The 60948-nt window shown below is 38.2% G+C and overlaps 2 protein-coding genes across 10 annotated transcripts; one reads left to right on the top strand and one right to left on the bottom strand.

Annotated features, from left to right (window-relative positions):
* Nucleotides 1–215: 215 nt before the first annotated feature.
* Nucleotides 216–13765, bottom strand: THAP6 (THAP domain containing 6). Of its 5 annotated transcripts, none has more exons than XM_053922431.2 (6): nucleotides 13632–13696; nucleotides 13172–13274; nucleotides 12571–12718; nucleotides 11226–11433; nucleotides 8768–8893; nucleotides 216–3047 (listed from the first exon to the last, which is right to left on the bottom strand). In XM_053922431.2, the coding sequence occupies exons 4-6, from the start codon at nucleotides 11388–11390 to the stop codon at nucleotides 2793–2795; spliced, it is 546 nt and encodes a 181-aa protein (XP_053778406.1). In that variant the 5' UTR covers nucleotides 11391–11433; nucleotides 12571–12718; nucleotides 13172–13274; nucleotides 13632–13696; the 3' UTR covers nucleotides 216–2792. The 5 variants fall into 5 exon arrangements, with proteins under 5 accessions (XP_053778406.1, XP_045041106.1, XP_024435232.1 ...); XM_045185171.3 differs by having other exon boundaries at nucleotides 12616–12718; XM_024579464.4 differs by lacking the exon at nucleotides 13172–13274 and having other exon boundaries at nucleotides 12616–12718; nucleotides 13632–13765.
* RCHY1 (ring finger and CHY zinc finger domain containing 1) lies at nucleotides 13621–33477 on the top strand. Of its 5 annotated transcripts, XM_024579482.4 has the most exons (9): nucleotides 13632–13948; nucleotides 18541–18660; nucleotides 18910–19025; nucleotides 27439–27517; nucleotides 29257–29301; nucleotides 29409–29467; nucleotides 29551–29577; nucleotides 30260–30380; nucleotides 32621–33477. In XM_024579482.4, exons 1-9 carry the CDS (start codon nucleotides 13859–13861, stop codon nucleotides 32747–32749), a joined length of 786 nt encoding a protein of 261 aa, XP_024435250.2. In that variant the 5' UTR covers nucleotides 13632–13858; the 3' UTR covers nucleotides 32750–33477. The 5 variants fall into 5 exon arrangements, with proteins under 5 accessions (XP_053778404.1, XP_053778403.1, XP_024435250.2 ...); XM_053922428.2 differs by lacking the exon at nucleotides 18541–18660 and having other exon boundaries at nucleotides 13622–13948; XM_053922427.2 differs by lacking the exon at nucleotides 29551–29577.
* The last annotated feature ends 27471 nt before the right edge of the window (nucleotides 33478–60948 follow it).

Here is a 60948-nt window from a genome sequence, read left to right as displayed (position 1 = left end):
CTCTGTGGTAGGTCCACGTGGTGGGGGAAGTGGGCCTGCCACGCGGGACGGCTAACCTAGCAGCCTCTATGGTATTAGAGATCTTGGTGGAGGGAAAAAATTAAAGCAAAACCAGGTGGAGGGAAAAAATTAAAGCAAAACCATTGTATATAAACTCTTGCTTTTTCTGTTTATTTTACTGAATAACTAAATGTATAAAAACCACACAGAGCACATTACTTAAGAAAATATTTTATTTTTTAAACATGTAATGGATTCTTCACCCCCAATTATTTCTATAATAATTTTCTTTTTTAATGTTTGATTTGTTTTTGCTTTTTAATATTTTTTATTTTTTAATTCATTTTTGTTATTCTGACAGTTATCCCCAAACTTTATCTTTTTATTAAAACTATATATTTTAATACATCTTTCCTCAAATTACAGAGTGTGATACAACTGTGACTGTCTTTAGCAACCAAAGTCTAAAGACTTAAACTTGACACGGAGAAAAATGTCAGGTCCTTCGTACCTGATTTGGTGCTGAGGCTGAACTGGTGTATTGGTTTGTTCCAGAATCCAGAGGCCACGCCAAGCTTTAAAGCAAAGTGAAACCCTTAGGTTGGAACCTCTGGACGGGGGTGGGGGGGAGGTGACTGGCTTTGCTCTGCACAGCACAGTGCCACGCCAAGCTAAGAAGTGTTCTCTGGGAATGGTGGACTGAGGTACACACGGTGTTCAAGTTAAATGTTTGGAGCAGCAGGTGGGGAGGACCTTGTTTGTTGTGTTCTGTGTCTACTGGCTATCATTTCTCCATGCAAGTAAAGAGCAAATGGGTAGCTCCCGGTCACTGAGGATACCGGTACTTTCCCCACGGTTCTCTCTCTCTCAGGGACACTGAGACCAGTGAAAAAGAACACAAGGGCTGCAATCACTGTAACACAAGTAGTAAAAGTGACTGGCAACTGTGAGAGTGGCAGAAGCTGGGGCTTGACGTTCGCAAAGGTCTCCCAGGCTTGATTCACTCTAAGCAACCTGTAGAGAGCTAGGATTTGGACACACTGTCTGGATCTATCCTGTTACTTTTCTCCATTAAAAAGTCCTGTCCTTTGACCTTAATTTTTATACTCAAAGAAATAGAGTGAGGGAAAAATTTTCCACCTCTATCACAAAATATCCATAAAACCTAAGGTCCTACCCAAATTTCCTATTTAGAGTGTCCACTATGAATTCAAAATTAAATAACTAAAATAAATAATGGGTAGCTAATGAGTTCTTTTTAAGATAGTACAAACATATGACCTCAGTGATCTGTTAGCATAATGCTGATCTCTCAAATGTGGGTACAACCCCATTTAGAGGGAAGGTTTGGAATCCTACATAAAAACATCACATGCATTAAAACAAAAAATTCTTAAATATAAAAAATTCAAGTGACCATGTATGCTTACTGATATTAATATAACACAAATGAAAGTATAATAAACATTTTAGCACAAAATGCAGTTCATTGCTAGTTCACACACTGAAACAAGTGATACTCAAATTCTAACTACTATAGCATAGGTGTCTGAATGAGACTCATATATGTACATATGCTTCAAAGCAGAATTTGACTTTGGGCTAGTAAATTTTGTTCTAATCCACAGTATTTATGACTCTTAATTTCAGTTACTTTTTCTAAGAAATTGAGGGAAAAAAACCCCAAATTTCTGACACTTGGCTCAATCAGAAAATTGCTGAGTTATTAGCTGTATGTTCAGTAAGAAACTATTCTAAAGCTGCTGTTTTTCTTACATATTTTGCTAAATAAAAGTTCTTGGATGGTAATCTACTCTCCTAGTTAAAGAAAAATAGTGTACCCCTTTCTACAATCCCTATTTCAACAGGAAGAGCCACATCATTATTTTTAATGGTTTCTTCTATATATTGTATTTTTAAAAATGTCAGCAATATTACAATACTTTCTGTAAAATACAAAGCAGCATTAAAAGTATTCATCTGGCATTCAGATTTTGAAGATATATCTTTAAATATTTTGAAATGAAATAAGTCAGAAAACCAAATGTTCAAAAGTGTCCGAATAACCAGCTATTTAAAAAATCAGACCTATCACCCTTTCTAAAAAAATTTAAAGCTATGCAGGTTGACGTCAGAGTGCTCCTGGTGAGGAAGAATAGTGTACTAAACTGCAAAACTGAGCTTGTCCCTGGGCAACACTAAAAGCCAAAAGATCTGCACCATATGCGTTCTCAGGATCAGTACCAGGGGGTGTCTTGTATTTTTGCTATTACTGGTAACAAAAGCACCTTGGATTGGATTCAAGATTGACACTGTTATACATGAAGTAGGATGCATTTAAAGTACAATTCAAAAAAAGTAAAATTCAACGTATTTACCATAAAGAGTACCTAAGCAAATAATAATGAAAGAATTCTTTTGAAGTAAAAAATCTGATGCTGCTGAAGAAGTGTTCAGTTCCTACTGCTACAGCTTACCATGGCTGACTTGATAATGACTTCCTTAGTCCTGAGAAATTTTCTTGATCTTTTAACACCTTACAATAGTGACCTGGCACTAGTTTAGATCTATAAAAACATAATTGTCATAAGCCACACAAAAACATGATAACTAGCACATATTTCTGCATGTCTGCAAAAAAGACTTTGGATAACAACTATAATGCATAATGCTGCAGAGGATCCAAAGAAGCACTCTAAATGATGGATATTCTTTAATGATGATAAATAAGAATTACTTTCTAAAAACCTGTACCAATGTCAACTTTAGGCAGAACATAACACAAGATTATTTCATGAAATATAGTCTCGTTCTATGCTCTCCTGACAGTGCTCCCAACAGAAAGCTTCCAGTCTATTTGCTGTGTCTTGGCTGATGAGACATTCATCCTTTAATTCCCTGATTGTCTTCCTCAATGATTTTTGGAAACGTTTCTCTCGGTCTAGAACATTCCGCAGACTTTTCTTGGTATCCTCTAGCTCGCTGATCACATGATCTAATTTGTGCTTAAGTTTCTTTGGACTGTCCATTACACTGTAGCTATGCTCCTAAAAACATAAACACCAAGTTAGTAAACCAGACAGACAAGTGCCGAAAAGCTTATAACTAGGCTTAGCTGTTTCTCTATTTACTGTGCTTAGAGAAGATCTCCAAGTTGGTGACAGTAAGAGGTTTAAAGAACAGAAGGAGAGGATGAGGGCGGCAGCTGGGTTTCAGGTGCCGGGGCCTCTTTCTTTGGACTAAGCCTAGGCAGACGTGAGGAGTGTGGAATCCTTGCGTGGGATGCACTTCTCCTTCAGAGGTAGGTATCTGCTTGTGAACACCGTGATACTCACAATGACTACACAGCTTTCGTTCCCTAAGTGTGGGGCTGCTCAGTTTAAGTTTTATCTATAAAGCAAACTTCCATTCTTAAACTTATAAATGAGTTACTTTATTTTGATGAATATTTGACTTTATAAAGGAAGGAGCACTGACTGAAGCAGATCCTCAGGCTGGGTGTTACAGGTTTAGAGAGGACTGTGGCCTTGAATTTTTGAAGAGATAATTTGTTCTCTCAATATTTATTATGATTATGCTTATGTTTGCTGGGTATACCTTTTTAAATTTGAAAATAGGGAAAATAACATTGACATTTATAAAGGTACTATATAATAATTTTGAAAAGCTTTTTATTTAATATTAAAATTAGTGAGGACTTTCACTTCCAGCCAGAATGACAGAGATTGGAGCGACTCCCACCTAAACAACGTTGTGAGATAATGAACAGCTGGCAAGGAAGGAAGCGACGTTGGAGAGATGGGAAACAAAGAGATGACCCTCTGCCTGCCTGCTGTGGCCCACTCCCTTGAGAGAGACTGTAGGTCTCTGGGCAGGGAGGGGGAACACAGGCAGAGCTTGGTGAATGGAGTTGAAAGTACAGTGCAATGCATCCAGGGAGACTAAGGTAGCTACAGTTCACAGGACAAAGAACTAGAGAGGAGAGATCTGCACAGAGAGAACTCTGGAGATTCGCAGAAGCTCCCCCTCGCCCCCCACAATACTACTCTGAGTGAGATCCGAGCATGTGAGTGGAAAACTGTTCAAGGCTGAAGAGTGAACGACCAAAAAAGATTAGGAGTGCACTGTGCTCACAGGGCGTAGCCACACTCCCACCAGCCGGATGAGAAAGCTTCAAGATTCACGGGGCACGGAGTATACAGAAGGGTCTTGCCTCAGTAGTGGAGAACAAAAACATCTGAGTACTGTTCGGGTCCCTGCCTACCAAAGTTAAACCTGAAAATCAGACTGTTTCCAAATAACTTAACCCAGAACAAAGTCAAGAATACAGGACCCAAAACTATCCAGCACCCACCTAAGTAAAATCCACAATGTGAGGCACACAAAACTTCCCAGGCATCAAAGAAGCAGGAAAATATGAGCGACAATACGATACAACCAATCAATAGAAACCAACCCAGAATTGATGCATGTATTAGAATTCGTAGGCAAGGGAATTGAGAAAGTTATTAAAACTGTATTCTGTATGTTCAAAAGTTAAGTAGAGACATGAAAGATATACAAAAAAATCAAACAACATCTAGAAATAAAAACTAATGTGTGAGGTGAAAAATATTTTGGAGGGAATTAACAGCAGATTAGACATTTCAGAAGACAAGACTACTGAAGGTGAAGATACAGCAAGAGCAACTGTCCAGAATGGACCACAGAGAGAAAAGGGAGTAGTTAAAAAAAATGAACAGACAATCAGTAAGTGGTGGCACAGCTTCAAACAGCCTAATGTACATGTAACTAGATTCCCCAAAGGAGAAGGAAGAAAAGTTGAGGTAAATATTTGAAGAAATCACAGCCAAAAATTTTCTAAGTGTGATAAACACTATAAACCCACAGATAAAGCAGCTTAACAAATCCCAAGCACAAGAAATGTGTAGAAAACTAGAACAAGGTACATCATAATCAAATTATTCAAAAACACTGAAAAAGAAAAATTCTTAAAAGCAAAGAAAAAAAGAAATGTAGGTAAGGAGGATAAAGATAAGTATGACAGAAAGTTGTCATTAGAAACAATATTTGTGAGAATACAGAGTAGCAACATCTTTAAAGAGCTAAAATCAATGAACTCCAAAACTGTCAACCTGGAATTTGATATCTAGTGTAAATATGTTTCAAAAATAAAGACTAAATGATGACTTTTTGAAGACACATAGAAACTGAAAGAATTTATCACCAGCACTATAAGAAATGTTAAAGACAGACAATGATACAGATTTAAACAAAGGAATAAAAAGCCTTGGCAATGGCTACTACGTGGGTAACATAGAAGATAATTTACTGTTTAAACAAAAGTAATAATAATGTAGTGTGGGGTTCACAGTATATGTAAAAGTGAAATGTATGACAAGCAATAGCACAAAGGTTGGAGAAATAAAAGTATATTATTGTAAGATTCTTATGCTAAATGTTAAGTAGCTTAATATCACTTATCATATAGCCTGTGACAAATTAAAGATGGGTACTATAGACCTAAAAGCAACTATTGAAATAAAACAGTTATAGCTAATGAGTAAAAATAAAAAGGAGGGGGGATACAATGGAATCCTAAAAGAGTTAAAATAATCCCCCCCTCAATAAAAAACAGAAAAAGAAGAGAATGGGAACAAAGAATATAAATAGAAAAAATAGGGAACAACTAAGATTACAGATTACTTGTTAGCAAGATTCCTAAACCAAACCATATCAATAATCACATTAAGTGTAAAGGGTTTAAAAAAACCAATCAAAAGGCAGAAATGATCAGATTAGATTAAAAAATTCAAGACCCAAAAGCATATGCTGCCTACAAAAAATGTACTTCAAAGGTAAAAAGACACAAATGGGTTGAAAGTAAAGGAGTGGGAAATGATATACTATGATAACACTAATAAAAACAGAGCTACAGTGGGTATATTACGATCAGACAATGTAGATTCAGACAAAGGATATCACCATGAATAAAGAAGGTCATTTCTCAATAATTAAGGGATTAATTTATCAAGACATAATAATACTAAATATTTAGTACCTAATAACAATGTTGTACAATGTAAGGAGCAAATACTGACAACTGCAAGAATTAGACAAATCTGTAATTATACTAGAAGATTAAACACCTCTCTCAATAATAGAACAAGTAGAAATTTAGTAATGGTGAAGATTTGAACATTATCAAATACTTCCGATCACACTGACATTTATAAAACATTTCAGCTAACATGAGCAGAACATACATTCTTTGCAAATGCACAGAGAACATTTGCCAAGATAGACCATATTCTGGGCTATCGGCCTCAAAAAATTTAAAGGCATTCAAACCATGCAATGTATAGTCTCTGACCACAACAGAATTAGAAATTAATAACATATCTCAAAAATTCTCCAATATTTGAAAGCTACACAGCAAACTTCTAAACACATGGGTCAAAGAACAAATCAAAATTCAATTTGGAAGTATTTTAAACTAAATAAAAATGAAAATATAACATTTAATTTGTGGAATGCTGCTAAAGCAATAGTTAGGGAAAAATTAATATCACTAAATACCAATATCAGAAAGGAAGAAGCCTCAAATCAGTGACCTCAGCTTCCATCTAAAGATGCTAGAAAGATGACAAAATTTTACTGAAATAAGCAGAAATGAAATTACACAGATGAGTGGAGATCAGTAAAGTAAAAAAAGACAACAAAAAAAGTGAGGAAATGAAAGCTAGTTATTTGACATAATCAATAAAATGGATAACTCTCTAGGCAGACTGATCAACAATAAGAGAATAGAAACAAATTACCAGTATCAGAAATAAGATGATATCCCTACAGATCTTATAGATATTAAAAGGATAATAAGGAAATATGAACAATTTTAAGCTAATAAACATGACAACTGACATAAAATGAAGGAATGTCTTAGAAAATACAAGCTACCAAAAAATCTTTTCCACAAAGAAAATTCCAGGCCTAGATAGCTTTGCTAGGGAATTCTAACATATACTTATAGAAGAAATAATTCCAATTCTATACAAACTCTTCAAGAAAATCAAAAAGGGAGGCAATATTTTCTAACTCATTCTTTTGAGTTCAGCATTGTTCTCACACTGAAACCAGACAAAAACACTAAAAGGAAAGAAAACTACAGGCCAATATCACTCTTGAACATACAAGAAAATATTCTAAACAAAATTTCAATACATCAAATCCAATAATATATACAAGACAGTGCATCATTAAGAAGTAGGGTTTATTCCAGGAATGTAAGTCTGGTTTAACATTGAAAAATCAATTGATGTAACTAAACATATTAACAACCTAAAAAGAAAAACAATATGATCTCTCAAGAGATACAAAAAAATCATTTGACAAAATTAACGTTATTTTCTGATAAAAACTCTCAGCAAACTAGGAATAGAAGGGCATGTTCTCAACTTGATAAAGAGCATATACAAAAAACTATAGTTAATATCATATTAATGTCTTTAATAGTAAAAGACTGAATGTTTTCTTCCTAAAATTAGGAGCAAAGCATGAAGCTGTGGGCAAGTAGCTCAGATGGCTGGAGCATCTGTGTTACTGCCAACGTAGCAGGTTTGACCCCTGGTCAGGGCACATACAAGAATCAACCAATGAATGCCTAAGTGGAACAACAAATCGATGTTTCTCTCTCTTTCTAAAAATCAATAAAGAAAAATTAAAAATAAAATAGGAGCAAGGCACAAAGAGTAGGTCTTTGTAATTCTATTTGGCATAGCCCTTGGTTCAAGGCAGTACAACAAAGTAAGAAAAAGAAATGACAGTTATTCATATTTAAAGAAAGAATTAAAACTTTTTAATGACATATGCTGTGATGTAGAAAGTATGATAGCTTCTATAAAAAGCCTTGATAATTAACATGTGAGTTTGGCAAGTTTTCCAGATACCATATCAATATATAAAAATCGACTGTATTTCCATACAGTAGCAGTAAATAAAACAATAGCATTTATAAAAATGAAGTGAAAGATCTGTCCACTGAAAGCTAAAAAACATTGCTGAGAAAAGTTAAAAACCTAAATAAATGAAGAGAGGTAATCAGTTGATGGATTGAAAAGACTTAAATTAGTCTTATGAAGATGATGATTCTTCCCGAATGGATCTGTAGATGCAACACGATCCCAGTCAAAATTCTAGCAGGCTTTTTGGTAGACATTTATAAAGTGGTTCTAAAATTCATAAAATAAGATGCAAAGAACACAGAATGTCCAAAGTGACTTTGAAAAAGAACAAAGTTGGAAGATGACCTGATTTAAAGAATTATTATAAAGCTATAGTAATCGAGGTAGTAAAAGAGATTTGGACTCCAGGCCTGGTTCTAATAGGAACAGACAGTAAGATGAACAAGCTTAACTGCTCTGCATGTGTATGGCTGTTCTTTAAAACCTAAAGATATAACTGTTTTTTCAGTTAGATATTTCCATATAAAAATATAGTACCTAAGGGGAGGAAGTAATTACTGTAATTTCTTGGTTGAAATATCCTTGTGAAAGCATCATCTGAACTAGATATGTAACTGAAGGATTAACTCCCTCTATATTATTATTGCATTATAATGGCCCAGGGAAACACTATTATTTTTGGATAGTACAGATTAAAAAAAAATCTCAAACACCTAATTTTTTGATAAGATTTCAAAAGGTTTAATACTAATGGAGAGGACAAATTTATAAATACCAACATCAGCTCAGTAAGTAATTTTACTCACAAAAATGAACTGGGATTGAAATTCTTCAATACATGAGGAAGCACCGACAAGCTGGCAGTTGTAGTTTGTGACTGGAAGGGTCTTGAGGGTGAAGTTTTTTTTACAGTGAAGTTTTTCTCTTTTCTCCTGTTGAGAATTGTTAATAACAATTATGGTAGAGAGTTCTGTCCTTTTAAAGTTTTCATTCCTTCCTAACTATAGTAAAATTAATACATATCTTTTGATGGAAACTGCTGTTAAAAGTCAGCAAATTTTATATTGCACTGAAATTATTTTAAAGGAACTTCCCCAAAATTACTCTAAAGTTCATCTAGAAACACAAATTTTCCTAAAAAAAGGAGTGATAATGAGGGAAGTTACATCCTATGGCAGTGATTTACATACACATCCCTGGGACACAGAAATCCCACATTCAACAGAAGTGCGCATATACTCTTCAAAAAAGTGTACATAAGTGCATCAAAAGACATGGACCAACATGTTTGTAGTTGAATGGGGAAATTATAATTTATTTATAAAATGGACTATTATAGTCCAAAGAAAATAAATGGACTACTATCACATGCTACAATGTGGATGAATCACACAAACAAAATGTTGAGCTGAAGAAGCCAGAGTATACACTGTGTGACTCCATGTACATCACTGAGTGACAGCAGTTGCCTTTGTGGGTGCAGGGTTGGGAAGGAGCCTGAGGGAGGCTTCTGGGGCACTTGAAACATTCTATAGCCTGGTCTGAGGGGAGTTACATTAGAGTGTTCATTTTGTGAAAATTCACTGATATATATACGTGTGTGCGTGTATACACACTTATGATGTGTGCACTTTTCTGTATATGTTATACTTAAATGTAAGTTTTAGTTTAAAAAATTGATGTTCTATATAAGTATTCTCTTAAACCTTGGTCTGCAGATCTGCAACACAATCATGTGGGGTGCTCGTTTTAAGGTGCAGATACCTAGGCTCTAACACAAATTTATTGAATCAAATTCTGTGAAAGGAGGCAAAGGATTCTGCATTGAAACAAGCTTCTGGATAAGTCTTATGGAGGCTAAGAGTTGAAAGCCACTGTTGTGAAAAAATACAGGGTAGGGAAAATGTAGGTTTACAGTTGTTAGTGTGTGAAACAGTTTATCCTTGTATTATTTTCCACAGGAACAACTGTATACCTACTTTTGCCCCAGTCTGTATTTAATATCATGGGAAACAGCAGTTAAGAGTGCACTCTGGAGCCAAAATACCTGGGTTCAATTCTAGTCTCTGCCTTTTCAATAGCTGTGTGACCTATTCCCGTTCTGTGGCCCTCAGTTTCGTCAAGTGGTAAAATGAGAATAATAGTATTTATCTCATATGATTGTTGTTAGGACTAAATGAATGACTATTGTATGTAAAGTGCTTAGAATGATGACTGGCACACAATAAGTGATTTCTTTTTAAAAAAATAAACAGAAGCCAGTAAGAAATAGGATATACACAAACATACATGTATAAATGACTGAAAATATACCCCCCCCAGAGTGTTAACTGCATTATTTCTAGATTATGTGATTAGGAAATAGTTTTTGAAAGTTAGGCATTATTTGATTTATTAGGCCCACATTTCTTAAGGTCCTCTTAACATTACAGATGATGCCTTACTGCAGGGAAAAACCTTCAGAGAAAATTGCACAAGATACTGCACTTTGACTAATATGAAAGAAAGTGAGGCAGTCCCTACTTGACGACTCAGGTGCCACAGTAGGAACAACTGCAGAAAGTGACCGACCGCACGGGCTCGCACTTGTGGACGACCTCCCTTGCTTCTAGCAGCCAGGAAGGGGACACCTTTCCCTGCTGTTGTAATGAAACTTTCCACATTGAAATCAGTCAGTTTAAAGTTTTTGGAAGCAAATACACTTCCAGGTATATGAAGTCAAGAAAGGTACTGAGGAGGCAGCCAGCCCATGGCACTAATATAACAGAAAAAACAGAATTCAACTAGATTTACTTACCCAATCCTGTTACTCTCTTTTTCTGACCTCTTAGCTCCTCACATTCTCCTGTTCTTATCACATGTTGGTTTTCTTCCTTTCATCCTACCTAGGTTTAAGTCTGAATGTATGTGGCTCTAAAAGTATACTTTGGTCCTGATGGAGGCTCTGCTCTTGACTTTTGCTCAAGCGTGAGGAGGACCGTCAACCTGGAACTTTACTTCAACCCTCTGATGTTCCTTTGTGTTTCAGATACAAATCTTGAGTTATGCTAACTCCTAGGGTCAGTCCACTTACCAAACCTTAGTAATGTACAAATATTTCAGATAAAATATTACTGGTAAAATCCTCCTACCACATATTACGAAGTGTGAAGCAGCAGTTTACATATTTAAAAACTTAAGGATTTCGAAGCAAGTATGGTAAAGCTTCTTCAACAGTACCATAAAGAGTGAGTAACGATGGTAAGCAGTATTCCATAAACAAACCTGAAAGTGAGAAGGGGAATCAAAGATAGAAGGTACGACTCCAGGTTTCAGTTTAATATTTGGAGCACTTCTGTCAAAATCTGTCTTCTTAAAGTGCCTTGAACATAACACATCTCCTTTTTTAGGCTCCCAAATGCCTGCAGCATTCACATCAAGTCTTTTCATTGCTAATACCCATTTTCTTTTGACATTTTCATCTGTGGGGAATCTAGAAAAAAATACAGAAAGTATTTTAAAATTAAATACTATTGATATTATTTTTGAATTAAGGCTGTGACAAAATTAATTCCTTAACTAGTTTGTTATTACTCTTGGGGAATATTACGGAAACCATCAAGATCCATGCTTTCATAACTTTCAGTTTTAATAGATTTTTCTACCAATCATACTGTAGATTAATGACCCCCATTTAGATTTTTCTCATGTTATAAAAAAGTTTCAAAGGATATTTAATACTTTATAGTAATATCCACAACTGAAGGTTTGTCTTCATCCATAGATGGTTAAGAACATCACTTGGGCCTTTTCCTATCTGAAGTGATATCCAGAATTTACCCCCAAACAGAGACCCTGGTACTTTTATTCTGTCAGCATCCCAAAGTTGCTCGGCAGAGCATTTAATACACAATAGGTGTGTAAGTGCTTAGTGAACGAATGCCGGGAACACCTGCAGTTTGGCCTTCCTGAGAGCAGAACTATTTTGAGATCTAGAGGCCAAAAACCTTATACCTTTTCTAATTTTCTAACCTGGTTCAAATCCTTTCCAGAATAAGGTAGAGGACACATATTCACTTTTGATTTCCTCATACCAAGCAGAGTACTTACTAGATTTTTCTCTAGCCCATGGCACAGTGCCTGGCACAAAAGCAGGAAAATAAACCTTTAGCAAATGAATAATTATTAAATTTTATTGCTCCTTCCTCCTATACTGTCAGAAGAATGACTAAAATACTAAATTAGAATAATCTTGATTTATGTGCAATACAGCTAGAGAATTATTGGTCTGAACTTGTAATTTATATTTTCTCTCTGCGGCCTAAACTTGATCTGTTTCTAAACTTAAAGGACAATATATTTGGGCAAAGATCCTTCATTCAGATTATAAACCACATATAAACAACACTGAATTTCTTTGTACGTATGTTAAAGTGCAAAGTAATGCTAGCAAACATGACTTTGATGAGATTTTTGTTAACCAGTCCGATATCTTGGCAGGTAATTTAAACCTTTAAACTACATTATAAAAATGTAAAGGTATGACTGTCACTTCAAATTTAACTAAAAAGGTTATTTAAAAAGAACTTGGGAACTAAAATTCAAAACGGAAATTTTAAGTAAAACTGACTTTTTGCTTTTTAAAGTACTTGGCTTAACTTCAGCAAAATCTTACACGTGAAATGTCAGTCCTTTTAATTTGGAATTTGGCAAACAGCGAGAAGCACATCCAATCGCCGAGCAACATTTCACCATGATTTTAGCAACTCATAACAGAACTGAAAGAAAATTAAAATGTCCAGCGTTAGTAACTTCAAAGCTAAGGGGAGCACATTTACCTTTCTCAGTACATTTTAGGTAAAGCGAAATCATGCTAGAAAGCCAAAGGCAAAAATTTTCCTCCCACACCTGCAGCTTTGCTCATAAAAATTTCCAGGGACTTGGCTCTTTAATAAGGCGAGTCATATTTAGCTATGCACGTGCTGAAGCATATGATTTCAATTCCACAGGGTTGTTTGCACAATTCCTTTCCACTGCTTCTTTCCACGTCCCCTCTCCACAGGGTTTTAGAACACTTAACTCCTGGCATTCTAACCCATCCTCAACTTTCAGCCCACGTTGCTTTCCCGGGGAAACCTTCCTTGACTCCCAGATTAAATCAGATCCCCTCTGGCATCTGCTCTCGTAGATCACACACTTCATTCTAGCACTTCTCAAAGTTGTGATCTTACATTTATTTCAGATATTCCCTGAGGTCTTTCTCCCCAACCAGTCTGTAAGTTCCCTGAGGGCTCGGTGGGGCGTGTTCTTCCTCAGTTTGTCCCCACGACCTAGCTGGTGACGGGAACATAGCAAATGTTAATACATATTTTGAAGGAATGAAGAAAAAGTACAGAGGTACGGGAGGACGAAAGGAAGAACGCAGCCCCAGGCACTGATTAGTGCGTGGGTGCCCGACAAGCACTCGCAGCCCGGAGGCGGGCCGAGCTCCGCCCCTTTCTCGAGGCGCCGCGCTCCCCCAGGGAGAGAGGGAGGGGCCGCCTTGTCAATAGTACGGACGCAGCGGGCGAGGGGCCCTTCCCCGGAGGTCGCCGGGTATCTCCGCACCTGTCCTCCTCGCCCCAACCACACCTAGAGTTCGGGCGGGAAGCCATGGGGTGGGGGAAGAAGAGGCAACCTAAGAGTTATTACCGTTAGCAGCGAAGGCAAAGAGTAACAACGACGGCAGAGATTGCGTCTTCCTTCGCTTCCGTCCCGTCAACCGGAAATCCGATTGCCCCGGGTCACGTGCTCAGTCGCCATATTGACTCTGGTGGCAGCTGTCTCCGGGAGGGGGTGTGCTAGGGCGGCACTGCTTCTCTGTGCGTAGTTTTTCTCCTAGGAGAAGGGTCCTCGGAGTGTAAGGGGAGGTAGAGGAGATGGCGGCCTTGGTGCGGGAAGATGGCGCCGGAGGCCCAGAGAAAGGGCGGCGGGGCTGCGAGCATTATGACAGAGGATGTCTCCTGAAGGTGACGACTTCATTGGGCTCTTCCTCTACGAGCTTCCGCCGGGCCGGGCTGGGGGCGGGGTGGGCGAAGGGGTTAGGTTTGGGCTTAATTTGAGACAAGGCTGTTTGTCACGCAACGTTCTCCACCTCGAGCTGGGTTCCTGCTGCAGAGAACGTGCTTGGCAAGGCGTCCACAGACTCTACCGTACCTCATGTTTTGTAGTTTGCAAGCACAGCCCTTCTCGCTTGGGAAGAGCCTGCGTTGCACAATGATAATTTTATGAGTGGGTTTATTTATCTAGTTTCTTGCTGTTGGGAGTAGACTGAGGCAGCCTTGGGCCTGTGCTTTCTTTTCCCCAGGATCCCTTTCAGGGCTGTGATGAAATAATGGAAAAGGGATGAACAAGTACAGACTCGGCATATGATTTCAGCACCTGTAGTAGATAAGTTTTACGGCTTGCCAGCTTCATTTCAATGAGTATGCGCACACCTGCCAAGTAGAAAATGTATGTGTGAAATAGTAAGGCAATCATGTAATTGCCAGTAAGTAGGAAATTATGGATAGGACAGTGCCTGGCCTGCATATATTGTTATTTTTGCTGTTTACTTTGAGAAAAATTCCTAGTCAACTTAAACTTTTTAAAATTGGCACCCATCCAATTCAAGTTTACTGATTGTTCGTGCAAGAAACAGTTTAAGGATTTTGCTTAGAAAGCTTGAGATTCGGAGTCCCACAGCCGTACAGTGAAATCTTAGCTCTGCTCCATAGTAGCGCAGTGATTTTGAGCAAAGTACCCTTTAAGTGCCCCATATGAAAAATGCGGGTAATAGAAGTTCCTGATTCATAAGAACTATGAGGCTTTTAAGGACAACCTGAAGCCTTTTCGCAGGCCATAGTTTGGTGAATATTCCTCTACTGCACTGAATGAGCTCTTTGAAAGTTGGTCATTCACCAAATGTTGTGTAAAGAATTGAATACTATCCTTATGATTTCATTTCCACTGAGTTCTGTTACTCTTTCCAGCTTGAAATCTAAAACTGAATTCAACATCTTGGTCTTCTCTCCAAACCCCAAGAAACCATGCAGATACTGTATCTGTGTTTCATACTGTGTATAGTACTAAGATACTGAGTCCTGAGTGTCAAATGCTTTTTCGTCTTTTCTCGCCTTCTTCCTTAAATACCAAGGCCAAGTGAAGAGTTTTTAGGAAGAAGTGATCAGCTGAATCAAGGGATGCTGTTTGAGTAAGTTAAGCAGTAAAAATTGACCTTTAAATTTATCAAGGAGGAGGTAACTGTGATCCTGTGGAGATACTGGGATAAACCTGAGAGGTGTGGATTCAGGAGAGGATGGGAATAGTGGAACTGGTAACAGTCTTTATAGACAACTCTTGGAGTGTTGTTGTAAAAGAACAAAACTATGAAACTGTGGTTGCTGGGAAATGTGGGTTTATGGGATTTTTTTCCCCCTTTAAGATGGGAGTTATTGCAGCAAGTTGATATATTTTTGGAAATAACCCAATAAAGTGAGGATTATAATGCAGAAGGGAGAGGGAAGCTGTCGGAGCACTGTCCTTGAGTATCCAAAGAGAATATGGAATTCAGTGTACAAGAGGAGGAGTTAGCCTTAAATAATAACATGGACTGTTGGTTCTTTAACAGGGGGGGGAGATAGAGTATGAGGAATATTTATAAGTAGGGTGATAGAATCTGTGGGAGGATATTCCGTTATTTCTATAGTTTTCATAGTGAACTAAGCAAGGTCATTAGCAGATTGTAAAGAGGGAGGAAGAGGTGTTTGAGGTTTAAAGATGGGTCCTAGACTCTGGAAGAAAGAGAGTAACTAGGGAAACATGGTAATAAGAGCTCACTGTTTTTTTTAGTGGTTATGACTGTAAAGTGAGACAAGTCAGTATTGTGGTGCTTTTTCTTTAGCTGTGTTCAGCTGTTCCTATGTAAGTTAAGTAGGAGAGACTTGGATTTAACCAGTTGAGATTCTAGGTATTCTAGGGGAGTATGTGGAGGAAGAGAGAAGGAACTAGGGTGTGTGCAAAGGAAGGACGAATGAGTTAGATGTTTAGAAAAGTCCATGCTTGAAATTAAGTTACAAATAGTATTCAGTTCTTGTTCTGGAAGTGTGGTGAATGGACCCCTGGTTATTTCTGAGGCCCTTTTTGGGGATCCTCAAAGTCAAGACTACTTTCTGATAATGATACTAAGGCATTATTTGTTTTTTTTATTTTTAGTATGTGGAAAAATAATGATTAAAGCTTCTGGCACTACACAGGAAGTAAGGCAGTGTGGCACTGAGCTGTGCTACACCTATAGTTAAAAACAAACAAAATAAAATAAGCCAGGTTCACTTAAGAATGTCATTGATACAGTTAAAGCAGTAGAATTGCTGATTTTATAAAATCTTACCCCTTGAATACGTCTTTTCACATGTTTGATGAAATGGAATGTTTTCATCAGTCACTTCTGCAAACTGAAGTTAGGTAGTTTAGTGTGAGGAAAAGCTGTTGTGCATTTGAATTACGAATGATCTATTTGCATTTTTCATAGTACAGCATATTTTTACTTGAACTGTGGTTATTCAGGCTTGAGCATTTGGAGGACATTTTCTCAAAAAGAGAAGTGAGACTGTCATTACAAGGAAGACAACCAACAGTGATAAAATTTGAGTTTTCATGTACAAAGTAGAATTTTGTCTCAGATCCTGTGAGCTCATATACTTCCCAATACCTAAATAATTTTCTGATGAGGTGGGTAGTGATATTAACAAATGTGATTTTTTGATATTGCATGTTAAATATGTGAACATATGGAAGACCTACATAATTTGGTGAACTGATACCTTCCAAATGATCAGTGCATGAGCAAAAGATACATTCAAAGTTGAAGATAGGTCAGTGGGTTTTAATGTAACAGGGGGGAAAGTTTACTAATGTGATGTCAGAATCCATGTTGCAATCAGCCATTTGTAAGAGTTGTTTTGAGTTTTGGTGTAGTATCAGAGAATAGTATCTATAATTCTCTGAAAAGGCTATTAAAGTAGTCCCTTTCCAACTACATATTTGTGTGAGTCCAAAATTTCTTCATATACTTCAACCAAAACTCATTGAATATAGAAGCAGAACTGAGAATCCAGCTATTTTGGGGGGGGAATATAACTAACTTTTCATTAAAATGTTATTTATGTTAAGATGTAGTGGATTTGTTACTATTATTTTTAAAAGTAATAAATATTTTAAAAACCTGTCAGTTTTAATTTATAGTATGGTGTCAATAGATACAATTCACATAAAAGCTCTGTGGGACACTCAATTTTTAAGAGTGTAAAAGGGTCCTAAGACCAAAATGTTGGCAAACCACTGTTACAGAGTGTGACTGAGCATATGTGGCTGAGCAGGTTCGAGGACAAGGCCATGAGAAGTGAGAAAGTCAAGGAATTGAAAGTTCATGGTATTGGAAGGATTATCGTTGTGGACGTGCATATCACTAAGGTTTAGGACAAGAAAGTGTTGGAGAGAAAGGCGGCCAGTCGAGTGTTAAAAGTCTTCAAAGAGTGGAGCTCTATATTATGGAAAGTCATGGCATAGGAAGTCTTCAGAAATGAGTGGAGCTAAAAGGTCACAGTGCACTGAGAGTATTGGGTTAGCCTAGTATCCTGGAAACTTCTTAATGTACTAGTTAGGGTAAGGCAACAATGCTATAACAGAAAGTCTCTACAGTGAGGTGGGTTAAAGAACAATGAGTTTATTTCTTTCCATTTCAATTCCAAGGTCAGTGGTCACTCCAGGAACAGTTTTTTCCATTATATTTTGCCATGTTTTAGGGCATATAGTCGTCAGCTGGGTTACTGCCATGTCTAGGTCTCATCTTATGGAAAGGGAAAAGGGAGCATGAAGGAAGAGTCATGCCTAGTTTCTTAATATTCACACCCAGGAATGGCACTGAAATCTTCTGCTCATATTCTGTTGGTAAGAACTTAGTCCTTTGGCCACAACTAATAGCAAGGGAGGCTGGGAACTGTAGTGTAGCTGGGCAGTCATGTGCCCAGGAGGAAGGAGGGAACAAATTTTGGTGGACAACTGGCAGTCTTTGCCACTCTCCAAAACAAGGACTATTTCTTACATATATTGCATCCTCTAAAACGTCAGGCATATAGTTAATGATCAATAAACACAAGTGTACTAAAATACAATCTTTACACTATTTAATGTTTAGGGATTGAAAGTAAGTAAATGAATTTATCTGGAAGTATCTATAAGAAGAAGTTGGTGGCTTGCTAAGAATTTAGGCTAATTTAGGCTAAGAATGCATTCAGGGTGTTGCAGGATTAGTTTTTTAGTCTAGGGATTTCTATTCATCATGATTATTTTGTCTTTTAAGGACAAGGTTGTGTTCAACTTCATACAGACATATAGATACTGAAGAGAATAGTTAAAATATACCAAGAAATAGTGAAATGTTAAGCTTAGGATCAGCTTACCTAACAAATCCATTGGTTGCAATCTTTGACCTTGTTCCAGGAGGAAGAGGAAGAAGATTTCATTTTGCATTGCCAACTTGTCTTCTCTTGCTTCTTTTAACTCTTTCCCCCCTGGTCATTAGGCACCTTGCTGTGACAAGTTGTATAGTTGCCGGTTGTGTCACGATAACAAGGAAGATCATCAGCTAGATCGCTTTAAAGTAAAGGAAGTGCAGTGCATAAACTGTGAAAAAATTCAACATGTAAGATTTTACCACATTTCTATTTTCTTTATTTTTTAAAAATTTTTACTGAAGTGCTTTAAAAATTCAATCATGTATTGTCAAGTAAGAAAACTCACAAAGTAGGCAATACCTTTGATTTAAAAGGTTTAAAAACTGGTTAAAATAAAACTGCATATCCTTTAGCATAAATTCTGGATATTCGAATAGTAATTTAAAGTGTTTTGGTAAATTTATCCCAATTTTTAATTATATGTACCTCTTTTTTAGGCCCAGCAGACTTGTGAAGAATGTAGCACATTGTTTGGAGAATATTACTGCAGTATATGCCATCTGTTTGACAAAGACAAGAAGCAGTACCATTGTGAAAACTGTGGAATTTGTAGGTACTGTATGTAAAATGTTCCTTCCTAATTACTTCTGATGTATCTGGACAATAATAGTTTTTAAAAATCAACTTTAATGGAATGTAATTTACATCTAATAAAATTCATGCATTTTAAGTGTCCAGTTCAGTAAATTTGACTAATATCTATATGTTACTACCAGTACAATCAAGATAAAAAAAATTTCTTCATAGTTTTTTGTAATAATCACTTAATTAGCCCACCAACTATTATGTGACTATTTAACACTTTAAGTGGGGTATAAAATATGCTTGTATATGAAGTGTTGCAGGTAATTGTAGAAAATTAGGGAGAATTTTTCCTTTTTAAGATTAGTTTTTAAAAAGATTATCAAAAGTTTTGATAAAAATCAGAAAATATGGAACACTAGAAGAAAAAAGAGCTTACAATACAATCACTCATTGACAAGCTACTGTTGACATGTTGGTATATAGGAATTTTTTTCTTTCTAAAAAATCCTGAAGTATATGTTAGAATTATACGGAAGCATATATGTGATGTATATGTGTTTTGAAGTATAGTAATAAACAAAACCACTCAGTTTAAGAAATAAAATGTTACTAATATTGTTGATACTCCTAGTGTTCTATGTCAGCCCTTTCTCTTTATTCCCATTGAGATAATGACTGTTTTGAATATTTTAGATCACTTCCTTGTTTTTGTTTTATAGTTTGTTTTTAAGGAAGGATAACAAACATACTGAAAGATGCAGAAATCATAAACAGCATTATGAGTTTGCTTATGAACACACTCTTTTAACCACCACCCAGATAAAAAATAGAATATTCATAATACTTTAGTAGACTTCCTTTTGCCCTAAGTCATCACTCTCCCCTAAGGTAACCACTCCCCTCTGACTTTTTGTACATATTCTTTTGTGTTTTGTTTTATATATTTTAAGGCAATATTATTGGGTGCTTACATAGAATTGCTATATTTTCCTTTATGATTGACCTATTTATTATTACGTGTCTGTTTTTATCTTTAGTAATGTTCCCTGCCTTAAGGTCCAGTGTATCTATATCAACTTTCTTTTGATAAATTTTTGCCTTAAGATCCACTGTATCAACTTTCTTTTAATTAGTTTTTGCTTGTATATGATTTTTTGTTTTTTATTTTGAAACATTTTCTTATATTAACATTTAAGCTGTGGATCTTGTAAGCAGAATATAATAGAGTTTTTTGTTTTTATTGAGTTTGATAAAGATTGATTTTTTAATTAAACTATTTAGTTCATTTATTAATATAATTATACTTATTTCAGTTTACAATTTTAGTATTTTCTGTTGCCAAAATATCTGCATATTTGTCTTTTTTCCTGTCCTTTCTTACCTTCTTTTGTATTAATCAGCCTTTTCTATTTTATTTTTATTCTCTGTAAACTTATTAGTTACACATTCTTCCATTAATCTCAGTGTTTAATTTTAAAATTATAATATATATCCTTGGCTTACTCATGTAATACGTTTATCATTTCCCAGACATTGCAAGAACCTTAAACACTGAGAGGATTTACGTGCTATTGTTGTCATGTACTTTAATCTATGTGTATTTTAAACTCTATAAGACATTGTTTGGAACAGTCAGTACTCTTATATTAACCTATATATTTACACTTTCAATTGCTTTTTATCCTTTCTGCATCTTCTTTTTGCTTTTTTTAATTTAAATCATTTTTTATTTTTTAATTACAGTTGACATACAATATTTTATTAGTTTCAGGTGCACACACCAGTGATTAGACATTATGTAACTTACTAAGTGATTATCCCTATCAATCTAGTACCCATGTGACACCATACAGTTATTAGAATATTATTGACTGTATTTTCTATGCTGTACTTTATATCCCCATGAGTGTTCTGTAACGACCAATTCATACTATTTAACCCCATCACCTTTTCCCCCCTTGGCTCCACGCCTCCTCCTATCTGGCGACCAAAAATGTTCTCTATATCTATGAATCTGTTTCTGTTCTGCTTCATTTATTTTGGGTTTTTTAGATTCATTTGTTGATAGATATGTATGTATTGCCATCTGACAGTTTTTATCTTTGTTTTCTTCTTCTTAAAGAGACTCTTCCACATTTCGTGTAATACTGGTTTTGTGATGATGAACTCCTTTAGCTTTTCCTTGTCTGGGAAGCTCTTTATATGTCCTTGGATTCTAAATGATAGTTTTGCTGAGTAATCTTGGTTGTAGGTCACTTTGAATATGCTAAAGTCTTCTGGCCTTCAAAGTTTCTGTTGAGGAATCAACTGACAGTCTTAAGGGAACTCCTCTGGGGGTAACTTGCTGCTTTTAAGATTCTCCCTGTCTTTAACCTTTTACATTTTAATTACATTGTGTCTTAGGGTTTCTATGGGTTCATCTTGTTTCTTGTTTGGGACTCTGTACTTTCTGGACCTGCATATCTGTTTCCTTCACTAAGTTAGGAACATTTTCTGTCATTATGTTTTTATTTTTTACTGATGTTTACATACAGTTGTCTCCATTTTCCCATCACCACTTTCCCTGTCATTATGTTTTTAAATAGGTTTTCAATTTCTTGCTCTTTCTTCTCCTTCTGGCACCCCTGTGATGTGAATTTTGGTACACATGGGTTGTCCCAGAGGCTCCTTACACTATCTTCCTTCTTTGGATTCTTTTATCCTTTTGCTTTTCTTTTTTCTTTTTAAAAAAATATTTATTTATTTATTAAGTTTTAGAGAGAGGAGAAGGGAGAGAGAAAGAGGAGAGAAACATCAGTGTGTGGTTGCCTCTTGAGCGCCCCCAACTGGGGACCTGGCCTGCAGCCCAGGCAGGTACCCTGACAGATTCGAACTGGTGACCCTTTGGTTCACAGGCTGGCACTCAATCCACTGAGGCATACCGTCCAGAGCTCTTTTTGCTTTCCTGATTGAGTATTTTATTGCTTCCTTATATTCCAAATTGCTGATTTGATTCTTGGCTTCATCTAGTTTACTGTTTGTTTCCTGTAAATTATTCTTCATTTTAGTTAGTGTATCCTTCATTTCAGACTGGTCCTCCTTTATGCTGTTGAAGTTCTCACTAAGTTCAGTGAGCATCCTTACAACCAGTGTTTTGAAACTTACATCTAGTAGTAGATGGCTTGTGTCCTTTTTGTTTACTACTTTTTTTGGAGTTCTGTTCTGTTCTTTGATTTGGAACATGTTTCTTTGTCTCCTCATTTTGGCAGCCTCCCTGTGTTTGTTTCTGTGTGTTAGGTGGAGTTGCCACATCTCCCAGGCTGGATAGAGTGGCCTATTGTAGGAAGTGTACTGTAGGGTAGTGGCACTGCCTTCCCAATCACCCAAGCTGGGCACTTGAGGTATGGCCCTTGTGGGAGCTGTGTGTACCCTCCTCTTATAGTTGAACCTTGATTGCTGTTGGCATGCCACTGGGAAGGACAATCAACTGCAAGTACTGGCCACAACCACTGGCAACCGTGGAGGATCAGTTATGCAGGGGCCCACCCCACAAGCAGGACTTACTTCAGCAGGGCTCTGGTGCCCGCTGAGTCTGCCACTTGATTGTATCATTGTGGAGGTGACTGGGTGGTGTTTCGTAGTGTTCTGAAGCTGTCCACCAGGTGCTCTGGTTCTGGGACATCCTGAAAGGTATAAGCCAAGTCAGCTGCTGCCTGTGTTCTGCCCAGGGCTACCTGGCTTGAGCTACAAAGTGATCTGTAGCTGCCTGCCTCTTGTGCTGGGTTTGTTGGTGCCCAGGAGAAGCCAGACTGTGAAACATGGCTGGCCGCTGCTAGTGCCTGGCTTGGGGCCAGTTATCAAGAGTTATAGGGCATGCTGAAACCAGATGCTACTTGTTTGAGAGATTTTAGGAAAGCCTGAAGTGGGAGCCCAGACAGGCCATTCATATGAAAAAGCCACTGGAAACACCTAGGGTGGTGAGTGGGCCAACAAGTTTGTTGGGATGGGATCTCAGGGAATATCCACGGCAGGGAAAACAGTGATAGCCTGGTCGATGGAGACTCAGATATGGTACCTTCCTGCCAATTCTGTAAAGTGGGGGCAGGTTCATCAAAGGAAAAATGGCCTCAAGCAGCACTTTTATCTGGGAGAAAGCTGCTCCCAGCCCTTGGTCTGATTTCAGACACTTCATTTCCTCCCCATATGTCCGTGGTGCCTTCACAGCTGATATCCCAGCTCAGGAGCTCAGAAAGAGTGAGTCACAGTAAATCTGTGTGGGTCCTTTAAGGGGACTGACTGCCCAGGACTCCAGAAGCCCTCCTCACTCAGCCTCAATTCCCACTGGTTACGGGGAAATTACAGGGACTTCTCTTCCCAGCACTGGAACCCTGTGCCGGGTGGCCTGGTGTGGGGCTGGGAACCCTCATTCTTCCGGTGTGGGGAGGGACCTCTGCAGCCCAGATGTCCCTCCTGATTTTTATCTGCCACATGTGGGTGTGGGACCAGCTTGTTCTGGGTCTCTGCCCCTTCTACCGGTGTTGACATGACTTCTTTAAATCCCTAGTTTGTAGGACTTCAGCTCCGTTTCAGGCAGTTCGGAATGCTAGTTGTTCTGTAGTTTAGTTGTAATTTTAATATGGTTGTGGGAGGTTACAAGTGTTGTGTTTACCTACACCATTATCTTGACGGAAGTCTCTGTCTTCTTTTTTATCTTTGGGATTATTTTTCTTCTGCTTGAAGAATTCTGTGTAGTATTACTTTCAGTGAGGCTCTGCTGGTGACATTCAGTTTTTTGTCTCTTTGAGAATGCTCTATTTTACCTTCATTTAAAAACTTCATCTTTGCTGGGTGTAGAATTCTAATAGACAGTTTCTTTCAGCACTTTAAAGATATTCTGGTGCAGTGGTTTCTGTTTAAGTCACCTGTCAGGATTATTATTGCCTCCTTGAAGGTAATTTGTGTTTTATGCCCTTCTCAATGTTTTTAAGTCATTAATTTTTAGTAGTTGTCTCATCGTGCATTCAGGTGTGTGTGATATTTATCTGTCTTGCAGTTTGTAGAATTTCTTGAATCTGTGACTTGATGTCTTCTGTAAGTTTGAAATGTTCTTGGCCAGATAATGTTTTTGGAAATATTCTTAGCCAGCTAATTATCTTCAGATAATGTTTCTGCCCCATTCTCTCTCTCTCGGGACTCTAGGTACAGACGTTTTCACTATGTCCCATGTCCTTGTTATCTTTTTTCTATGTTACCATTTTTTTTTCCTTCATGCTTAAATTGAATAGTTTCTACTAATGTTTCTTCTAGGTCTCTCTTCCACAGTGTTTAATCTGCTGTTAAATCTGTTGAGTTTTTCATTTTATGATTTTTTTAATAGAATTTTTTTTAAATCTCCCCTCCTGAAAGTTTCCAGTTTTTAGATGAAATTCTTCACTTCTTTTTTTCCTTGAACATATTAATTGCATATAACTTAAAGGCAGTATCTGATAACTCTAATATCTTGGTTACTTGTGGGTCGGTTCTGTTTTTTATTTTTTTCTCCCTTGGTGCTTGATTCTTTGGTTCTGCTCTTTGGTGTGATTGATACTTGTTTTAGTTGGACATGGTATGTAAAAAATTGTATAACTTCTGGATACTATTATTTTGCAAAGACAGTTTACTTTTCTTTTGCTAGGCAATCAATATAGAGATAGACCACCTTAATCCAATTAAAGATAGAGATAATTAGAGCCTAAGTTTTTCTAAATCCTGTTCTATTTTGTCCCCCCTTATACTCAGGCTACTGGGACACGGTCCCTTAGTGGTCTTTACTGAAAGCCTGGACCAAAATGGGATGGTCCAGATTCTTTTTAGTAAATACTATGAATTGAAGTCCTTTCTATTGAATAACCAGATGAGGTACCATATTTCCTTTTGTCCTTCAAAATATACTGTCCATTCATTTTCTTGAGTGAGACCATTCATCGAGATACCATCTGAAAACCGTAACCTGATTTATTGCATATGTGACTGTTTTCACCATCATAATTAGAGTCTAACCAGTGGTTTTCACACAGGGATGATTTTGTACTCCTCTCCCTATCCAGGGCATATTTAGCAATATCTGGGGACATTTTTGGTTGTTGCAGCTAGGTCGGGAGGGGAGATATTCTGCCATTGCCATCTTGTTATAGGCCAGAGATGCTGCTAAATATCCTACAATGCACAAGATAGTTTTCCACCAAAAAGAATTATCTGGCCCAAATAGTTAACAGTGCCTAGATGGAGAAACTCTGGCTAAAATGCTGCTGTCTCTGTGTTAGGATAAACAAATTATCAACGTAGTAAAAACTAAATCTTTGGAACTACCAGTCAAGATGGAGGTGTAGGTAAACATGGCTTACCTCCTTGTACAACCACAGCAAAAATTACAACTAAACTACAAAACAACTATCACCCAGAATTGTCAGAAGAATTGAGCTGTATGGAAGTCTGACAGTTAAGGAATTAAAGAAGTGACATTCATTCAGATGGGTAGGAGGGTCAGAGATGTGGAACAGGCAGTCTCACACCCACCTGTGGTGGATAAAAATCAGGAGGGATATCTCACAACTGAGAGATCCCAGCCCCATACCAGACCACACAGCCCCAGGTTCCAGTGCCAGGAAGATAAGTCCCCATAACTTCTGGCTGTTAAAACCAGTGGGGGTTGGGGTGGCAGAAGAAACTGCTGGATTTTTAGAAGACTCCTCTTAAAGGACCCGTAGGGACTTAGGACTTACGCAGACCCACCCCCTCTGGGATTCAGCACCAGGGCAATAGCTGGAAGGGCACCAGTGGCATCCGGGGAGAAACTGAAGTGTCTGGCATCAGGGGGAGTGCCAGGGGACAGCTTCCTCCCAGACAAAACTCCAGAGGCCAAGCAGCAGCTATTGTTCCTTTTCTGAGCCCTCTCCCATACAGAGCCACAGAGTGGCTACACCACATCTGTGACTCCATCAACCTGGTTTACATGGGTTGCCCCACCCCATCCAACTTATGGTGTGCTTTTCTACATTAGGCCACACTACTAAGACAAGGAGTCAAAGCAGCTCTACCTAATACATAGAAACAAACACAGGGAAGCTGCCAAAATAAGGAGACAAAAAAAAATACAGCCCAAATGAAAGAACAGATGAAAATTCCAGAAAAAGAACTAAAATGGAGATTAGCAATCTATTAGATGCAGAGTTCAAAACACTGGTTATTAGGATGCTGAAGGAACTCATTGGATACTTCAGCAGCATAAAAAAGACCCAGGCAGAAATGAATTTTACACTAAGTGAAATAAAAGAAAACTTAAAGGGAATCAACAATGGAGTGGATGAAGCCAGGAATCAAATCAATGATTTGGAACACGAGGAAGAAAAAAAGGTCAATCAGAACAGCAAGAAGAAAAAAGAATTTAAAAAAAACAAGGATAGAAGAGAGGATGAGAACTTGTTCCATAAGGAACTGTCTGAGGTAAGGTAAAACAAACAAACAAAAACAAACCAAGGATAGGGTAAGGAGCCTCTGCGACAACTTCAAACGTACCAACATTCAAGTCATAGGGATACCAGAGGAGAAGAGAAAGAGAAAGAAATTGAAAACTTACTTGAGAAAATAATGAAAGAAAACTTCCCTAATTTGGTGAAGAAAATAGACATACAAGTCCAGGAAACACAGAGAGTCCCAAACAAGATGGACACAGAGGCCCACACCAAAACATAATTAAAATGCCAAAGGTTAAAGAGAGAATCTTAAAAGCAGCAAGAGAAAAGCAGATAGGTACCTACCATTGAGTTCCCATAAGACTATCATTTGATTTCTCAACAGAAACTTTGCAGGCAAGAAGGGACTGGCAAAAGTATTCAAAGTGATGAAAAGTAAGGACCTACAACCGAGGTTACTCTGTCCAGCAAAGCTATCATTCAGAATCAAAGGGCAGATAAAGTGCTTCCCAGTCAAGGTAAAGCTAAAGGAGTTTGTCATCACCAAGCCATTATTATATGAAATGTTAAAGGGACTTATTTCAGAAAAAGAAGATCAAAACTATGAACATTAAAATAGCAACAAATACACAGCTGTCAATTTAATCAGAAAAACACTATACAAACAAGCAGAACAGAAACAGAATCATAGATATGGAAATCTTTGGAGGGTTACCTATAATTTGGGAGGGAGAAGGGGGAAATGAGGGAAAAGGTACAGGATTAAGAAGCAAAAATTGGTAGGTACAAAATAGACAGGGGGATGTTAAGAACAGTATAGGAAATGGAGTAACCAAAGAACTTGTATGCATGACCCATGGACATGAACTAAAGGCGAGAATGCCAAAGGGAATGGGGGTTACTGGGTGGAGAGGGGCAAAGGGGGAAAACTTGGGACAACAGAAATAGCATAGTCAATAAAATATATTTAAAAAACAAATCTAATCTTTTGGCTTTCACATGTTTTTTTAGGATTGGTCCAAAAGAAGATTTTTTCCACTGTTTGAAATGTAACTTATGCCTAGCTATGAATCTCCAAGGAAAGCACAAGGTATTAGTTTGCATAATTTTAAAAGTATTAACAGTGTATGTCAAAACCAGCATAAATCCTAATATGTTTGGAAGCATAGTAATTTTCTTTTCTTTTTTTTTAGATTTAATCTTTATCGTGTTTTTTCCATTACCATTTAGTTCCCTTATACCCCCGCCCCCCAGCAATCACCACGCTGTTGTCTGTGTCCATTGAGTCCTTTTTCCTTTTCTGCTCAATCCCTCCATCTCTCCTCTCCCCCACCATCTGTCATTCTGCTCTCCATCTGAGTCTTAATTTTCAACATTACCAAGTACAAGTATGTCTCTCTTTATTTCTAATCAGTGTTAAGTAGTGGATGTTCTAAACTATATGCCTCAGAATATCTGATCTGTTCCTTTTTTTAGTAAGATTAATTATATCAGTTATTAGTATATTGTTGACAACTGCTAAATTGACTCATGGATTTTTATAATTGGTACTAGTTTTAAGACTCGCTTTTAAAATGCACAGTACAGGAGAAATACACAGCATTCCAAGAAAATTCATAAAATATTGTTATATTTTCTTTCATATTAGACAAATATTTTTAATCTGGATGTAGCAATTATACCATGATCCCAGACCCTTTAAAATTACTTTTCATTATTTGGGGGAAAAGTAATAAACTATTATTTGTAGTCTCATATAAGAGTTTAGAGAATGGAGAGACTAGTGAGGGTTTTTAAATAGAGTTGATAATGACCGACCTAAAATAGTAAAGTGGTAAGAGACATGAAGTGAATAGTGACTATGTGGGATATGGTGACAAGGTGTAATGGAAGAAGAAGGGGGCTGAGTAAGCATGACTTTCAAGGCTTTTAGCCCTGGCTTATGGTAGTTATTTAGTAGACTGTGAATTTGTTTGAAGTAAAAGGGTTGAGTTTGGTTGTATAGACTTGAGTTTGGGGTGATAGCAAAATATGCCAGGCTCTCTTTCAAAAATTATGTACACTTTTCTCTTAGGATATTTTTGTTTTGTTTCTCAGTTATCTTTTATTGTCTGTATTAGCAAGTGGCCCCACCATCTACTCTAGTGCTGACTTTAAAAACCTGGGCAGCATCTGTGGCTTGGTGCTTTCCCAAACCTCCTCACATCTTCTAATCAGACACTGTCTTACCAAGTGAAGAACTCAGACCCCAGAGGTATCCTCCTGTTGGAGCTCAAATATAGTTCCTTCACTTACAAGCATGTAATTTTGGTAGTTATTTAGCTTCTCTGGGCCTCCGGTACCTCATCTGTAAAATGGGATAATAATTATACCTATTTCATTGAGAATTGTGAGAATTAAGCTAGTATAAGTAATGAACTTAGCATATGGCATGTAGTAAAATCTCAATAATATGAACTGTTATTATTTTCAGTATTATTAAGTAATTTAGCTTTGGAGTAAAACACATATAAAATGGAAAGGTTCCAAATGTTATTGTCTCTGCAATTTTGATAAGTCTTGATTCACTGAGTTTCTTTATCTGTAAAATGGATATAATGAATAATTAAGATAGATTGAGCAATTCCATTGTTTCAGGTAATATGTCGAGTCTGAATTAGTTGTGAGTTAAATTGTTCTTGATTGACATATAGGAAACATGTTGCTTGTTAATTATATTTAGTAAATTGATATTGTTTCCTTTGTTAGTTTTTATTATTAATAACATTGTTATATCTGTTATTTAAGTCTTGTTAAGCTTTTGGTAACTTGATTTTTTCTTTTAAACAGTGTATTGAAAATGTTTCCAGGCAGAACTGTCCAATATGTTTGGAGGTAAGCTTAGAATATTTTTTGCTTTGGAAATATCCCCTCTTGAATTTAAAATATTTGGCTGTTTATTTTGTCTTCATGTAAGCACTAACATTTATTTCTTTTTACAGGACATTCACACCTCTCGTGTTGTTGCTCATGTCTTGCCATGTGGACATCTTTTACATAGGTAACATAACTTTGGCTTCTTCAAAATGTTTGAAAATAGTGGGGATAATTTTTGCTTTACTGAAATAATGTTATTTTTTTCAGAACGTGTTATGAAGAAATGTTGAAAGAGTGAGTATTTGGGATTTTAAAATGTTATAATTGTAAGATGTCTGGGGTTTTTTTATGTGCTTTTAGCATATTGGGCATGGCACATTTATCTCAGATGGGTAGTGTTGAGCTGGGCAAAGCATCTTGGGGGATGCAGGGCTACGTCTTTGTACCCATGTTATCTAATCCTACAGACTGAGACAGAGACCTCTGGTTTTCTGGCTGTACTCCCCAGGGATCACAGTCTCTGCTAGAGGCAGTCATAGCTTTGTAAAAATGCTGAGGCATTTTGCTCAAAATTCTGTTCAGTCATTATGTTGGCCCAGTATAATGACCTGCAGAGAAAGCTAGTGATGAGATTATCTACAGCTGAGACTTACTGTGGGGGAAGGGTGTTAAATTGAGATAAAAAGAGTTAGGAAAGAGGACACTGTAGAATGTATTTTGGCCCAGCAAATTGATGAGCAGAAGTTGTGATTTGTAATATCCAGATAGAAGAAACTTTCTCAGAATTTTTAGGAAATAATATCTGAATGAATTTTAAAGAATATAGTGTCTTCTTTACTTGAATATATTTGGAAATTGAGGTTGTTTAACTAAAAACAGCTTAACTGTTCTGTCTTGGATGGTGTATATAACAGTTAGCGTGTATCTTGTATACCTGAGCTTCAAGGTTGGAAAATAACGGTTCTATCTCTTCTAGAGGCTACAGATGTCCATTATGTATGCACTCTGCTGTAGATATGACTAGGTACTGGAGACAGCTGGATGATGAGGTAGCGCAGACTCCTATGCCGTCAGAATATCAGAACATGACTGTAGATGTGAGTGGAAACTTTTCAAATTCCTTGTTGATATTCTTGTTTATTTTTGTCCTTTTGATTAAATTTGTCTAAAAAATACTGCTTTGGCATAGATGGCAATGTGATGATTAATGGAAGGATGGACAAAATAATCTTTAAATTTTAGTTACTTTGAACTTAAAAAGACCAGGAAAAAATAGTTCTGTGAATACTTTTGTGCAGTTCTTCCCAACACTAGGTGGCAGGCACAAACTTTATTCTGAATTATTTACACTTTACTTGCTGGAATCAGTCAGTAATGTAACTGAGTAGAGGTGAATTACTGGTTTGTTGTTTCATTTTCAATTATTTTAAATTTACCTCACACAAACATGTTTGCTGATTTTTGAAGATTGCTTTTGGTATTAAATATTTATTACTCAGTTCATTCTATCTTAGACTTTTTAAATTTGCTCTTGTTAGCCTGCAACATAAAATACAGAAGTTTTTCTGTGCCTTTTGCCTTCCGGAGAATGATCATCTTTTCTCTTGAGATGTGTTGCTGTCTATTCGCAGCATAGTATATTGAATTACAGATCAGAATTAGAACACTAGTTAGCTTTCTGGTGCTTTAATAATTTTTGGACATCTAAATTTTCTAAACACCAGTTAAATTCAGATACACATAAAAGGGTCAGAACCACTTAAGAAAGCCAAATAAAATTATTTTTTTGTTTTATTCACACTGGAGCACTTTATAATTCATGTGGATAATTAATTGTTAGTAAGGTCAATGATCATTTTTGGATTACTAACTGATAAGCAAGTGATGTTTTACTAGAGTGTTCCATGTAGATGACTTTTTAAAATAACAGCTTTAATAGATATAATTCACATACCACACAACTCATCCTTTTAAAGTATACAATTCAGTGCTTTTAGTATATTCTTGGAGTTGTACCAACATCATCACCTTCGATTTTAGTATAGTGTCATCACTCCAGAGTGAAACCCTGCACCCGCCAGCAGCCATTCCCCAGTTCACTAGCTCTAGGCAGCCACTCATCCATTCTCTACATTTAGATTATATTCTTCAGAGAATTATTTTCCAAATTGTAATTTAGAATAAATTTGGAAGTTTTCTACTTATTATGGTGTGACTATTCTAAAGCTAATGCTTTTCTCACATGATACTGATCAGTTGTCAGGTGAACACCTTTTTTATTTTTCAGAATCTCAGTACTAGAAAAGATTTAATTCCAAAAGTGGCATCTTATTGGCATTTTAGGGATGAGCCAAAAGCTTCTCTTTGTTCAATTTTAAGAACTACTTTTGAACTTTAATTCATTCCTGAGGCATAGAAGACTAGGAATTCAGGGCATTAAACCTAAAGAATAAGAAGCAGAGGGTTTACTGTCCAGGAAGGCCTGGTGCTGAAGTCCCTTACCATAAATGGCCAAGTTCCAAGTTTCTCCAGTTAACACTTACCCTGTTAGTGCTTCAGCATACTTGTTCTCCTTGACTCCTTAAAACCTTCTGATGTAAGCCATTGAGGAGTTTGGGCTTTCGTTGAGCCATAGCTTTCCCATTCTCCTTGTGTGGTTCTAGCAATAAAGCGACTCTAATTTCTCCACTGCAAAAACAAAACAAGCAAAAACCCCCTAAGAAATAAGCAAAAATGTGATAAGTATGTAAACACTTGTTTTATTAACTAACATAATTTTCTAAGTGTCAATGAAAATAAAAATTCATGTATGTTATTTTGAATTGTAAGTGCAGATGGTCTTGGACTTACGACGGTTTGACTTACGGTTTTTCAACTTTATGGTGGTGCAAAAGCAATACACGTTCAGTAGAAAATGCCTTGGCTAAGCCATGATGTCCAGTAGGTTAGATGTATTAAGTGCATTTTTGACTTACAGTATTAACTTATGGGTTTATCGGCATGTAACCCCATTATAAGTCTCCGAGCATCTATATCGATGATGATCTGACTATGCCTTTGTTCATTTTCATGCTAGTACTATTTATATACTACTTGGGAGCTATTTTAAATTAGACTTCTTGGCACAAATCCACATTTTCATTCTCTGAATTCAGAGTAGCCTCAGAGCTTTCAGTGAACAACAAAAAAAGGGTATTTCTGCTTACAGAAATGTTTAGACTTATATAGGTGTATTTTCACATCTTCAGTATGATTTTTGAGGAATTGTTTTTGAGCAGACAATGTCACTTTATAAGGTTTAATATACTTAATTTGAATTCGTCTCTTCACTTTTTAGATTCTCTGCAATGATTGCAATGGAAGATCTACAGTCCAGTTCCATATATTAGGCATGAAGTGTAATATTTGTGAATCCTACAATACTGCTCAAGCTGGAGGTTGTAGAATTTCACTAGATCAGCAATGACCCGCCTGTACTGCACTGGAAAACTCAGCATTTTCTGATAGAAAAAGGCTATATTTAGTGTCCTGTTGTCATCATGTGTCCGAATCTATGCATTTAGAGTTGATGGGTTTTGTACTAGTGTCACAGCATAAAGTCACATTACAAATACTTAAGGGTTCAGGGTCTCTTTATAGAATTGTCATAGCTCTGTGTTTAATGAAAGCCACTGCGCTGTGTTTTGATTGAAAATTCCTTTAGCGTCAGTTGTTTGGAGGCCAGTGATGTTGCCACTGAAATTCACATCCATAGAAATGTGTTACACTTTCATGGAACTTTGCTTTAAGTGGCACTGTGCACGCAGAATTCATTTCTAGTTGACAGAACTGTACTTAATTCTCAGTATTATTCCTGACTTTTTAATGGCTGTACTATAATAAGGATATGTTTTATCTTACTGTTAAATTCTATCTACATATGCTTTAGAATTTTTAAGACAGTCCTTTGGATCTTTAAATGTGAATTTTGACATAATAACTGCTAATAAAATTTTATTGAAACAGTGTTTTATAGAAAGTTTTTCCCAAGGCTGTCAGTTTTTGACTCAATTAGGGCAATATAATCTTATAATGTAACAGAAATATTCTTTTCTTTCTTATTTTTTTTTGAGGTATTCTTCCATAAGAGTAGTTGGTAAAAATGTAAAATAACAGAATTCTTCCAAGCCTTAAGAACACCATCAATATTGAAAATAATTTTGTTTTGTTTGCCCAAAATTATTTCTTCAAAGAATAACTTATTCTGTTAATATTTAGTGAGCAGCTACTTTGTGCTGTAGAGATAACAGAGAACAGTATAGACAAAAGTCCCTGTCCTTATGGTGGTCCATTCTTTTTCCTTGCTTTTCTTTATGTATGCAGTGGTTGTCTTGTTGTAAGTGGTTGGATTCATTCTTTCCTGAATGCTTGAAAGTAGGTAGATGATTAGAAAGGGCACAGAATATTCCTGGCAAGATCTTTGATGTAGTAACCCAGTATCCAACTTAGCCTGTTCATAAAAAGCTTTAGATTAGGAGGTAAAATGTGTACTTACTTATCAGTCAACATGTACTACATTTCTAACTTTGAGCTAGTTGAATCTTTTGTGAATAAGGAAGTTAGTGTTATAACTAGAGATCCTAACATTTCTGATACATTTATTTCTCTTTTGTTGAAATTGCTTTACCTGGATAAAGGCAGCAGCATGGATTTTCAGTTTTAGGCCCAGGTCTTCTCTATCTTGCCTTTCTGTCTTCCGTATTCTACCCCTCTTGTGATCTCTCCCTTTATCCATCTCCTTGGCCTGGGCAGAGCAGCAGTGCCCATCTTGATTTGGGGAGGGGGTAAAATATCTTGCTAGGTGTTACCACTTGGTGTACAGATAAGGAAAGACTAGTTTTCTAGTTGTAATACTTTTTGTTTCCATTATCTCATCCTACTAAACTAGTTAAATCATATTACTGCTTTTAATCATAATCACTGAATCTTTAAGTAGGAATGAGTATATAACCAAAGCTCTGTGTTTTGAGAATCTGCTGTGTGTCAGGCTTATGCATTAGTGTTAATCATTACAATAATTCTGTAGAGTAGGTGTTGTCTTCACTTTATAGATGAGAATGCTGAGGTTCAAAGGTTACATGACATGCTCAAGTAAATGACAGGTACTAAATGTAGGAGCTGGGAGTCAGTTCCAGGTGTATGATCCCCAACCCACTGTGTAACAATGCCTTTGACTCAAACTTCTGTTTTGCTAAACCACCATCAATAGCTAAGTCATCTATTATGGAGGAGCTCATGATTTGATAGACCTTCCATTTTTAGATGTCTTATTTTAATTCAAATCCGGTTACTTGTATCTTCAACTCAGGATCCAAATTTGTCCAAAATAATGAAGAATTAGTGTGTAATTGCTTGTTTATGATATCCAGTCATGTACTTGAAGCAGTTTTCAAATGTCCTTCAAGTCTAGGCTATAGTACCCCCAGTTTCTTCAAGGATTTGTTCATGAAATGTCAATTTAGTGCTTAAAATTCTTTAACAATTCTCATTCCCCATGAGTTCCTTAGCATTCAGTATGTAATAACTTAAAATGGAAAGTGTTAAATATTTTTGGCTTTTTCTGATTCAACAATATATTGTGGGAAATATGTAAGAAGGAGGTAAAAAAAAACCTCACATTCTCATCTTCCAGAGATAACTACTGTTAACATTGTAGTAGGCAGCTTCATTCTTTTCTTTTCCTGTTCATAGAGATGTTTAAAAAGCTTACAGCAATGTCAGATACCTAGTCTGGTCTTAAGAATGGTAGAATCGTCTGTCCCTGCAAGAAGGTTGCCCTGCCACAGAATTTGTATCTCAGTGTACTTACTTTAAAAACCAGTAACTGGTTTTTGAATATCTTAGTGCATAGAAGCTCATTGGCCCCTTTTATCATTAAAGAAGTGTGTATAGGTTATTTTTTAAAAATCTCTTGTAGTTTCTGGAGTCTTCTTACAGTATATGGAGTTTTGTAGAGCATTAACTTTAGCTCATGTTTGAAGTAGTAGTATGTTTATGGAGTCATAGATTTTTAAATCAACCTTGGTTTGTCTCACTAAAACCTATTTCCATATTCTGTACATGTTTAGTTTTCTTTTAATTTTAAAAAATTTTGGTCATGAATCAAAGTGAATGTTAGTACTAAGGAGCCAACATCCCTATAACCAGCCTGGCACTTAGTAGGTGTTCCATAGTAATTAATCTGAAATGAATTAATTTGAAGTGGATGTTTAAAATTTTAATCTATGTCACCTTTAAATAATCAGCCTTTGCTTAAGTTCTCTTTAAAAATGTGCTGTTTGCGTCATATTTATGAAATGTTTCTTCCTAAGTGAACTTGTTTCTTACTGTCATTTTCATGTAGATTTTTTACCTTGTGTTTATCCATGTAATCTTTTGGATTATATGCCACCTTTTCCCTCCCTCCCTTCCTCCCTTCCTCCCTTCCTTTTTTGATTTTATTTATTTATTTTTAGACAAAGGGGAAAGGAGGGAGAATGAGAGGGAGAGAAACATCAATTGGTTGCCTCTCACACACCCCCAACCAGGGGACCTAGCCCCTAACCTAGGCATGTGTACTGATCAGGAATTGAACTGGTGACCTTTCAGTTCATAGGCTGATGATGCTCAATCCACTGAGCCACAACAGCCAGGGCATACGTGCCACCTTTTGACAGGTCTGCTTTTTTGGTTCTTACCCATCCCTTTTCATTCCCATAATAATTTTATACCTACCTGCTTGTCTCATAGCCGATTTCACTCTCTCCTTTCACATCCATCCTACTAGATCACTTTTCCTAGGCTTAAGACTTACTGTAATTTGGATCAAAATAAAGTACAGATTCCCAACTGTGCATTTAATTAAGTCCAGATTCCTCACTTTGAAATCTTTACAATATCTGTTTTAATTTCATCTTTTTAGTTTTATTTTTCACAACATACACAGTATTAAACACACCTCTGAATTTTTGCTCATTTTTGCACACATGGATTCCTTGTGGAGCAATAATTCTTAGAAAAATGTTGTGAAAGGCCTGCCTCTTCATAATCCAGCTCAAAGTTTACCTTCTCCATGAGTAATTCACATTCAAAATTCTTTTGTAACCTCTCCCTCTCATACACTACAGCACTTGAGGCAGTCCTGAAGGATTTAGCATTTCCTTTACTGTGCTTCAGTTTTTGCCTCTCCCCTTCTCATTTCAACATTGTGTATGAAGCAGTATACTTGAAGCTACCTGTGGATACAGGAGGGGTGGGGTTGGGGGCACAACTGAAACTGCTGGAAGCCCTCTAGCAGTCGACTTGTGGAAGACAAACACAGGAGGAAACTGGCGGCAGCAAGGGTAGAGGTAAGAAGGTGGGCTGGGGGTGGGAGAAAGGGCCTGTTTTTGAAGACACAGTGAGGCCAATCGTCTCATACCTTGCTCATAAGAATTTGTTGAATTTCTGGTGGGATTTAAAGAAAATCTCGTTCCCAAGTTTTCACTATATTTAAGTATCTGATAGAAGTGTATGTATCTGTAAAAATTCCTTGAAAAGACCCGCAGAAGTGTTTAGTACTAGAATGTATTGATTAAAATGTGATGGTATCATGAACCTTTCTCAAATTAAGTCATGCTGGAATTTATCCCATATAACAAGTTTTATTTTGTACCAGTTATGTACCAAATTATAAAAAAAAGAGCCCTGGCTGGTGTAGCTCAGTGCATTGAGCGCAGGCCGAGGACCAAAGGATTGCCAGTTCGATTTTCAGTCAGGGCACATGCCTGGGTTGCAGGCCAGGTTCCCACTGGGGGCCACGTGAGAGGCAACCACACATTGATGTTTGTCTTCCTCTCTTTCTCCCTACCTTTCCCTCTCTTTAAAAATAAATAAAATTAAAAAAAAATGAGTAAGAGTAAATGACCTCAAGGTGTTCTGGCCCAGGGCGGGCGGATGTGTGGCAGAGCGACAGGAGTGCTTTTCCTGATTTCTAACAGTGGTGTCAAGTGGCTCAATATGTAAGGAGCCTTAGAAACAGCCTCTTCTGGACAACCCTTTGGCTCAGTTCTGCTATGCAGGTTCTGAACATGAAAGTATGGTCTTTGGGAGGCTTTCAGCCCGTGACTTATGTGTTCTCTATTTTAGAGTAAGTTAAGCTTAAATTCCCATGAGTGTCAACAAGCCCACTCTGTGATTTGTTAACACGCAGGGCACCTGCTGGAATGCCTGCCATTCCCCAGTTATTAAGGATTGTCCTTGTCCAGAGTTTTCTGCTTAGGTCTGCCAAGCATCTACTCTAGTAAACCTCTGATCAGGGTCAGAGGATCAGGCTGGTGGCACTTATTTCCTCCCAGAGGCAAACACACACAATATTCAAATTGGAATCAAAACTTCCCTTCACCACCCACCTGCTTCCAACTATTGTCCCATTTTCACTCCTCTTGCATGTTCTATTTTTCTTAGAGTCAACATTCAGAATGAGGTATGTGTGATAAACAGCACTTTAACCTGTCTAGAGGCTGCTCCAGTTCCAACCATTGCCTGTAGAGTGGGCTTAGGTAGGGCTTGGCCATTGGCTCCTCCTCCTCCTGGACGGGCACTCTGAGGGCCTGAGTCTCCCCGAGGCTGGAAGGAAACAGTTCTGGGTCTTCTAGAGCCTGGTTATTTCAGAAGATCCCTTGGAAATCCATCCCTGATTGGCCCGCATTGCTGTTCCCCACCCTCTAGCCCCCACCTGCTACTTGGTGTCATAACATTTGCTTGAAGTCAGGCATTTGTTCCAGTCTGCTTTGCTTATTTATGTGTTAATCTCCCTTGTTGAATTCGACTTTCCTTTAGAAAAAGTGGTTTAGTGCCTGATATGGAACTTAGTAAGATCTGTGCCTTCTCTTAAACTTTTAAAGGGTTATATTCCTCCAGAGTTTTGGATCAATTGAGAAGTAAACTTGGGAGTAAGATATCACTGCTAATGGGGAAAGGAGATTGTGGCTTGAAACCAAGGCTAAATTGAGTTTGCTCCTCCTTATTCTAAGTTGAATTTCCTAGTACAGTCACTGACTACAGGCCTCCCATGTGCAGGGGAGGTTCTGCCCTGGAGAGGAGGTAGTGAGTCCTAACTACTGCAGCTGCTGGGGCATGGCTGGACCCTAGAAAGTGCTTAGGCCACACACGTGCAATGGCTTTTCCCCAAATCTCACCACTATCAGGTAATGCCTCTGATGGGGTGGGATAAATAGGGAAGCCAAGGAGGGGAGGACGGAGGCTTGCTTTCTAATTCAGTTGACCTTTGAACAATGCGGGGGTGATGGTCCTGGACCGGCTGCAGTTGAAAATCCAGGTAATGTATCAGCAAGTTCTCTGCGTGCACCCCATTCTCAGCTTCCTCTTGACTCATGAACAATGCTGGTCAATTGAGGAAACCCTCTTATACATAAACCCATGTAGTTCAACCCCACATTGTTCAAGGGTCAACTGTGCTTCCAAAGGGGGTAGAATTGATTAGCTGAGACAACAACATGGAGGAATCCCTGTTCCGAACCCCTGAGACGGCCGTGGTGTCCTGGCACCCTTTGGATGGAAGGTAATCTGGATCTGGCCAGATCATGTGGGCCGAATGATGTAACTTGCAGATAAATAACCTCTACCTGGTATAGACTCTAAAGCTGCGCTGACCTCTAAGGTTGGTGGTCTGTGGCACCAAGCAAGATCCAGCTTCCACTCTGTCATCCTGAGAGTGAAGCAGCGCTGGCTGGTGTAATCTGTGCACTTTTTTCTTTGTCAATCAAATCATATTGATGTCCTAGGCAAAGAGTATTATTTGTCCAAATTAATTTTATCTTTCTTTTGGCTGTTTTCATTGTGACTCAATGTATTTCTCTCAGGCTATTTTGTGAAGATGAACAGATTTTTTAAAAATATAAAATATTTTATTAATTATGCTATTACAGTTGTCCCATTTTTTTCTCTCCCCTTTATTCCCCTCTGCCCAACACCACCCCTTCCATCAGTATTCCCCCACCTTAGTTCATGCCCATGGGTCGTATGTATAAGTTCTTCGGCTTCTCCATTTCCCATACTATTTTTAACCTCCCCCTGTCTATTTTGTACCTACCATTTATGCTTCTTGTTCCCTGTACCTTTTCTCCCATTCTTCCCCCTCCACCTCCCCACTGATTACCTCCATGTGATCTCCATTTCTGTGATTCTGTTCCTGTTCTAGTTGTTTGCTTAGTTTGTTTTTGTTTTTAGGTCCAGTTGTTGATAATTGTGAGTTTTTTGTCATTTTACTGTTCATAATTTTGATCATCTTTTTCTTAAATAAGTCCCTTTAACATTTTATATAATAAAGGCTTGGCGATGATGAACTCCTTTAACTTGACCTTATCTGGGAAGCACTTTATCTGCCCTTCCATTCTAAGTGATAGCTTTGCTGGAGAGAGTAATCTTGGATGTAGGTCCTTGCTTTTCATGACTTTGAATACTTCTTTCCAGCCCCTTCTTGCCTACAAGGTCTCTTCTGAGAAATCAGCTGACAGTCTTATGGGCACTCCTTTGCAGGTAACTGTCTCCTTTTTTCTTGCTGCTTTTTAAGATTCTCTCCTTATCTTTAATCTTGGCTAATGTAATTATGATGTGCCTTGGTGTGTGCTTCCTTGGGCCCAACTTCCTTGGGACTCTGAGCTTCCTGGACTTCCTGGAAGTCTATTTCCTTTGCCAGATTGGGGAAGTTCTCCTTCATTATTTGTTCAAGTAAGTTTTTAATTTCTGGTTCTTCCTCTTCTCCTTTTGCCCCCCTATGAGTAGGATGTTGGAACATTTAAAGTTATCCAAGGGGTTCTTAAGCCTCTCCTCATTTTTTTGAATTCTTCTTCCTTCATTCTGTTCTGGTTGAATGTTTATTTCTTCCTTGTGCTCCAAATTGTTGATTTGAGTCCCAGTTTCCTACCCTTTACTGTTGGTTCCCTGCACATTTTCCTTTATTTGACTTTGTATAGCCTTCACTTCTTCCTCTATTTTGCAACCATACTCAACCAGTTCTGTGAGCATCCTGATTACCAGTCTTTTGAGCTCTGCATCTGATAGGTTGGCTATCTCTTCATTGCTTAGTTCTATTTTTGGAACTTTGATCTGTTCTTTACTTGGGCCATATTTTTTGTCTTGGTGCACCAGTTACATTGGGGTGGAGCCGTAACTATTCGCCAGGGTGGGGCAACCCATGTGGCTGTGTTGTGGCACTGTACTTGGGGGAGGGTTCCAAGAGGGAACAATACCACTTGCTCAGCTCTCAGCTGGCTTTCAGTCACTTCCCCTGCTACCCACAGCAAATTGGGCCCTTCTGGTGCAGATTCCTGGTTGGAGGACCCTGTGGTCTCTCCAATAAGCTCTCCTGTGAGTCTGGGAGTTTCTCCCACTGCCACAATCCCCACAGATTTTGACAGCCTGAGGTTTTGATGTTTTATTTTCCTGTGTGGGAACCCTGGGTTGTATGGTCTGTCTCGCTCCCCAGTTGTTCCTCCTGGTTTATCCGCATGCCAATGTGGGGCCACTCGGCCCACCGGCTGCCCTCTTGCCAAGAGTCCACTCCACCCCAGCTGCCCATCACCGCCCCCCTACCGGTCTGAATGGTTTTTTTTTTTTAACTCCTTGGTTGTTGGACTTTCATACAGTTCGATTTTGTAGCAGTTCTGCTTATTTTTTGTTTTTAAATTTGTTGTCCTTCTTTTGGTTGTGTGAGGAGGCAAAGTGTATCTACCTATGCCTCCATCTTGGCTGGAGGTTCCTCCTATGTTATTCTTAACATCCCCCTATTTTATACCTACCATTTATGCTTCTTAATTCTTGTACCTTTTCCTCCATCCTCTCCCTTCCCCCTCCCCACTGATAACACTCCGTGTGATCTCCACTTCTATGATTCAGTTCCTGTTATCGTTGTTGTCTTAGTTTTTTTCATATTCAATTATTGACAGTTGTGAACTTGTTGTCATTTTACTGTTGATAGTTTTGATCTTTTTCTTAAATAAGTCCCTTTAACATTTTATATAATAAGGGCTTGGCGATGATGAACTCCTTTAACTTGACCTTATCTGGGAAGCACTTTATCTGTCCTTCAATTCTAAATGATAGCTTTGCTGGAGAGAGTAATCTTGGATGTAGGTCCTTGCTTTTCATGACTTTGAATACTTCTTGCCAGTCCCTCTTGCCTGCAAAGTTTCTTTTGAGAAATTTGCTGATATTCTTATGGGAACTCCTTTGTAGGTAACTAACTGCTTTTTTCTTGCTGCGTTTAAGATTGTCTTTTTATCTTTAATCTTTGGCACAATTGCGATGTGTCTTCGTGTGGCCTTCTTTGGGTCCAACTTGTTTAGGACTCTCTGTGCTTCCTGGTCTTATATGTCTATTTCCTTCACCCAATTAAGGAGTTCTCTTTCATTATTTTTTCAAATAAGTTTTCAATTTCTTGCTCTTCCTCTTCTTCTTCTGGCATCCCTATGATTCATATGTTGGCATGTTTGGAGTTGTCCCGAAGTCTTATTCTCTCCTCATTTTCTTGAATTCTTATTTCTTCATTCTGTACTGGTTGACTATTTATTTCTTCCTCATGTTCCAAATCATTTATTTGAACCTTGGCTTCCTTCCCTCCCCTGTTGGTTCCCTGTGGATTTTTCTTTATTTTACCTAGTGTAGCCTTTTTTCTTCCCTTATGCGATTGCTGTACTAAATGAGTTCTCTGAGCATCCTTGTTACCAGCATTTTAAACTCTGCATCTGGTAGATTGCTGATCTTCATTTTGCTTAGCTGTTTCTGGAGTTTTGATCTGTTCTTTCATTTGGGCCATATTTCTTTGTCTCCTCAATTTGGCAGCCTGCCTGTGTTCACCTCTGTTTATTAGGTAGAGCTACTTTGACTCCATGTCTTGTTGCACCTGTCTGGATGAATATTCTTCTTTAAATTCCTAGTTGTCGGACTTCCATACAGTTTGATTTTTCTGGCAGTTCTGGATGTTTTTTGTTTTTAGGTTAGTTGAGATCCTTCTTTGGTTGTGCAGGGAGGCAAAGAGTGTCTACCTATGGCTCCACCTTGGCCGGAAGTCCTATTTCTATAAAGGGTTTAGACAAAGAGAGCTATATTAGGAAGTCTCCCATGTCTGCTCCTTATTAATATTCTCTACTTATTACCATTCAGTTACACACACTGATTGGATGTTCATTCTTCCCCGTCACCATCTTGCCCAAATTAAGTAACATACTTTCCTCTCCTCTCTGATTTATGCTTTTACATCTGGATAAGATGACTCGCAGCCTACAGAACAAGGATGCTGGTGAATTCTGTCGGGAAAATGGACCCAGGTTACCTTTAAACTTTGTTTCCTGACAGCAGAGGGTGCCACAGTGTTTCTGGTGACAGCAATCTTTTGTGCAGAATGCTTTTTTTCCCCCTACCTGGTACTTAAAAAATAAGAACTTTTCCAGTATACTGACATTGAGTACTTTTGTTGTCCCTTATGTAAGAATGGCACAAACCAACACCAAAAATGTGCAGTCATTGAATAGTTTTAAATTTTAATTAAGCATATTTATTACTATTATATTTCATTTCTGCCTGTTTGTAATCCTTGGGTCAGATGTGTAAATGTGGAACATTTTCAAGAGTATACAGCCAGTGTTATCTGCTAATGTTATGTCCTTATACATTTTGGGGCAAGAGAGGAGGGAGAAGCAGTGGCGAGGGGTCAGGGGCAGAGGAAGAAGCCTGGGAGAAGGCAGCACCTGTGCTGGAATGATGCAAATTTTGGTGCCACGGGGAACCTTCAAGCTGAGCAGGACCAGATGGATGATAGTTGTAAGTCGAAAAGTGCTATTTGGCTTGCTGATAATTGGAAACTGGTGAAGCCAGAGAAACAAATGTGCATGCGAAGGGGGATCCAAGGTATGGCAGATTGAAATTTTAAGATGGCTGCAACAAGATCTCCCTTCCATATGCTCATTTTCCAATGTGACATTGACACTCCTTCCATTAAGAGCTGGGACCTACTTTTTTCTCCCCTTGAATTTGAATATGCCTGCCCAGTGACTGTGGCTGAAGTGATATTTCCTAGACTAGGTCATACAGGGGATAGAATTACTACCTGGGATCTATTGGGATGCTAGCTCTTGGAACCTCACTGCCATGCTATGAGGAAGCCCAGGTCACATGCACAGCCCACATGTAGGTGTTCTGGCTGACAGCGTCAGCTGACATCTCAACCAACAGCTAGCATTGATTGTCAGACTTGTGAGTGAGGATGCCTTCAGAGGACTCCATCCTCAGTCACCTCCTGATTGTAACCACATGACATATTCTGAATGCAGAACTGCCCAGCTCAATCTAGTTAACCCCCAGAACCATAAGAGATAATAAGAAAATGATCATTGTTTTAACCCACCAAATTTTGGGGTGATTTTTACCCAGCAGTAGTAACTGAAATACAAAGTTAGGGTCCATCAGCCAGAGGGTCTGGGATAAGAGTAAGTCAAGGATGCATTTCCAAAGTTAAAAGCTAATAGCAGAAAGGAGTTTGAGCACAGAAGAAGGATTTAAGATCAAGGTTAGAGTAGCCAATTAGGGAGTCTACAATAAAGCATAACTGGTCAGGTTCTGTGAAGTGGCAGATTATTTCCTATCTTGCTGTTCTTAAAAATAAGCCCACAGTTGTAGCCTCCTGAATTCCTCTCTCTAACTTTTTATTATGGAAAATGTCAAACACATGCCAACCTGGAACAACTAATACTGTGAGCCTCATATTCATTGCCCAGTTTCAACATGATTGACTCATGGCCAGCCTTACTATACCCTTACTTTCGCCCTTCACATTATTTTGAAGCAAATCCCAATCACAATGTTATAGTATCTCCAGGTATTTTAGATACAGCTTTAAAAAGTAAGGACTACAGTAGAAATATAACAACACTTATCACACTGAAAGAAATGAATGAATGAATGATTAAATATATAACTGTTGTATTTAAATTAGAATCTGAATATCAATAATACCAGTGCATCCCTGTATATCATTTATCATGTCTTCTAGTTCCTATATTTCCTGTAAACAGGTAGCTTAATCTAGAGCTATCTTGAACAGATTTAAGATAAATTTTTGTCAAGACAACTGGTAGGTTATATTTTGCTCTTCCATTTTGAGACACAATGGCAGCCGTTGATGATCGATGTCTAGGACCCATTACCTTATTAGGGGCTGAAGATTAGTCTATTGCTCATCTCTTGTTTATTAGCAGGAACATTACAATAAGAAGAAAGCTCCCCTCATCAATTTGGTAATGTAAATAATTGTGGCTTGATATTTTTATTTTATAAATTATTGCTTTAAAATTGTATAAAAATCAGTAAAATATCTACTTCTTTGTTATGATGAGAGTACTACTTTATTTTCCTTCCCCTCCTGCTCACTTTTCAGAAATAAACAATTCATAAGTTTTAAATTGTGCATTGTTCTGAGCAGTAGTAAAATCTGGTGCAACTCACTTTGTTCCGCCAGCATCTCCACGCTGCGAAGGCTCCCTGCCTGTTAGTCAATTCGTAGCCCTCTTGGTTATCAGACCAAATGTCTGTGTTCAAGTAATCCTTATTTTACCGAACGATGGTCTCAAAGCACAAGAGTAACGATGCTGGCAATTCAGATAGGCCAAAGAGAAGCTATAGGGCACTTGAAGTGAAAAGGTGAGTGAGTACAGTACAGTAAGAGATTTTGAGAGAAAGAGACCACTTGTACATAACTTTTATTGCACTATAATGTTAGAAGTGTTCTGTTTTATTTTTAGTTATTGTTGTTAATCTCTTACTTTACCAAATTTATAAACTGAACTTTGTCTTAGGTACAGGAAAAACAGTCTCTATAGGGGTTGGTACTGTGAGCAGTTCCAGGCAGTTCCACTGCCTACTTTCACTTTTTAAACATCCATCCTTGCTTCTCATCTGTGGGCAGACAAGTGCTCTCGACGTGACCAAAGGAAAGTGTTGCCCCGATGCTGAAGCAGATCAGGAACCGATGGGTTGCCTGTTAGGCTGCTGTTCCCAGACACTTCGCATCATTCGTCAGAGGCTCTGGAAATGCATTCCCATAGGATATGTTAAAACAGGCAGGTTCCTTCTGGCTGCTGTTCAGTGCCACCTTAGCTTACAGCTGACCCTGGCAGCCATCTCCCTGCTTGCAGTGGGGTGTGAGGGGAGAGGAGATAACTGTGCTTCCAAGCAGGTCATTATGTTAAGTGCTTTCTGCTTGAAAATGATCTCTCTGCCCTGCAAGCATGCAGTACCCTAGTTAGAGGGCCAGGTACAGGCTTCCTTTTCTCTAAATCAGTGGTACACTCATGGTGTCACATCGTTCTTGTCAGGAAAGAATTCCCACTGCGTTTTTGTCTGTGGGTGAGGCGTGATTTGTGGTTTTGACTCTGGCCTCGGGATGGGTCCTTGGACTACCTCTGTGAAGATTCGTGACTTCCTCCCTGCCTCCCTCAACATAGAGAATACAGAAATAGATCTTAGCATATAAGAGAATTTAAAATGCAATAAACTGCTATTTTATTCTGTTGGGAGAAGTTGGAATTATTTAATACTCAATGTAGTAGAAATCTAGGAAAAGATAAGACTGGACCCTTATATAGGAATATAATTTTAAGATTGTTCAAAATGTAAATGAAGAGAAGAAACCATAATGAAAATTCTGCAGGAGAATGTAGGAACATAATCTACAATCTAAGGATGGAAAATATCTCAAATAGGACTAGAAATTCAGAAATTGTATTATACATGTATGTACATGTGTGCATCTGTGTTTATTTGTTTTTCTCCCAAGTTACAATGATCATAGGAGAGATCGAATTTACAAGCAGTCAAGAAATGAAAATTAAATTAACAGTGAGATATCACTTAATATCTATCATACTGGAAAAAAATGTAAAGTCAATAACACCTATTGCTGACAGGAAACCAGAGAAATAAGTAGTCTTGTATATTGTTTATTTCTAATAAACAAGGAAATTCACCTACATATCCACAGTACAACCATTTAATTAATGAAAATAACATTGATATATCACTACCATTCAACTTTCAATCCAGACTCCATTCAAGTTTCACAAGTTGTCCCAATAATGTCCTTTATAACAAAGGGACCAATGTGTAAATCATGCACTGCATTTAATGGTCATGTCCCTTTAATTTAGAACAATTCTTAACTTTTCCTTGACTTTCATTTCCTTGATACTTTTGAAGATTACAGGCAAGGTTTTTAAATTTTTGTTTTACTATATCTTTTTGATAGAATGTCCTTCAATTTGGATTTGTCTGATGTTTCTTCATGATTAGATCTTTGGTGGTAACACCACTGAATTGGTTTTCTGTTTTCCTTGGGTCCTACCAGGTGGCATATGCATAATATTTGTCCCATTACTAATGAGGAAAACTTTGATTGCTTGATTAATGTGATGTCTGCCCTGCTTCTTCACTTTGAAGTAATTCTTTTTCCCATTTATTTGATAAACATTTTGTGGCAATTCTTTGAATCTATGCAAAAGCTATGCAATTCACCCATTTCTCATCCAACTTTCAATTTATTTACATTTATATCTGTATAAACTAATTCTGCCAATTTTTTTCAGTGAGATATTATTTGTTTATCATTTATTTTGGCATTCAAAATATGCTCTGTTGGTCAGTGGAAGTCCTCTCAAGATAGCATATGTCTTCTTTTACATGGCCCCATCGTTCCTTGAGCGCTTCCTTGCTTTCTGACACAACAATGTGGTCCAGGACCATTCTGTATTTGCCTTGCCCCAGCCCTGATTCAGCCATTCTGCCAAGCAGTGTCGGTTCCTTTTAATGGAGAATGGTGGTAGTATTTGGGTACTAGTACGCCCATTGACTTGGGAGTAATACTTGGGAGTAATGTCTCCAGTCTTTGTGGACAGTGTTGGGGAATATTTGTATTTCCCTCCCCTTTCTCTCCCTCCTCTCTTTCTCTCTCTCTGTCCCTCATACACATCTATTAATTTCCGTATTTATAAATTGAGAGCCATGATTTTGCACAAGCATCTTCATTTCCAATCCAACATCACAGGTATAATCTAGCTTTTTTCCTTTCTATCATTTGCAAGTTTAATTATTCAAATTTCTTTTATACTCATTTATTTTTGTAAATTATGAATACATTTAACATTTCATTCTGTATTTACCAACCTCAATCAGAGAGACTGCAACAAAAATTGTAAGTTAAATATCCTTCAAAGTTTACAAAGCTAAATAAGTGTAGAAGAAATTTCAATATTCCAACATTAAAACTAATTTTTATAAGTTTGAAGAATTTATGGTTCTGAGTTTTTAAAGCTTAAAATTGTATGAAGACTTCTGGGATACCCTTTATTTACTTACTCGATTAATCCCCCATATGTAACCAATTTTGCATCCCTGCCACCACACCCACCCCATGGGTTGCCTTCCTCACTCTACCCATTCCTCTCCTCCCAGGACAGGCTGCCCTTCCACGGGGGTGCCTTCCTCACCCTGCTGGGGCTATGACTCTCTGAGCCATCAGGGTGGAGATGACTTCTTACCCCCCTTGTCTAAGTTGGGCCCCTCCCCTGTGTAGACACCTGCCTTTTAACCTTCTTCAGAGGCCAACTCTTTGCTCTGGGCCACCATGGCTCACCCTCTCCCCATGTTATGATGTGGATCTCTACTTCTCTTGGGTTCTTCTAATAAATTTAGGACTGAATTGTTCAGGAAAAAAAGGCAGGAAAAAAATGGAAGGGAAAGGCAGAGGAATAAGAAGAGAAATCATTTGTAATCTTCCTTAAGTATAATTAAAGATATAAATGTCTCTCTAAGTATTATTTAGGTGTACTCACAGATTTTATATATATATTTTAAGATTTTATTTATTTATTTTTAGAGAGAAAGGAAGGGAGGGCTAAAGGGAGAGAGAGAAACATCAATGTGTGGTTGCCTCTTGTGTGCCCCCTACTGGGGGCCTGGCCTGCAACCCAGGCATGTGCCCATATTGGGAATCGACATGGTGACCCTTTGGATCACAGGCTGGCACTCAGTCCACTGAAACACACCAGACAGGGATCACTGATTTTGATATAGAGCACTTTCATTGTCATTCAGTTCTAAGAAGCTTATAATTCCCCCATGATTTTCTGTTTAACCCAAGCATTATTCATTTATTTAATTAAGATGAGATCTTCAATCAAATTCTGTGTAAAACAGAATTCTAAAAGTCATTTTACCTCTTTTCTCTAGGCATGTTAAATGCCAATGGTCTCCTTCTGGCTTAACATGGAAAGTCAACAAGTATTTATATCTTTAAGATGCCATTTTACATATTATCTCCGAGGCAACACATTATAAAACAACCAATCAGCATTATAAACATTTTAGAGATGAGGAACTATTTCCCTGGGATATAATAACAGTTTCTAAAGCCTGGATGTCTTACAAATGTTTGTTAGAATTAAAGTTGTCAGGCCAGTTTTATGATGCAGAATATTCTGTGCTTTTCTGCCAGAATATTCTGGCAGCTTCAGGCGGAAGAGGAAATATTTGTTCCTTAACTTGCTAAGACTTTTCACCAGAGTTAGCAGAATGTAGATTTTCAAGGCTAAATGTTAAAATGTGTGAAAAGAAAAAGGGGCAGCTCTGAAAATCCCCAAATTCACAGTTTGGAATGGGTTATATAAATTTTGCATTTATATTTAGTAAGATTTTTTTTTTAGTCTGAGAATTAGAATGAAATATTCTATATCTTTATTCTTTTTTTTTCTACTTAGACTATGTTTCTGAAAATAGTGACTTAAAAATCTCTAAGTAGAAGATTAATTGATTAATTTTATCATTCTGTCAGTTATTGTACCATGTATTTTTAAGCTTACTCTTACTAAGTACATTCATATCCATGGTCATTAAATCTTCTTGGTCTCTTGTTCCTCATTCCAATATGTATCACTCCTATTTATCCCATATGAAGTTTTTCATTTTATACATTTTTTGCCTTCTATTAAAATGGCTATACTATATTCATTTTGGTTAATGTCTAAATATTTTTAAAATCCTTTAAAAATATTAAATTTTTTTTTAACTTACCACCTGATTCAAGAATGAACACTAACGATTACTTCTACCTATGTGCTTCTCTTCCCGCCAGCACCCCACCCCATTTACCTGTTTCCCTCAATGGCAATAGCTATCCTAAATTTTGTGTACATCATTGCCTTGCTTTAAAAACGTTTTATATATGTATACATATACATACATATCATATATGTAAACAATATATTTTTACCTGTCTTTTAAACTTAAAATAGAGTATATCATGTTGAATGCAGTCTTCTTAGACTCGCTTTTATTACTCAACATTATGCTACTTATTTATTAAATTAAGACAATAATGAAGTTTGCCTCATTCATTCACTGTTCTTTTCACATATTATCTCTCATGTGATGCTCTTTGAAAGCATTTTACCCACAATAGAACTTTTTCAAAACTGGAGTCGTGTTCTCAAACCCTGCTGCTGCTGCTTTATCAACTAAGGGAATGTAATATTTTAAATCTTTTGTTGGTATTTTAAGAATCGTCATAGTATCTTCATCAGGAGTAGATTCCATCTCAAGAAACCACTTTCTTTGCTCATTTGTAAGTAGCAACTGCTCATCCATTAAAGTTTTATTGTGAGATTGCAGCAATTCGGTCAACATCTTCGGGCTCCACTTCTAGTTCATGTTCTCTTCCTATTTTCGTTACATCTGCAGTTATTTCCTCCACTGAAGTCTTGACTCCCTCAAAGTCATCCCTGAGGGTTGGAACCAGCTTCTTCCAGACTCCTGTTAATGTTGATATTTTGGCCTCTTTCCATGAATTATTAATGTATTTAATGGCATCCATAATGGAGAATCCTTTCCAGAAGATTTTCAATGTACTTTGCCCAGATCCATCAAAGGAATCACCATGTACAGCAGCTATTGCCTTATGAAATGTATTTCGTAATAAGACTTAGAAGTTGCAATTATCCTTGATCCATGGGTTCTGGAATGGGCCCTGAGTTAGCAGGCATGGAGACAACATTAATCTTGTTGTACATCTACGCTCAAGCTCTTGGGTGACCACGTGCCTTGTTCATAAGCAGTAATACTTTGAAAATATTTTTTTCTGAGCTAGGTCCCAATAGTGGGCTTAAAATCCAGACTTTGTTGTTTCATTTATAAAGTACAGGCAGAGTAGATGTAGCAAAATTCTTAATGGCCCTTAGAATTCCAGAATGTTGAATGAGCATTGGCTTCAGCGTAAAGTCACTAGCTGCATCAGTCCTTAATAAAAGAGCCAGCCTATCATTTGAAGCTTTTAAGTCAGGCATTGATTTATTTCCTTTAGCTATAAAGATCTTAAATGTCATCCTCTTCCAATATAAGGCTGTTTCATCTACACTGAAAATTTGTTTAGGGTAGCCACCTTCTTTCATCAATTATCTTAGCTAGATCTTCTGGAATTCGCTGTAGCTTCTACATCAGCACTTACTGCTTCACTTTGTACTTTTATGTTGTGGACACAGCTTCTTTCCTTAAACCTCATGAACCAACCCCTGCTAGCTTCAAGCTTTTGTTTTGCAGCATCCTCACCTCTCTCGGCCTCACAGAACTGAAGAGAGTTAGGGACTGGCTCTGGAGTAGGCTTTGGTTTAAGGGAATGTTGCGGCTGGTTTGATCTTCTAACCAGATCACTAAAACTTTCTCCATCTCAGCAATGAGGCTGTTTCACTTAAAAAAAAAAAAAAATCATTTGTGTGTTCACTGGAGTGGCACTTTTAATTTCCTTCAAGAACTTTTGCTTTACATTCACACCTTGGCTGACTGTTTGGCACACAAGGCCTAGCTTTCAGCATATCTTGGCTTTCGATATGCCTTCCTCAATAACCTTAATTATTTCTAGCTTTTGATTTAAACTTGTAACGCTTGCTTTCACTTGAACACTTAGAGGCCATCGTAGGGTTATTAAGTGGCCTGGTTTCAATGTTGTTATGTCTTAGGGAACAGAGAGGCCCACGGAGAGGGAGAGAGATGGGGGAAAGGCCACTCAGTGGAGCAGTCAGAACACACACAACATTCATAGGTGAAGTTAGTTCACCGCAGTATATGAGCATGGTTCCCGGAGCCCCGATACAGGTACAACAGTAACGTCAAAGACCACTGATCACAGACCAACCTAACAACTATAATAATAATAAAAAGTTTGAAATGTTGTGAGAATCACCAAAATGTGACACACACAAAGTGAGCAATTTGAGAAATGGGGCCAATAGTCTTGCTTGAGGCAGGGTTGCTACAAACATTCAACTTGTTTAAAACAAACAAACAAACAAACAAACAAACCCCAGCAGTATTTGCAAAGCACAACAAAATGTCGTGCAATAAAAAGAGAATATGCCTGTATAGAATTTGTGTTAAATGTGTTTGTTTTTATTTGAAATATTCCTGCTTCTTTCCTGCCTTCCTTTCTTTCTCTTTCTTTTTTTCTCTTTCAAAATAAAATTTATTTTTAAGAACAGTTTTAAATTCACAGCAATATTGTGCAGAGATTTCCCATATACCTCCTGTCTCACACATGCACAGCTTCTCTCATTGTCAAAATCCTCCACCAGTTCTTGGCCAGCTAGCTTGGTTGGTGAGAGGGTCATCCTGATACACCAAGGTTGTGGGTTTGACCCCCAGTCAGGGCACATACAAGAAACAACCAATGAATGCATAAGCAAGTGCAATGATAAGTCAATGTTTCTCTCTTTCCCTCTCCCTAAAATCAATCAATAAAAAAATTTATTGACAAAATCCTCCACCAGGGTGGTACTTTTGTTACAACTGATGAAATTACATTGACACAGCATTATCACACAGAGCCTAGAGTTTACGTAAGATTTCACCTTTTCTGACGCTGCTCTGGCAGGGGGATGAGGGTGCTACTTCATTCTGGTAGGTAGAGGTAGACATCCAGGTTCTCCATCTGTCCTCCACTGACACTGAGGTTAGGGTTGGGGCTCCTCTTCAGCTCTGGGTTGGGGTGGGAGTTAAATCTCCCCAGATGGTCTCTACTGACACAATTATGGGGTTGCCTTGTTATCAGTGGGTATGAGGAAATTTCTGAGTCTCCACTAGGCCTGCTCTGATATCACCCAAATGAGGAGGAGGGGGATATCTTACTCCTGCCAGGTGGAGGTGCAAGTTCTGACTCAGCCCCTGGTACCCACTGATGTAGTGTGAGAGAGAGCTTGTTATTGCCTGGTGATAATAAAAGTCTTGGTTCCCTACATAGCATTCTGCTTCTGGTGGTAGTGGTAGGGCCCCTTATCACAATCTTGCAAGGGTGGAAGTCTAGGCTCCCCACTTTATCTTTTCTGGAGTGGATGGTGGTGAGGCCACAGCATTTTCTGGGGTATCTGGGCTGGACTACAGTAGTTGCTGTATGAAAATTTTTTATCTTGCTAGATTTCCACTTTGCTGGTCCTTTGGCTAGTGTGAGCAAGCTTTATTTTTATTTTTAATTTTTTTGTCTGTGCTTATTTGTGTTTTTGTGTGTTTGCATCTTCTTCAGCTCCAAGACTGGGATGAATGAGGCAAAAAGGAAACTGTGGCATTCACCACTGTGTCCTTCCTTGAGTGATGAGGTCTCTGGTTGGTCTGCCTTTTTCTCTGCACCTTTCAGAGTCTTATATTAGTTTTATATCTAATGCCCAGGATTTTTAGTTGGACTTAGTGGGAGGAATAGAGAAACAATGCCTACTCTCTTTGCTCAGAACTGGAAGTCCAGGGTAAGTTACAACATATTCATTTACAGAAGAAAAATAAGATAGTCAAAGATGTTAATGAACTTTTCCAAGGTCACATAGGAAGTGAGGGACAGGGAAAGATCACACTCAGGCTGTGAAGTTCTGAAGGTCAGGTTTGTCTTTTTTACAAGTTTGTCTTTAGATAGATTGAGATCCTTTTTCAGCATATTTTCTGATAACTTGAGTCCTCTCTCCAATGTCAAGCGGTCATCACTGAGGCCATGCAAGAAAATTGCATCATTCCTAATTTCTGCTTCTTGCACCAAAACATGATCTCTTTCAGGGTAGTATAAATCTCATCTTATTGCATCGAACAGTATGCCCTGTTATATAATGTTTCCATGTTTTCCTCTCCTGTGCAAGACACACTGTTGATGATCAGTAGCTGCCAGTAGACCTATTTAAAGCCTGCCTGGATACTTCTAGGCAAATACTGAGATATATAAAAGAGAATGTATTGCCAACTTCACCTTTTCTTTTATATCCATTTCTCCACCATTCCTCAGTCTTCTCCAGTGTAGTGGATAATGGTGGTGCTATGTTCAGTTCCCCTTAGATACCATTTACTATTTTTGTACACCACCTGGTTTTGCTGTGCTTTCCAAAGCCAGTACTTGCAGCCTTTTTCTGGAAATTCTGGCTCTTGGGACCTGGTGTTTCATAAAGGCAAAAATCTGAAAATACATGGGAGTTACATACCTTTGGTGTTACCCTTAACCAATGACAGATGGGTACAGGCCACTCTATGGGAGCAGGCTGAAGCTACCCTCTGCAGGACACTGCCTGTGATGACATTGTCACCTGACTTTCTCCCCTTTCCCATCCCACCACCCCTTCTTTTCTGGCTTCCCTTGGGGGCACTTCTTGAATAAATCACTGGCACACAAATCCTCATGTCAGGGTCTGCATCTGGGGAACCTGACTAAGACATCCTTCAAAGAAGTTCAGAGGTGGAGTTGTCTATCTGGAATGTGAGGGTGTGTTGTATAACTACACAACTATTGCAGTCACTGTTGAGGAGGAAGAGGGAGGAGTCATGGCCAAGTTGCCAGGATCTTGTTGTTATGGAGACAGCCAAGCTGGGCTTCATCACAAGGTTGCTTTCTTCCAGGTATGATGTTGCTGTGGAAACACGGAGTGCAAAGCCTCAAAGAACACCCTGTTTTAATCTCAGCTGCTTTATCCATCTGCTTTTTGCCTCAGCAGCAGAAGGAGCTTAGTGAGACAGGAGGCTGTGACCACATCTCTGTTCAATCCAATCCTCTAGAGAAGAGCCCCACCCCTGGACTTTTTCATGGGTGAGTGGGAATCTTGGGGTATTTTAGGGAAGGTTTGCCAAATTAGATCGAAACAAAATATTCCTATGTTGTAGGGTTTTCGAAAGGGCTGCTTGGAATCATGCATACCACATATTTATTTCAATCTAAGATCAAGTGGATCCACCTTAAACTCAGCCTTATTTTAAGCCTGTAGATTCTTTTAGTATTAACCTCTTTGTTCCCTATGGGAAATGGGAATGATTATGCTAACTCATGGCTAATGTCTTCCATTGTCAAGGAAGCAAGACTTTAAGTAGAGGAGTTATGGGATGTCGTATCTCTCCTTGGGGATGGCACTGACTCTGGAGTCTGAGCACAGTCACCAATGTGGCCCAAGGCTATCTCGTCAGTGGATGACAGAGTTCTCAGCTACAGTGCAATGTGATAGATATGGTCTCATGATAAGAGCATGGGCTTTGGTGTAAGACAGTGTCTTGTCTTAGTTAGTGTGGGCTGCTATAACAAACACCATAGACTAGTGGCTTAAGTAACAAATATTTATTTTTCACAGTTCTGGAGGATGTGAGGTCCAAGACCAGATGCTGGCAGATTTGGTATCTGGTGAGAGCTCTCTTCTAAGTTTTCAGATGGCTGCCTTCTTGCTGTGTTCTCACATGGCAGGGAGATAAAGAGAGAGAGAGCTCTGCTCTGGTCTCTTCTTCTTTTAAAAGCACTAATCCCATCATGAGGACTCCACCCTCATGACCTCATCTAAACCTAATTACACTCCAAAGGCCCCACCTCCAAATACCATCACGTTGGAGATTAGGGTCAAAATATATATGAATTTGGGGGTGGGATACAAATGTTCAGTTCACAACAGATGGTCTTAAGTTGGCTGACTCTTGAAACAAGGACAGAGTATGAAAAAGGTCTCTTTTATTGTAAAAAGTTATTTTCTTTACCATTTAGAATTAGCAATGGCTTCTGCTTTTTATTCTAGTTACTATTGTTGAAATTAAACTTTACCACTGAATTAGAATTTCTATAGATAATTACTGACAATTTTACTACCTACATCACTTAAAGGTAGGTTTGGGAGGCAAAATCATTTTCAAATGAAAGCAATGTCAGTCAAGGTTCAGACAGGAAAAGAAAAATCATTCTAGGTATTTCAAATAGAACAAGATTTAATATGGAGACTAAGGAACCTACAAAATGCATTGAGAAGATTGAAGAAGGAAAGTCAAGAGGACAGCCACGGCTATAGACCATCCAAGAAGCCAGAGAGATCCTAATGCCATGCAGAGGTCAGGACCACTGCCAGCCTCACAGCTCCTCTGCAGCATTATGGGAGTGAATTGCTAGGGAACTTGGAAGCTATTATTTAAAAAAGTCCATTTGGTGAGGACAGACTTATGGATGGAGAGAAGGATGACAGTGGGGGGGATTAAGGGGTGGAGGAATTGAGCACAAAGGAAAAAGGGCTCATGGTCATGGACAACAGTGTGGTGATTGCTGGGGGGCATGGGGTATAATTGGACTAACTGGTAATGAAAAAAAATGCAAAAAAATTTAAATCATGGGGACTTCTGGTCAAGATGGATGCATAGGTAAACATGCTTTGCTTCCTCATCCAGCCACAGAAAAAATTACAACTAGACCACAGAAAAAATATCACCCAGAACCATCAGAAAATTGAGCTTTATGGAAGTCTAACAACTAAGAATGTAAAGAAAACATATTCATCCAGACAGGTAGGAGGGGCAGAGACATGGTGTGGCACAGAGAGGTGGCAGAATGGGTGGCTCTACAACAAGTGTGGTGGGTAAAAACCAGGAGGGATACCTAGGGAGTGAGGGATCCAGGACATTGGCCAGACCACACAGCCCAGGGTTCCAGTGCCCAGAAGATAAATCCCTATAACTTTTGGCTATAAAACTCAGTGGGGGGTGGGTAGTGGAAGAAACTGCTGGATTTTCAGGAGACTCCTCTTAAAGGACCTGTAGGGACTTAGGACTTATGTAGACCCACCCTCTCTGGGATTCAGCACCAGGGCAACAGCTGGAAGGGCACCAGTGGCATAAGGGTAGAAAGTAAAGCAAATAGAAAGAGGATGAGTGATGGATAACAGCTTCCTCTTGAGCAAGAGAAACCAGGCAGTGGCATTGTTCCCTCCTTGAGCCTTCCCCCCACAAAGAGCCACAAAGTGGTGAAATGGGTTGCCCTGCACTGGTGATTACCTAAGACTCTGCCCCACACAATTTACAGGTGCCTTTTCTACAATAGGCCAAGCTAATAAGGCAGAGTCAAAGCAGCTCTACCTAATACATTGAAGCAAACACAGGGAGGCTGCCAAATTGAGGAGACAAAGAAATATGGCCCAAATGAAAAAACAGAAAAAAAAACCTCCAGGAAAAGAACTAAATGAAATGGAGATAACCAACCTATCAGATGCAGAGTTCAAAACACTAGTTATCAGGATGCTTAAAGAACTCATTGAGAATGGCCATACTACCCAAAGCAATTTATAGATTCAATGCAATCCCTATTAGAGTACCCATGACATATTTCACAGATATAGAACAAACATTGCAGAAATTCATATGGAACCATAAACGACCCCAAATAGCTGCAGCAATTTTGAGAAAGAAGAACAAAGCAGGAGGGATCACAATACCTGATATCAAACTGTATTACAAGGCCACAGTAATCAAAACAGCCTGGTACTGGCATAAAAACAGGCACATAGGCCAATGGAACAAAACAGAGAGCCCAGAAATAAACCCAAGTCTCTATGGTCAATTAATATTTGACAAAGGAGGCAGAAGCATAAAATGGAGCAAAAATAGCCTCTTCAACAGATGGTGTTGGGAGATCTGGACAGCTATGTGCAAAAAAATGAAACTCGATCACCAACTTACGCCATACATGAAAATAAACTCAAGATGGATAAAAGATTTAAATATAAGTTGTAACACCATAAAAGTCCTTGAGGAAAACATTGGCAGGAAAATCTCAGACATTCCACACAGCAACATCCTCACAGACACATCCCCTAAAGCAAGGGACATAAAGGAAAGAATAAACAAATGGGACCTCATCAAAATAAAAAGCTTCTGCATGGCTAAAGAAAACAGCGCCAAATTACAAAGAGAACCAACAGTACGGGAAAACATATTTGCTAATGATACCTCAGACAAGGGCCTGATCTCCAAAATATATAAAGAACTCACACGACTGCACTCCAGGAAGACAAACAACCCAATTAAAAAGTGGGCAAAGGACTTGAACAGACACTTCTCCAAGGAAGACATACAGAGGGCCCAGAGACATATGAAAAGATGCTCAGCATCACTAGCCTTCAGAGAGATGCAAATTAAAACCACAATGAGGTATCATCTCACACCAGTCAGAGTGGCCAACATAAACAAATCAACAAACAAATGTTGGAGAGGATGCAGAGAAAAGGGAACCCTAGTGCACTGTTGGTGGGAATGCAGACTGGTGAGGCCACTGTGGAAAACAGTATGGAATTTCCTCAGAAAACTAAAAATAGAACTGCCCTTTGACCCAGCAATTCCACTGCTGGGATTATACCCTAAGAACCCTGAAACACCAATCCAAAAGAACCTGTGAACCCCAATGTTCATAGCAGCACAATTTACAATAGCCAAGTACTGGAAGCAACCTAAGTGCCCATCAGCAAACGAGTGGATCCAAAAACTATGGTATATTTACACAATGGAATTCTACGCAGCAGAGAGAAAGAAGGAGCTTATACCCTTTGCAACAGCATGGATGAAACTGGAGAGCATTATGCTAAGTGAAATAAGCCAGGAGGTGAGGGACCAATACCATATGATCTCACCTTTAACTGGAACATAATCAATAGAAGAAAAAAGCAAACAAAATATAACCAGAGACATTGAAGTTAAGAACAACCTAACAATAGCCGGGGGCAGGGGGGACAGTGGGAAGAGGGGATTACAGGAACTACTATAAAGGACGCATGGACAAAACCAAAGGGGAGGGTGGAGATGGGGGAGGGAGGGAGGTGGGTTCGGCTGGGGTGGGGTGGAGGGATGGGGAGAAAGGGCATACAACTGTAATTGAATAACAATAAAAATTAAAAAAAAAATTCCTTTTAAAGTGAAAAAAAAAAAAACCTCATTGAGTATGGCAACAGCATAAAAAAGACCCAGGTAGAAGTTAAGGTTACATTAAATGAAATGAAAAAATCTACAGGTAACCGACAGTGGAAGAGATGAAACTGAGATTCAAATCAATGATTTGGAACATAAGGAAGAAAAAAGCATTCTATCAGAACAGCAAGAAGAAAAAAGAATTTAAAAAAATGAGGATAGTTTAGGGAGCCTCCGGAATATCTCTGAATGTACCAACATACGAATCATAGGGGTGCCAGAGGAGAAAAGAAAGAGCAAGAAATCAAAAACTTATTTGAAAAAATAATGAAACAGAACTTCCCTAATTTGGTGGAGGAAATAGACATACAAGTCCAGGAAACACAGAGAGTCCCGAACAAGCTGGACCCAAAGAGGGCCACTCCCAAGACACATCAGATCAAATGTCAAAGGTTAAAGGTAAAGAGAGAATCTTAAAAGCATCAAGAGAAAAGCAGAGAGTTACCTACAAAGAAGTTCCCATAAGACCATCAGCTTTCTCAAAAGAAGCACTGCAGGCAAGAGGGACTGGCAAGAAGTATTCAAAGTGATGAAAAGCAAGGACCTACAACCTAGATTACACTATCCAACAAAGCTATTATTCAGAATTTAAGGATAAAGTGCTTCCAAGATAAGGTAAAGCTAAAGGAGTTCACCATCACCAAGCCCTTATTATATGAAATGTTAAAGGGACTTATTTAAGAAAAGAAGATCAAAATTATGAAAGTAAAATGGGAACAAATTCACAACTATCAAAAACTGAATCTAAAAAACAAAACACACAAACAAGCAGAGCAGAAACAGGATCATAGATATGGAGATCATTTGGAGGGTTATCATTGGGGAGGCGGAAGGGGGAGAATTAAGGAAAAGGTGCAGGGATTAGGAAGGATTAATAGGTAGGTACAAAATATACAGGGGAATGTTAGGAATAGTGTAAGATATAGAGAAGCCAAAGCACTTATATGCATGAGCCATGGACATGAACTAAGGGAGCTAATTGCTGGAGGAAATAGAGGTACTTGGTGGAGAGGGGCAAAAGGAGGCAAAGGGGAAAAAGTTGGGACAACTGTAATAGCACAATTAATACAATATATTTAAGAAAGATTAAATCAAAAAATAAAAATAAAGACCCCATTTGACACTGCCATTTGTGTCAATATGGATGGATCTTGAGAGTATCATGCTAAGCAAAATAAGTCAGATGGGGAAGGTCAAGAACCATGTGATTTCAGTTATATGTGAAATATAAAACAAAGTCACAAACAAACAAAGAACACATCATCACAGACAACAGTATGGTGATTATTACAAGGGCAGGGTGGGTGGGGGTAGGATGAAGAGGGAAAGAAGTGATGAAGGATACTAAATTTTGGGTGGTGAGCATATAATGCAATACACAGATGATGTGTTATCCAATTGTACACTTGAAACTTGCATGATCTTATTGATCAATGTCACCCCAATAAAGGTTTAAAAAAACCCATTTGAGAAGCCTCTTTGCTGCTTAAGCTAGCAGAGAAAGTAGAATAATTCTACCCACTTTCTGCCTTCTAAGTCTGGCATGAGTGTATCTCCTTGTCAACTAAACCATTCACAGCACCCTGCTGACAATCGAGTATGTGACATTTACTTCCCAGACTTTCAGCCCTTGTACAGAGAGAAGAGAGAAGGGGAGGAAAGAGTGTAGGGCCAACAGACGATACCTGGTTATCATTCATTCTGTTATTATTATTATTATATTGATTATATTATTACAGTTGTCCTATTTTTTCCCTCTTTGTCCCACCCAACCAACACCTCCCATTCCCTCAGGCAATCCCCACACCATTGTTTATGTCCATGGGTTTTTTGACTACTCCATTTCCTGTACTGTACATTCCCATGGCTATTCTGTAACTACCTATTTGTACCTCTTAATCCCCTCACCTCTTCACCCATTCCCACACAACCCCCTTCCATCTGGCAACCATCAAAATGCTTTCTGTATCCATGATGCTGTCTCTGTTCTTTTTGTTTGCTTAGTTTATTTTTTAGATTCAATTGTTGATAGACATGTATTTATTGCCATTTTGTTGATCATAGTTTTGATCTTTTTCTTAAATAAGTCCCTTTAACATTTCATATAATAATGGTTTGGTGATAATGAACTCATTTAGTTTTTTCTTGTCTAGAAAGCTCTTTATCTGCCCTTCAATTTCAAATGGTATCTTTGCTGAGTAGAGCAGTCTTGGCTGGAGGTCCCTGCTTTTCATGACTCTGAATATTTCTTGCCAATCCTTTCTAGCCGGCAAAGTTTCTTTTGAGAAATCAACTGATAGCCTTATAGGAATGCCCCTGTAGGTAACTAACTGTTTT

Source organism: Desmodus rotundus, chromosome 4 (genome assembly GCF_022682495.2).
Source record: "Desmodus rotundus isolate HL8 chromosome 4, HLdesRot8A.1, whole genome shotgun sequence".
NCBI lineage: Eukaryota > Metazoa > Chordata > Mammalia > Chiroptera > Phyllostomidae > Desmodus > Desmodus rotundus.
The sequence above is the reverse complement of the archived record's forward strand: the minus strand, read 5'-3'. Positions and strand labels throughout refer to the sequence as shown.

Coding starts and splice junctions, on each gene's coding strand:
- THAP6 (XM_024579464.4), bottom strand. CDS start 12,695: ATGGTGAAATGTTGCTCGGCGATTGGATGTGCTTCTCGCTGTTTGCCA. Junction 8,894..11,225: donor ATTCCCCTTCTCACTTTCAG/GTTTGTTTATGG, acceptor AATTCTCAACAG/GAGAAAAGAGAAAAACTTCA. Junction 3,048..8,767: donor TTCAATCCCAGTTCATTTTT/GTGAGTAAAATT, acceptor TTATGTTTTTAG/GAGCATAGCTACAGTGTAAT.
- RCHY1 (XM_024579482.4), top strand. CDS start 13,859: ATGGCGGCCTTGGTGCGGGAAGATGGCGCCGGAGGCCCAGAGAAAGGG. Junction 18,661..18,909: donor ACTGTGAAAAAATTCAACAT/GTAAGATTTTAC, acceptor CCTCTTTTTTAG/GCCCAGCAGACTTGTGAAGA. Junction 29,578..30,259: donor TATGAAGAAATGTTGAAAGA/GTGAGTATTTGG, acceptor TATCTCTTCTAG/AGGCTACAGATGTCCATTAT.